This window comes from Euleptes europaea, chromosome 17, assembly GCF_029931775.1.
Source record: "Euleptes europaea isolate rEulEur1 chromosome 17, rEulEur1.hap1, whole genome shotgun sequence".
NCBI classification, from domain to species: Eukaryota; Metazoa; Chordata; class Lepidosauria; order Squamata; family Sphaerodactylidae; genus Euleptes; species Euleptes europaea.
This window is the reverse complement of record NC_079328.1, coordinates 3149120-3220938: the sequence shown is the minus strand read 5'-3', so window position 1 is coordinate 3220938 and position 71819 is coordinate 3149120. Positions and strand designations below refer to the sequence as shown.

Genomic DNA, 71819 nt, shown 5'->3' with positions numbered 1-71819 from the left:
AGCTGCCATTTCCTCCAGGATAACTGATCTCTGTAATCTGGAGATCATTTATATATCTGGGACAGCTCCACATAGGGTTGCCAACCACCAGGTAGTAGCAGGAGATCTCCTGCTATTTCAGCTGATCTCCAGCCAATAGAGATCAGTTCACCTGAAGAAAACGGCTGCTTTGGCAATTGAACTCTATGGCATTGAAGTTCCTGCCCTCCTCAGGCTCCACCCCATAAACCTCCCACTGGTAGTGAAGAGGGACCTGGCAACCCTAGCTCCAAGCCACACCTAGAGGTTGGCAACCCTACTCCACCATCATGCCTCAGCTTCTAGTACCTCACCTAAGGTTACCCATAGGCCTGGAGAAAAATGTCTTGTCCCTTTAATAGGGAGTTGCTATGTTGAAATGGGCAGGTGAAGCTTTTCATGGCATAAATAACATAATCTATTTAATAACAGCCCTATAAGCTTTGATTAAAGGGACAAGACATTTTCTTCAGGCAGTGGGCAACCTTACCATTATCCTGAGAGGTAACTCAGGACTACAAGGCATTCTAATTCAAGCCTCAAAATCTTGCAAATTAATCTTCCCTGACCTAAGCCTAGCCTGTGTGCTGCCTGTGGAACATTGGGGTGGGGAGTCACCTGGGCCAGGTTGTAAATGAACAGGTGGAGCTGCACACAGCAGAGATGCAAGGCAGATGTTTTACTGGGGTGCATAAATGAATAGCTCTTTCCCTGACCTCTGCCCTTGTCTGTCTTCATTACTGGCTTTACCTTATCTGGTACGGGAGTTAAAGTGGGGAGGACAAATTCTGGAAGCCTCTGAAAAATGGGAAGGGGAGGGGAGATATCCTGATGAGCTGCTGTGTGATTACATCCTTGATAAACGCCAAGCAGATTTGTAAAAGGAAAGGATTTATTCCAGAAGTGTCTCTCCTGGCAAAGGTGCTGCAAAGAACAGAGCCTTGTTTACTCACCGTGAAGGCTCCTTCTGTTCTGGGTTTCAATTTCCAGGTGGTTAAGTGAAGCCATGGTGGGTCTGGGTGAAATAAGGGACCCTGATGAAGCAGGTCTGGGATGGTTGGGAGTTCCCACAGCTCCTGGACAGATAGTTCCCCCAGGCTGGGAAACCAAGGTCTCCTCAGCCACAGAGGAGCAATGAGAATGATGTTTGCTCCCTCCTTCCTGATCTTTCTTATTACTCTGGGGAGTATGGGAATGGGAGGGAAGGCAAACAGTAGCTCCTTCGGCCATGGGGACAGGAGAGCATCCATGCCTTCCGCCTCCTTGTGAAAGTAACGTGTGAAGAATCATGGAAGGAGGTGATTGCTCTCTGAGGCAAACAGGTCCACTTTGGGCTGGCCGAATCTCTCCACAATCCGATTGAAAACTATCCTGTTGAGAGACCATTCCCCTTCGTCTAGAACCTGCCGACTTAGCCAGTCGGCTTGGAGATTGAGAACCCCTCTGACGTGTTCTGCTGAAAGAGACAGAAGGTTTATTTCTGCCCAGGAGAGAATGAGCTCTGCTTCCTGATGGAGCCTGGAAGATTTTGACACCCCCCCCCGCGCTTGTTGAGATATGCTTTGGCAGACACATTGTCCTTGCGGATCAGGATGTGTCTGCGCCGCAGGAGGGTTTTGAAGTGTTGTAGAGCCAATCAAATGGATCTTAGTTCTAGTACGTTTATGTGCAAACTCTTTTCTCTTAATGACCGCAGGCCCTGAGCTGAGGCAGGTGTCAGCCCTTGGCCCACAGAACCAGAAATCACCACAAAGTCATATGGAGTCCAAACAGATGGCTTTTACTGATCAAATAGGCATACAGTGCAAACGAATAAAATGACAGCTATGAGAGGCTCACTAGCTGGGAGATATTATAAGGCAGGAAAGGCGGGAGATTACACGCATGAATACAGTTTCCCAGGAGCTGAGTTCCCAGGCCTAGGTATGCGACCTTGGGGGGCAGACAATACAGCACAGAGACAGAGGCAATAACGAAACCGAGATAGCAGCCTGACATTCTGCTCCCCTCAAGGCCCCCTCCCAGTTCGCAAGGGGGCTGGCCTGTCCGGGTAAGCAATGTGAAAGGCGTCGACGAGGTCGGGGGCGGAGACATCCCGTGCGCGCACCCATTCGTCATAGGCAGGGGGGAAATGTTTCCAACGAACTAGATATTGCAGATTGCCATGGTGAATACGGGAGTCAAGGATCTTGGAGACTTCGAAGTGTTCTTCCCCCCCCACCATGATGGGTTGTGCAGGCGGTGGGTCCGGATGCCACCGTGGAGAAGCAACATGGGGTTTGAGGAGGCTTATGTGGAAAACAGGATGCACACGCCTCAAGGATTTGGGGAGAGCCAGTTCCACTGTGACAGGGTTTATGACCCGAGTAATGGGGAAAGGGCCAATGAATTTGGCGCTGAGCTTATGGCACGGTTGGGTGGAACGGAGATTTTTGGTGGAAAGGTAAACCAAAGCACCCACTTGCAGATCACCCCCGGGGGAGCGATGTTTGTCAGCTTGCGCTTTGTATTTACGTTTGGCCCGGTCGAGGTTGCTAACGAGCCAGGGCCAAGTGGTACGGAGGGCGTGTGCCCAGGAGGCAATGTCGGGGTTCCCCTCCCCCTCTACATCATCTGTAGGAGCGATGGGACTGAAATCTTGTCCATACACAGCAAAAAACGGGCTAAAACCTGTGGATTGATGCATGGCATTATTGTAGGCATATTCTGCTAAAGGTAACAGTTCCACCCAGTTATCCTGGTGGTAGTTAACATAACAACGCAAATAACATTCAAGTACAGCATTGACACGTTCAGTTTGACCATCAGTTTGAGGATGGTATGCACTAGACAATCCCTGTTCCACCCCCACCAACTTGAGGAAAGCTTTCCAAAACTTAGAAACGAAACCACTTCCGCGGTCACAAATTATTTTACGCGGAAACGAATGTAAACGAAAGATATGCGTCACGAAGAGGCGGGCCAGTTTCTGAGCAGAGGGGATCCCTGCGCATGGAATCAAATGTATTTGCTTAGAAAACAAATCAGTAACAACCCACAACACAGTTTTACCCCCACTGAGAGGGAGATCAGTCATGAAGTCCATAGCAATCACTTCCCAAGGTCTGTTGGGCGTTTCAAGAGGTTGTAGCAGTCCCGGGGGTTTGCCCTGCGATCGTTTCGCAGCGGCACAAACGGGACAGCTGCGGATGAAGGAGTCAATGTCGGAACGCATTCCCCCCCACCAGAACTGTCTGCGCAATAAGTGAAGGGTCTTCAGAAACCCAAAGTGCCCAGCTGTTTTGGCTCCATGAGCTAAATGTAAAACGTCCTTCCGGAGAGCTTTGGGTACATACAATTTTGAGTCTTTGTACCAGGACCCCCCTTGTTCCAAAACACCAGGAGGTAGGGTATGAGCGGAACGTTCTAAAAGGCACTGGTCCCGAAGGACAGTTAAAAAGGATTCGGAGATGGGGATTTTGGAGGGAGCCCCCCCGTCGGTCATGGAGATCTGAGAAACAGTTATAGGGCTAGTGCTTACGTGCGGCGGCGCGCAGACTGCAGGCGGCTGAGCGGTCGGAGGGGTAGGAGGGGCGGGAACTCCGGTCTGTTGCGGTGGCGGCTGGGCAGCCGGTTGGGCTGGCGGAGCTTGCGAGTTAGGGAAGGTGTGCTGATGCTGGGATCGGGTTTGCACAGCCAGCATAGGTAGGGCCCCACGTTGCATAGGGGTGAACAGAGAGTTGGTGGGTCTTTCGAGTTTTACCGGATATTGTGGTAAACGGGAGAGGGCATCCGCGAGAACGTTCTGCTTCCCAGGGACGTGCTTCAGGGTGAAACGGAACTGAGCAAAGAACTCCGCCCACCGTTGTTGTTTCGCCGATAGCTTATGGGACCCCGTGAGGGCAGCTAGATTTTTGTGATCGGTCCAAACTTCAAAGGGTACTTTAGACCCTTCCAAGAATTGCCGCCATAAAGTCAGTGCATGATGAACTGCAGAGGCCTCTTTCTCCCAGATGGGCCAGTTTAATTGAGCGTGCGCAAATTTTTTTGAAAAGTAAGCGCAAGGGTGAAGAAGACCGTCCGGTCCTTGCTGGAGGAGAGCCCCTCCCATGGCTACATCGGAAGCATCGACTTGCACAATGAACATTCGATTTGGGTCTGGGTGCCGTAGCACCGGCTCCCAAGTGAAGAGGCGTTTGAGGGCCAGAAAGGCGGCTTGGCATTGCTCAGTCCATAGGATTTTTGCGGAGGGCAAGGCAGCCGAGCTTACTTTTCCCTTAGTTTTCAGCAGGTCCGTAATGGGTAGAGCCACTTGGGCGAAGTTAGGGATGAATCCCCGATAGAAGTTAGCAAATCCCAGAAATTGCTGTACTTGCTTACGGTTGGTGGGGGGAGTCCAATCGAAGACGGCTTGGACTTTGGCGGGGTCCATGCGAAGACCTTGGTGGGAGATGATGTATCCCAAAAACGTGAGTTTGCTTTGGTGAAATTCACACTTAGCTAGTTTAGCGAACAGTTGATGGTTACGCAGGCGTTGTAGAACTTCCCTGACCAGAGTCACATGCTCGTCCACAGTTTTCGAATAAATGAGAATGTCATCTAAGTAGACCACCACCCCACGATATAGAAGGTCATGTAGGATTTCATTGATGAGTTGCATGAAGACCCCCGGGGCCCCTTTTAATCCGAATGGCATTACAAGGAATTCATACATTCCGAAACAGCTAGAGAAGGCAGTGAGGTGTTCATCTCCTTCGCGGATACGGACTCGGTAGTAGGCTTCCACCAAGTCTAATTTAGAGAACACACGGCCTTCCTGTAATTGTCCCAAAATATCCGATATTAATGGGATAGGATAGGCGTTGGTCTGGGTAACCGCATTGAGCTTTCTGAAGTCAATGCACAGGCGAAGGTCGCCCTCTTTTTTCCGGACGAAAAACGCGGGGGCCGAGTTTGGGGCATTCGAAGGGCGAATGAACCCTCTGGCGAGGTTTTTGTCCAAAAAGTCCCGGAGGACAGTGCGCTCGGAAGCGCTCATAGGGTAAATCTTACTTTTGGTTAATGTGCAGTCCTTTACTACTTCAATCGCACAGTCTGAGGCCCGGTGGGGGGGTAAGGCATCACATTCCCTAAGGTCGAAGACATCTTCAAAGTCCCGGTATACAGCGGGTAGAGCCGGTGGTACTGGGGCAGTAGAGGTTAATGCTGGAACGGGCGGAAATGGCAGAGCAAAGTTTTGCCGATGCTGGTCGCAGGTGGGACTAGCGAAAGAGATAGTGTTTGTTTCCCAATCAATACTGGGACTATGTCCTTTAATCCAGTTAATTCCCAAGACCACTTCAAATCGGATAGGGGCTATAGTGAAGTCTATTTGTTCCCAGTGGGAACCAATTCCCATTGCCACCCCTATGGTGCGGTGATCAACTGGACCCCCCTGGAATTGGCTCCCGTCCATTTGAGCAAATTGGACGGGGGCGGGTAAAGCCTCTGAGTCGGCTCTGAGTGCAGCAAACGTGGCTTCGCTTATGAGAGTGCGACAGCAACCGGAGTCAATTAGTGCTTTGACGGGGATTTGTGGACCTCCGTTAAGTTGTTGTAAAACTGCATCCACGTAGACGGTGGAGTCCACTTCTTTGATTTTGGTAGGAGCATTCGGTTTGATAGGAAGATCCTGAGAGGTCTGTGGAGATGCTCCATTCACCACAGACCGGAGCCGTTTTTTGACAAGTCGAGGGGAGATTCCAGGTTTAAGGCTGGAGAAATCCAAGGGTTTTCCTCATCCGAAGAGGGAAAGCTGTCCCCCAATGGGGCACTTGTAATCCGAGACCCGGCGGGGTCGTTGGAAGCAGGCAGGGAGGCTGGGTCCCCGGCATGGAGTGCAGAGGGTGTGGGCCTTCCCGGAGCTGCGCTGCGGGTGGCCGCGGTGCCTCTGCGTGGTGGACGACCTCGGGCGCGGGTTGTCGTGCTGGGACGAAATAATTCCTGGCGGCGTGGGCAAACGGCTGCAAAGTGGCCCATTTCTCCGCATGTAAGACAGGCACCCCTCTGAAATCGGGCTTCACGTTCCTGGAGCGGACGTGGGGGATTTCGTGGGACGAGCAGTGGTGCCTTGGGTTGAGGCTTTTGGGTGCCCTTCTCCTTGTGCTTTTGACGGACGAGAGAAATAAAGCGGCGGCGGCTTTCCACTTCCTCGGCTAATAGGATCCAGCCTTCGAGGGTATCGGGATCGCCCCGCATGTAAGACCAGTTCAGAATGTCAGGATGCAAGGCTTCCCTGAAATGATGGATTAGGGTGGTCTCGGGCCAACCTACAATTTTACTTGCCAGTCGCTGAAATTCATCGGCAAATTCCCGAACTGTAGCAGAGCCTTGTTTTAATTGTAAGAGTTCCGTTTTGGCTCTTTCCCCCAGGAAGGGGTCCTCAAACCTCCTTCTCAGGGCAGTCATGAAGTTGTTGAGGGAACGAATCGCACGAGAGCGGGTGTCAAACTGGAGGACCATCCAGTCAGCCGCTTTGCCTGTCAGGAGGGAAGCTACGTACCGCACCCGGCTATCTTCCGTGGGGAAAAGTTGACCTTGTTCTCGCATATAACTGTCCACTTGATGCAAGAAACAAGGCAAAGTCTCAAGAGATCCGTCATACGTAGTCCTCAATTTGAGTTGCTTCCAAGGGCCGGGCGCGGGTTGACCCGGTTGCACGGGTGGTCCGGGCGGAGGAGCAACAGGAGCTCCAGGAGGCAAGGGTGGAGCAGGCACATTAGCGGGTGGTTGTACGGGTACCCCCTGACCCGGTATCGGAACGGGCTGTCTCTGAGCTATCAGGGTTTGTTGTAATTGCCTGCTCTCTTGAAGCATAAGTTCCATTACTTCCTGGAGTTGATCAACACGGTCGGAGAGCTCCCGATTCTGGGCTCGTAAAAGATGAACCTCCTCACTTGGGCCACCAGTAAGATGAGGCTTACTGGTTCGGAAGCTCGTGGCCCATTGAGAGCTATCCCCATATAAATCCTCGTCTTCAGACTCATCTGAGTCTCGACGTCGGTCAGCCAAACGGCGTGCGCGTTGGGTCGCACGCGACGGGACAAACGCCGGGGAAAAAGTTAGACCTGATAGTCCCAGTACATAGTCCTTGGGGCGCGTGTCCACGTTCGCCTGATTCCTAATCCTTGCTGCAGCCGCCCTGGCTGCTTCCGCCGCCTCTCTCTCTCTTGCGACCCTAGCCGCTTCGGCGGCTTGCTGATCCGCAAGAACTTTGGCGTTCTCAAGTCTTAGGGCAGTCTCTGCCGTAATGCGCGGCAAAAGTTCTGTCTCGAGGAGCAAGAGTATGGGGTCAGGTTCTCCCAGCTAGTGGGCCAAGGGCTGACATTATGACATTATGACATTATGACTGCAAGTGGGTGCTTTGGTTTACCTTTCCACCAAAAATCTCCGTTCCACCCAACCGTGCCATAAGCTCAGCGCCAAATTCATTGGCCCTTTCCCCATTACTCGGGTCATAAACCCTGTCACAGTGGAACTGGCTCTCCCCAAATCCTTGAGGCGTGTGCATCCTGTTTTCCACATAAGCCTCCTCAAACCCCATGTTGCTTCTCCACGGTGGCATCCGGACCCACCGCCTGCGCAACCCATCATGGTGGGGGGGGGAAGAACACTTCGAAGTCTCCAAGATCCTTGACTCCCGTATTCACCATGGCAATCTGCAATATCTAGTTCGTTGGAAACATTTCCCCCCTGCCTATGACGAATGGGTGCGCGCACGGGATGTCTCCGCCCCCGACCTCGTCGACGCCTTTCACATTGCTTACCCGGACAGGCCAGCCCCCTTGCGAACTGGGAGGGGGCCTTGAGGGGAGCAGAATGTCAGGCTGCTATCTCGGTTTCGTTATTGCCTCTGTCTCTGTGCTGTATTGTCTGCCCCCCAAGGTCGCATACCTAGACCTTGGGAAGTGATTGCTATGGACTTCATGACTGATCTCCCTCTCAGTGGGGGTAAAACTGTGTTGTGGGTTGTTACTGATTTGTTTTCTAAGCAAATACATTTGATTCCATGCGCAGGGATCCCCTCTGCTCAGAAACTGGCCCGCCTCTTCGTGACGCATATCTTTCGTTTACATTCGTTTCCGCGTAAAATAATTTGTGACCGCGGAAGTGGTTTCGTTTCTAAGTTTTGGAAAGCTTTCCTCAAGTTGGTGGGGGTGGAACAGGGATTGTCTAGTGCATACCATCCTCAAACTGATGGTCAAACTGAACGTGTCAATGCTGTACTTGAATGTTATTTGCGTTGTTATGTTAACTACCACCAGGATAACTGGGTGGAACTGTTACCTTTAGCAGAATATGCCTACAATAATGCCATGCATCAATCCACAGGTTTTAGCCCGTTTTTTGCTGTGTATGGACAAGATTTCAGTCCCATCGCTCCTACAGATGATGTAGAGGGGGAGGGGAACCCCGACATTGCCTCCTGGGCACACGCCCTCCGTACCACTTGGCCCTGGCTCGTTAGCAACCTCGACCGGGCCAAACGTAAATACAAAGCGCAAGCTGACAAACATCGCTCCCCCGGGGGTGATCTGCAAGTGGGTGCTTTGGTTTACCTTTCCACCAAAAATCTCCATTCCACCCAACCGTGCCATAAGCTCAGCGCCAAATTCATTGGCCCTTTCCCCATTACTCGGGTCATAAACCCTGTCACAGTGGAACTGGCTCTCCCCAAATCCTTGAGGCGTGTGCATCCTGTTTTCCACATAAGCCTCCTCAAACCCCATGTTGCTTCTCCACGGTGGCATCCGGACCCACCGCCTGCGCAACCCATCATGGTGGGGGGGGAAGAACACTTCGAAGTCTCCAAGATCCTTGACTCCCGTATTCACCATGGCAATCTGCAATATCTAGTTCGTTGGAAACATTTCCCCCCTGCCTATGACGAATGGGTGCGCGCACGGGATGTCTCCGCCCCCGACCTCGTCGACGCCTTTCACATTGCTTACCCGGACAGGCCAGCCCCCTTGCGAACTGGGAGGGGGCCTTGAGGGGAGCAGAATGTCAGGCTGCTATCTCGGTTTCGTTATTGCCTCTGTCTCTGTGCTGTATTGTCTGCCCCCCAAGATCGCATACCTAGGCCTGGGAACTCAGCTCCTGGGAAACTGTATTCATGCGTGTAATCTCCCGCCTTTCCTGCCTTATAATATCTCCCAGCTAGTGAGCCTCTCATAGCTGTCATTTTATTCGTTTGCACTGTATGCCTATTTGATCAGTAAAAGCCATCTGTTTGGACTCTATATGACTTTGTGGTGATTTCTGGTTCTGTGGGCCAGGAGAGGCTCACTAGCTGGGAGATATTATAAGGCAGGAAAGGCGGGAGATTACACGCATGAATACAGTTTCCCAGGAGCTGAGTTCCCAGGCCTAGGTATGTGACCTTGGGGGGCAGACAATACAGCACAGAGACAGAGACAGCACAGAGACAGAGGCAATAACGAAACCGAGATAGCAGCCTGACAGCAGGCTACCATCTTCCCCAATAACTTGGCAAGGAACATGATCCTGCCGTGGTTGGAACTGACTATTGTCTGAGTCATGGACTGAATTTGGCAATTTTGTCCTGGGGAAGACAGATCAAATTCTTGTGGGTGTTCTAACCTCTGGGTTGAGATCAGTTGGCTCTTCTCTAGGTTGACAATGAAACTGTGGTCGGTGAGGATCTGGACTACCTCGGCCGTGTGGGATAAAAATTCCTCTTTGGACTTGGCGCAAATTAAAATGTCGTCCAGATAGGGAAATATCGTTATTTCCTTCTGTCGAAGCAACGTCACCAGCGTCACCAGGATCTTGGTGAAGACGCGGGGAGCAGATGCCAGACTGAAGGGAAGTGCCCTGAACTGGTAATGTCTCTTGACATAACAGAATCTGAGGAACCTCCTGTGAGTGGGGTGTATTGGGACATGGAGGTATGCCTCCTTCAGGTCCAATGAGGTTAGGAACTGGTCCACTTGTAGGGCTTCCATAATGGAACGAAGGGTCTCCATGTGGAATTTCCTGTATCTGACCCTTTTGTTTAGTTGTTTTAGATCCAAGATAGCCCTCCAGTCCCCATTTTTCTTGGGGACTGTAAAGAAAATGGAATATACCCCGTTGCCAATTTCGGGGTGGGGAACTGGTTCTATGGCCTGAATTTGAAGTAGATGTAAAATGGCATCCAGGGTTCGCTGGTGCCTGTCCCTGCGGAATGATTTTGTTGAGTTTACAAATCTGTCTTTTGGGAGAGATGTGAATTCTATGAGATAGCCTGTTGCTATCACCTGAGAAACCCATGCATCTGTGTAGGACCTCTCCCACTTGTGGTGGAATTGCAGAAGTCTCCCCACCACCACCACTGGCTGTGACTTGGCATCACTATTTGGGGGCTTTGGAGAACTTGTCTCCCTTGTGGGTCGAGAATTGATGTTGTCCCTGGGGGGGACGAAAAAACCTGTTTCCCCCTCTATGAAAGGAGCCTCTATTATTATTCCAGGAACCCCTGCGTTGTTCCAGTCTGAAAGGCGCCAGAGAGTGGGAAGATCTAAAATTGGGAAAGGAGGAGGAGTGCCTCCCCTCCTTCTTGTAGGATTTTGGGAGAACCTTCTTCTTATCCTTGTTCTCTATGAGGATTTTATCTAGCCTCTCCCCGAAACGTTTTTCCCCGGTGTAAGGGTATGATATGGTCAGTGTCCTTGTTTTAAGCTCATTTTGCCAAGGACGAATCCAAAGCACCCTTCTGATGGCTATGTTGGAAGAAGTGGCACGAGCTGCAAAGGACATGGCATCAAGTGATGCATCTGCCATAAACGCAGAGGCCTTGAGCAGTCTGTTAAGGCCCTCCACAATTTTACAGCTTTTCCCCACATATAGTTGAATGATTTTCCTGAGCCACACGATAGAGGCTCTGGCCATTAGGGCTGTCAAAAAAAAAAAAATTCGGTACAGTTCGGATTCGGACGAATTTGGCCCTTGTGGGTTCGGTACGTGCTGAAGTCTGAACTCCCCCACTTCGGATCCGTTCAATTCGGCGGGAATTCAAAGTTCGGAAAAAAAATTCGGCCGAATAAAGCCATTAAAAACACAACCCCGCCTTTCCGCGGCTCTGGGGGGGGTATTTTTGGGCTTAGAGGTCCCAAACTTTCAGCAGAGCTTCAAAGGACATATATTGAAAGATTCCCCGAGTTTTGTAAAGATTGGGTCAGCGGGGGCTGAGATATGGGCCCTGAAAGGGGTCCCCCCCACCCTTAATGTGTATCTCAGCAGAGCTTGCCGCCCACGCACAAAGCTCCCGGCCCCGACAAACAGCTGATGAGAGCAAGGGCGGGGCAGGTGCTAAGAACTTTGCAAAGCAACACAACTGAAAAGCAACACCTTTGCAAACATGCAAAGGGCGGGGCAGGTGTGAAGAATTTTGCAAAACAATACAACTGCAAAGCAACACAAGCACGCAATGCAACACCTTTGCAACAGTGCAAAGCAACACCTGACACCTGGGAGTTTGCAAACCATGGAAAGGGACAGAGGCAGCTAGCTATGCATAACGAACAGGAGGGGGTGGAATTTCTCCTTTTGCATTGGACTTGGGACCAGGCAGATGCATTCTTTAAGTCACCATTTGAAAACCAGTTTTGAGCAAGCATCAAAATAACCTAACTGATCTTATGAATGAGGAAAAACCTGAAGAATAAAAATGAAGCCCCCCCTCAAACCAGGGAGAGAGAGACTGGAGGGGGAACACACACCCCAGGCAGAACCGGCAAAAGCCCCCTTTGGCTCCCCCCCCCACCCACAGAAACTGCTCCCTCCCCACACACACAGACAGACTCTGCTTTCCCCCCCACACACACACAGAAAAGAAAAATTATAGATTAAAGCCCCCAAAGGGGTCTTACTGTGGCTGTCTTCTGTTCCAGCAGGAGGGGCTGGGAGGCTGGGTAATCCAATATGATTCCATTTGTATCCAATATAAGATCCATATGTATGCATCTCTCGAGGGTGATCCATTCATCCCAATAGGGAAAAGGGGAAAGCCCATATCTCGGGGGGCCCTGACCCAATGTTTACAAAACTTGGGTGGTCTCTTAAAAAGCCTTGACTGAAGCTCCGCTGAAAGTCTGGGGTCGGCACACCCAAAAATGCGCCCCCTGCAGCCACGGAAAGAGAAAAGGGGGGAGCCGATATTTCAGCCCCCACTGAACCCATCTTTACAAAACTTGGGTGGTCTCTTAAGAGGGATTCTCTGAAGCTATGATAAAAGTTTGGGGTCGGCACACCCAAAAATGCGCCCTCTGCAGCCATGGAAAGAAAAAGGGGGGGAGCCCATATCTCGGGACCCCCTGACCCAATGTTTACAAAACTTGGGTGGTCTCTTAAGAAAACCTGTCTGAATATCGCCTGAAAGCTTGGGGTCGGTACCCCAAAAAATGCGCCCCCTGCAGCCACGGAAAGGAGCGAATGTGCACAAGCACCCCCTCACACACACATGAGGATTTCCCTCTCTCTCTCTCTTTCCCCGGCCGGCCGCACATCAGCTGATTCCTCCAGTACTCAATCCTGACTGATTGGCCAGAAGAAGACCCAGCTTGGCCACCGATTGGCCGGGGGAGGAGAATGCTGCTTACTGAAGGTTATGCTGCTTACTGACGGACCCGAATTGGCCGAATTTATTCGCGAACTCCCGAACTCGCTGAATCCGCCCCCCCCGGTTGCCTGCCAGTTTTGAGTTCGGTTCCTCCCGAACTAAAAACCGCCGAATCAAGGGAAATTCGGCTGATTTTCAGTTCGGGCCGAACCGAATTGACAGCCCTACTGGCCATAACAGAAGTTGCTGCCGAGGCTTGGATGGCCAGGGCAGAGGCCTCATGAACCTTTTTGGAGAGAATCTCTGCTTTCCTGTCTAGTGGATCTCTAATTGTCCCCATCCCATCTTCAGATGGGAGATCCGGGGGGGGGCGTCAATTAGAGGAAGCTGAAAGAGAGACATGGGGACCATGGTATACAGCCTCTTTGTGTTGGCAGGAAACTGTCTATTGGCTAGGGGCTTGTCTAATTCAGCTTGAACCTGATTTTCAAAAGATTCTGGGAATGAGATCTCCCAGACACGAGGTTTGGTACTTGGGAAAAATTCTTTAGCTCCCTTTTTTCTGGGTCTACGAATGGAATCAGCTACAGGGTCTGGGTCCTCGTTAAGGTCTAGAGCCATCAGGGCCTTACTTAATAATCCCTGAAAATCCTCCGCTGAGAACAGGCAGGGATTCTGCTCTTCTAGTAGAATTGGACTGTCTTCATCGGAGTCAAATTCTCCTTCTTTTCTACTCTCTGTTTCTGAAGCCACAGAAGAGGTATCTTCTAAGGCTTGAAGGGGTTGTGGGTGGGGAGGGGCTTTCACCGCCGCCTTAGTGCACCAATGTGGGTTAGGTTGATCCTCCTGCCCCTGACGGGAGCGTTGGGGGGGTAAGGAACAGGATTCGAATCCGTGCCCTGCATGTGGGGTAAAGGAGTCCCTAAAGGCCATCATAATTTGAGCCTGCCTGTCTAAGACCCCATTAAACAATTCCACCATTTCCCGCCGAGTGAGAGGAGCCTCTGACTCGGTATGCGATACATTACCCCCTTGTGGAGATTCGGAAATGAGTGGAGAACTTTCCTCCAAGGCGCCCCTTGTCGGAGTAGCCGTAGATGCAGTATTGCGTTGCTCACCGCGTTTCGCGCCATTTTGAGGCGGCTTGGTACAGCGCGCCTTTTTTGACATGGTCAGACCCTCCGGGCCTTGTGCTGCGGAATCACCGCTGCGGCCGGCAGAATGCTCTCTTTGACGTCGCCCTGTTGAAGTGACGAGGGCTGAATCATGGTCCTCCTCAGAGAGGAGGTCCGAGTCAGAGTCTCTCTTGGTGTCCGCCATCTTGCCCAACGGGGCGAAGTGGGGAGCGGGAAGAAGGAAGAAAGGGAGAGAGAGTAGCAGGGGAAAGTGACGTTTGCGGCTGAAGCCGGTGAACGGTAGAGAAGGAGAGGAAAGGAAACTCACTCAGAATTAGACAAAGGTTAACACGGACGGGACACACACAAAGGAAATCTATCCCAAAGTCAGAGTTCGAGAACAAAGCTGCCACCCTGATCAAGGCGGGACGGAAACTGGGTTTCCTGCCCAGGGGACAGGAAGGAGAAGAAAAAAATTTTTGGTCCTGCCTCCCTGGGTAATACCTGCGAGTTTCAAGATGACCTTCACCCAGAATGAGAACAGCCACTCTGGGGAACACATTCCCCTTTTCACTAACAATTCACACCTAAATGATTTGAAATTGATTTTTTTAGATCACTGGAAAGGGAAAGTTCATATTTATTTTTTAATGATGGAATTTTCATTTCCATCATTTGAAAAAACATGACACTAGGACCAAAATTAAAGGCCAATGGCGTGAAGGAATTCCTCCTGCCCATGAAAAAATGGAAGGTCTGCTTAGGAAGGAGAGGACATTTTGTCCCAGTTCCCATTTCAGCTGCAGGCCCCCACATCCCAAAAGATCCCCCTCAGGAGCAGGGTTTAAAAAAAATTAAGTGCTTACTTCTTGTCTAAAAAGCCTTTTGTAAATTCAGATTTGTGCAGAAAAAATATATTTAAGAACATAAGAACATAAGAAAGGCCCTGCTGGATCAGACCAAGGCCCATCAAGTCCAGCAGTCTGTTCACACAGTGGCCAACCAGGTGCCTCTAAGAAGCCACAAACAAGACGAGTGCAGCAGCACCATCCTGCCTGTGTTCCACCGCACCCAAAATAATAGGCATGCTCCTCTGATACTAGAGATTAGGGCTGTTGAATTAAAAAAAAAAATGGTATAGTTCGGATTTGGCTGAATTTGGCCCATTTAGATTCGGGATATGCCGAAGTCCGAACTCCCCCACTTCGGGTCCATGCAATTCGGCGGGAATTCTAAGTTCGGGGGAAAAATTCAGCCGAATAAAGCCATTAAAAACACAATCGCGCCTTTCCGCGGCTCTGGGGGGCATTTTTGGGGATAGAGGTCCCAAACTTTCAGTGGAGCTTCAAAGGGCCCTTCTTGCAAGACCCCCCAAGTTTTGTAAAGATTGGGTCGGGGGGGCTGAGATATGGGCCCCGAAAGGGGTCCCCCCCACCCTTAATGTGCATCTCTGAGCAGAGCTTGCCGCCCATGCACAAAGCTCCCAGCCCCGACAAACAGCTGATGAGAGCAAGGGCGGGGCAGGTGCGAAGAAGTTTGCAAAGCAACACAAAAGCAACAATGCAAAGCAACACAACTGCAAAGCAACACCTTTGCAAACATGCAAAGGGCGGGGCAGGTGTTAAGAAGTTTGCAAAGCAACACAACTGCAAAGCAACACAATTGCAAAGCAACACCTTTGCAAACATGCAAAGCAACACCTGACACCTGGGAGTTTGCAAACCATGGAAAGGGACAGAGGCAGCTACCTATGCATAATGAGCAGGAGGGGGTGGAATTTCCCCTCTTGCATGGGACTCGGGACCAGGCAAATGCATTCTTTAAGTCACCATTTGAAAACCAGTTTTAGCAAGCATCAAAATAGACCTAACCGATCTTATGAATGAGGGAAAACCTGAGGACATACAACTGAAGCCCCCCCTCAAACCAGGAAGAGAGAGACTCGAGGGGGCACACACCCCCAGGCAGAACGGGCAAAAGCCCCCTTTGGCTTCCCCCCCACCCACAGAAACTGCTCCCTCCCCCCACACACACAGACTCTGCTTTTCCTCCCCACACAAACACACACACGAGAAAAAGTATAGATTAAAGCCCCCAAAGGGGTCTTACTGTGGCTGTCTTCTGTTCCATCAAGAGGGGCTGGGAGGAGGACTGGGTAATAAAAGACGATTCCATTTAAGCACGGGACGTTTTGCTCTGGAGATGCATACAGGATCGGGTGATCCATTCGTCCCAATAAGGAAAAGGGAAAAGGGGAAAGCCCATATCTCGGGGTCCCCTGACCCAATGCTTACAAAACTTGGGGGGTCTCTTAAGAAGGCTTGTCTGAAGTTCTGCTGAAAGTATGGGGTCTGTACCCCAAAAAATGCACCCCCTGCAGCCACGGAAAGAGAAAAGGGGGGAGCCGATATTTCTGCCCCCACTGAACCCATCTTTACAAAACTTGGGGGGTCTCTTAAGAAGGCTCATCTGAAGATATCCTGAAGGTTTGGGGGCTGCACCCCCCAAAAAACGCCCCCTGCAGCCACGGAAATGGAAAAGGGGGAGGGAAAAGGGGTGGAGCCCATATCTCGGGACCCCCTGACCCAAAGTCTACAAAACTTGGGGGGTCTCTTAACAAGGCTTGTCTAAAGCTCCGCTGAAAGATTGGGGTCTGTACCCCCAAAAATGCATTCCCTGCAGCCACGGAAAGAGAAAAGGGGGGAGCCCATATCTTGGGACCCCCTGACCCAATGTTTACAAAACTTCGGGGGTCTCTTAAGAAGGCTTGTCTGAAGCTTCACTGAAAGTTTGGGGTCTATACCCCCAAAATGTGCCCCCTGCAGCCATGGAAAGGAGTGAATGTGCACAAGCACCCCCCACACACACACACACGAGGATTTCTCTCACTCTCTCTCTCTCCAGGGCCCGGCCGCGCATCAGCTGATTCCTCCAGTACTCAATCCTGACTGATTGGCCAGAAGAAGACCCAGCTTGGCCACCGATTGGCCGGGGAAGGAGAATGCTGCTTACTGACTGCCCCGAATTTGCCGGATTTATTCGTGAACTCCCGAACTCGCTGAATTCGGCTCCCCCGGTTTCCTGCCATTTTTGAGTTCGGTTCATCCCGAACTAAAAACTGCAGAATCAGGGGAAATTTGGCTGTTTTTTCGGTTCGGGCCGAACCAAATCGACAGCCCTACTAGAGATAATAGGTATGCAGCATGACTAGTATCCATTCTAACTAATAGCCATGAATACCCCTCTCCTCCATGAATATGTCCACTCCCCTCTTAAAGCCCTCCAAGCTGGCAGCCACCACCACATCCTGGGGCAGGTAGTTCCACAATTTAACTACGCGTTGTGTGAAAAAATACTTCCCTTTATCTGTTTTGAATCTCTCGCCCTCCAGCTTTAGCAGATGACCCCGTGTTCTAGTATTATGGGAAAGGGAGAAAAACGTCTCCCTGTCCACTCTCTCCAAACCATGCATAATTTTATAGACCTCTATCATGTCTCCCCTTAGCCGCCTTCTTTCCAAACTAAACAACCCTAAGCGTCCTAACCGCTCCCCATAGGACAGTTGCTCTAATCCCTTAATCATTTTGGCTGCTCTTTTCTGCACCTTCTTGTAAGCCCTTGGTCCAAATGAACCAGAAACCACATCAGAGACAATCAGGTCCAAAGAAGCTGGTCTTTACTGGTCAAATAGATTTACAGAGCATAATAGAGCATAATAGCAAAGGGTGACAGCTATGAGGCTGGCTGGCTTGAACTTGGTAATATAAAAGCACTGAAAAGGCGAGAGATTACATATCAAAAACAAAGCGGTGTTCCCAGAGCTTCAAACAGTGTTCAGTAGGCATAACAGTCCTTGAGTCTGGTCGGTGGGAAAGCAAAAGTAAACATCAACTGAGATACAGGCCTGACACTTCTCAAGCTCTGTAATATCCTTTTTTAGGTGTGGTGACCAGAACTGTACACAGTATTCTAAGTGTGGTCTCACCATAGATTTGTACAAGGGCAGTATGATATCAGCAGTTTTATTCTCTATTCCTCATCTAATTATGGCCAGCATGAAATTTGCCTTTTTTACAGCAGCTGCACACTGGGTTGACATCTTCATTGAGCTATCCACTACCACCCCAAGATCCCTTTCTTGGTCTGCCGCTGCCAGCACAGATCCCATCAGTGTATAGGTGAAGTTGGAATTTTTCCCCCCAATATGCATCACTTTACACTTGCTCACATTGAATCTCATTTGCCATTTTAATGCCCATTCTTCCAGTACGCAGAGATCCTTCTGGAGCTCTTCAAAGTCCGATTTTGTTTTAACCACCCTAAATAATTTGGTGTCATCTGCAAACTTGGCTACTTCACTGTTTAACCCCAACTCCAGGTCATTGATGAACAGGTTGAAAAGCACCGGTCCCAACACAGATCCCTGAGGCACCCCACTGCTCACATCCCGCCATTGTGAGAACTGACCATTGATTCCTATTCTCTGCTTCCTATTTTTCAGCCAGCTCTCAATCCATAAGAGGACTTGTCCTCTTATCCCATGACTATGAAGTTTGCTTAGCAGTCTTTGGTGGGGGACTTTGTCAAAAGCTTTTTGGAAATCCAAATACACAATATCCACAGGCTGTCAGGCTGCTATCTCGGTTTCGTTATTGCCTCTGTCTCTGTGCTGTATTGTCTGCCCCCCAAGGTCGCATGCCTAAGCCTGGGAACTCAGCTCCTGGGAAACTGTATTCCTGCGTGTAATCTCCCGCCTTTCCTGCCTTATAATATCTCCCAGCTAGTGAGCCTTTCATAGCTGTCATTTTATTCGTTTGCACTGTATGCCTATTTGATCAGTAAAAACCATCTGTTTGGACTCTATACAACTTTGTGGTGATTTCTGGTTCTGTGGGCCAAGGGCTGACATTATGACAGCTATCACACATCTTCACCGTTCTCCTAGCCAGGCTGGAGCCCAGGGGGGTTCGCCTGCCACTTGGATGGGAGCTGTGCAGCTCTCCAGGTGATCTACTACCCTGGAGCCCTTCTCAGAGGACCCTACTCTGTTACAGGACTTAATCGCTGAACTTTTCCGGACGAACCGAGAGGTTTGCCGCTTGAGGGGACTGGTACACGCGCAGTGGCAATCTCTTACAGGACGTCTCTGGATGTTAACATCGGAGGATACTGATGCTCGTTTAGATCTTCAGGACTTGGATCAATTACTGGACGATGCCCGATTGGCGACTGAGGATTTACAAATATTAACTGGACTTTTGGATAATCTTATTTCTCGACAAACTCTTTCTACCATGGCGGGAGCCCCACCGGAGGGTTTTTCCCTGATCCCGGATGCGGCCAGCTGCCAGGCTGAGGCCAAGCGAGTCGCTATTAGCACCGCTCTTCTCCTTGTGGAATGTACAAAGGACACCCCGGTAGCCACCTTGGCTCAAGTTTTGACCCCGACGTTTGGAGCCGAGGCATCCGCACTGGCGGTTCGAGTACAACCTCTGCTGGGCGGGGAACCTGACCCCATACTCTTGCTCCTCGAGACAGAACTTTTGCCGCGCATTACGGCAGAGGCTGCCCTAAGACTTGAGAACGCCAAAGTTCTTGCGGATCAGCAAGCCGCCGAAGCGGCTAGGGTCGCAAGAGAGAGAGAGGCGGCGGAAGCAGCCAGGGCGGCTGCAGCAAGGAATCAGGCGAACGTGGACACGCGCCCCAAGGACTATGTACTGGGACTATCAGGTCTAACTTTTTCCCCGGCGTTTGTCCCGTCGCGTGCGACCCTACGCGCACGCCGTTTGGCTGACCGACGTCGAGACTCAGATGAGTCTGAAGACGAGGATTTATATGGGGATAGCTCTCAATGGGCCACGAGCTTCCGAACCAGTAAGCCTCATCTTACTGGGGGCCCAAGTGAGGAGGTTCATCTTTTACGAGCCCAAAATCGGGAGCTCTCCGACCGTGTTGATCAACTCCAAGACGTAATGGAACTTATGCTTCACGAGAACAGGCAATTACAACAAACCCTGATAGCTCAGAGACAGCCCGTTCCGATACCGGGTCAGGGGGTACCCGTACAACCACCCGCTAATGTGCCTGCTCCACCCTTACCTCCTGGAGCTCCTGTTGCTCCTCCGCCCGGACCACCCGTGCAACCACCTGCTAATGTGCCTGCTCCACCCTTGCCTCCTGGAGCTCCTGTTGCTCCTCCGCCCGGACCACCCGTGCAACCGGGTCAGCCCGCGCCCGGCCCTTGGAAGCAACTCAAATTGAGGACTACGTATGACGGATCTCTTGAGACTTTGCCTTGTTTCTTGCATCAAGTGGACAGTTATATGCGAGAACAAGGTCAACTTTTCCCCACGGAAGATAGCCGGGTGCGGTACGTAGCTTCCCTCCTGACAGGCAAAGCGGCTGACTGGATGGTCCTCCAGTTTGACACCCGCTCTCGTGCGATTCGTTCCCTCAACAACTTCATGACTGCCCTGAGAAGGAGGTTTGAGGACCCCTTCCTGGGAGAAAGAGCCAAAACGGAACTCTTACAATTAAAACAAGGCTCTGCTACAGTTCGGGAATTTGCCGATGAATTTCAGCAACTGGCAAGTAAAATTGTAGGTTGGCCCGAGACCACCCTAATCCATCATTTCAGGGAAGCCTTGCATCCTGACATTCTGAACTGGTCTTACATGCGGGGCGATCCCGATACCCTCGAAGGCTGGATCCTATTAGCCGAGGAAGTGGAAAGCCGCCGCCGCTTTATTTCTCTCGTCCGTCAAAAGCACAAGGAGAAGGGCACCCAAAAGCCTCAACCCAAGGCACCACTGCTCGTCCCACGAAATCCCCCACGTCCGCTCCAGGAACGTGAAGCCCGATTTCAGAGGGGTGTCTGTCTTACATGCGGAGAAATGGGCCACTTTGCAGCCGTTTGTCCACGCCGCCAGGAATTATTTCGTCCCAGCACGACAACCCGCGCCCGAGGTCGTCCACCACGCAGAGGCACCGCGGCCACCCGCAGCGCAGCTCCGGGAAGGCCCACACCCTCTGCACTCCATGCCGGGGACCCAGCCTCCCTGCCTGCTTCCAACGACCCCGCCGGGTCTCGGATTACAAGTGCCCCATTGGGGGACAGCTTTCCCTCTTCGGATGAGGAAAACCCTTGGATTTCTCCAGCCTTAAACCTGGAATCTCCCCTCGACTTGTCAAAAAACGGCTCCGGTCTGTGGTGAATGGAGCATCTCCACAGACCTCTCAGGATCTTCCTATCAAACCGAATGCTCCTACCAAAATCAAAGAAGTGGACTCCACCGTCTACGTAGATGCAGTTTTACAACAACTTAACGGAGGTCCACAAATCCCCGTCAAAGCACTAATTGACTCCGGTTGCTGTCGCACTCTCATAAGCGAAGCCACGTTTGCTGCCCTCAGAGCCGACTCAGAGGCTTTACCCGCCCCCGTCCAATTTGCTCAAATGGACGGGAGCCAATTCCAGGGGGGTCCAGTTGATCATCGCACCATAGGGGTGGCAATGGGAATTGGTTCCCACTGGGAACAAATAGACTTCACTATAGCCCCTATCCGATTTGACGTGGTCTTGGGAATTAACTGGATTAAAGGACATAGTCCCAGTATTGATTGGGAAACAAACACTATTTCTTTCGCTAGTCCCACCTGCGACCAGCATCGGCAAAACTTTGCTCTGCCATTTCCGCCCGTTCCAGCGTTAACCTCTACTGCCCCAGTACCACCGGCTCTACCCGCTGTATACCGGGACTTTGAAGATGTCTTCGACCTTAAGGAATGTGATGCCTTACCCCCCCACCGGGCCTCAGACTGTGCGATTGAAGTAGTAAAGGACTGCACATTAACCAAAAGTAAGATTTACCCTATGAGCGCTTCCGAGCGCACTGTCCTCCGGGACTTTTTGGACAAAAACCTCGCCAGAGGGTTCATTCGCCCTTCGAATGCCCCAAACTCGGCCCCCGCGTTTTTCGTCCGGAAAAAAGAGGGCGACCTTCGCCTGTGCATTGACTTCAGAAAGCTCAATGCGGTTACCCAGACCAACGCCTATCCTATCCCATTAATATCGGATATTTTGGGACAATTACAGGAAGGCCGTGTGTTCTCTAAATTAGACTTAGTGGAAGCCTACTACCGAGTCCGTATCCGCGAAGGAGATGAACACCTCACTGCCTTCTCTAGCTGTTTCGGAATGTATGAATTCCTTGTAATGCCGTTCGGATTAAAAGGGGCCCCGGGGGTCTTCATGCAACTCATCAATGAAATCCTACATGACCTTCTATATCGTGGGGTGGTGGTCTACTTAGATGACATTCTCATTTATTCGAAAACTATGGACGAGCATGTGACTCTGGTCAGAGAAGTTCTACAACGCCTGCGTAACCATCAACTGTTCGCTAAACTAGCTAAGTGTGAATTTCACCAAAGCAAACTCACGTTTTTGGGATACATCATCTCCCACCAAGGTCTTCGCATGGACCCCGCCAAAGTCCAAGCCGTCCTCGATTGGACTCCCCCCACCAACCGTAAGCAAGTACAGCAATTTCTGGGATTTGCAAACTTCTATCGGGGATTCATCCCTAACTTCGCCCAAGTGGCTCTACCCATTACGGACCTGCTGAAAACTAAAGGAAAAGTAAGCTCGGCTGCCTTGCCCTCCGCAAAAATCCTATGGACTGAGCAATGCCAAGCCGCCTTTCTGGCCCTCAAACGCCTCTTCACTTCGGAGCCGGTGCTACGGCACCCAGACCCAAATCAAATGTTCATTGTGCAAGTCGATGCTTCCGATGTAGCCATGGGAGGGGCTCTCCTCCAACAAGGACCGGACGGTCTTCTTCACCCTTGCGCTTACTTTTCAAAAAAATTTGCGCACGCTCAATTAAACTGGCCCATCTGGGAGAAAGAGGCCTCTGCAGTTCATCATGCACTGACTTTATGGCGGCAATTCTTGGAAGGGTCTAAAGTACCCTTTGAAGTTTGGACCGATCACAAAAATCTAGCTGCCCTCACGGGGTCCCATAAGCTGTCGGCGAAACAACAACGGTGGGCGGAGTTCTTTGCTCAGTTCCGTTTCACCCTGAAGCACGTCCCTGGGAAGCAGAACGTTCTCGCGGATGCCCTCTCCCGTTTACCACAATATCCGGTAAAACTCGAAAGACCCACCAACTCTCTGTTCACCCCTATGCAACGTGGGGCCCTACCTATGCTGGCTGTGCAAACCCGATCCCAGCATCAACACACCTTCCCTAACTCGCAAGCTCCGCCAGCCCAACCGGCTGCCCAGCCGCCACCGCAACAGACCGGAGTTCCCGCCCCTCCTACCCCTCCGACCGCTCAGCCGCCTGCAGTCTGCGCGCCGCCACACGTAAGCACTAACCCTATAACTATTTCTCAAATCTCCAGGACCGACGGGGGGGCTCCCTCCAAGCTCCCCATCTCCGAATCCTTTTTAACTGTCCTTCGGGACCAGTGCCTTTTAGAACGTTCCGCTCATACCCTACCTCCTGGTGTTTTGGAACAAGGGGGGTCCTGGTACAAAGACTCAAAATTGTATGTACCCAAAGCTCTCCGGAAGGACGTTTTACATTTAGCTCATGGAGCCAAAACAGCTGGGCACTTTGGGTTTCTGAAGACCCTTCACTTATTGCGCAGACAGTTCTGGTGGGGGGGAATGCGTTCCGACATTGACTCCTTCATCCGCAGCTGTCCCGTTTGTGCCGCTGCGAAACGATCGCAGGGCAAACCCCCGGGATTGCTACAACCTCTTGAAACGCCCAGCAGACCTTGGGAAGTGATTGCTATGGACTTCATGACTGATCTCCCTCTCAGTGGGGGTAAAACTGTGTTGTGGGTTGTTACTGATTTGTTTTCTAAGCAAATACATTTGATTCCATGTGCAGGGATCCCCTCTGCTCAGAAACTGGCCCGCCTCTTCGTAACGCATATATTTCGTTTACATTCGTTTCCGCGTAAAATAATTTGTGACCGCGGAAGTGGTTTCGTTTCTAAGTTTTGGAAAGCTTTCCTCAAGTTGGTGGGGGTGGAACAGGGATTGTCTAGTGCATACCATCCTCAAACTGATGGTCAAACTGAACGTGTCAATGCTGTACTCGAATGTTATTTGCGTTGTTATGTTAACTACCACCAGGATAACTGGGTGGAACTGTTACCTTTAGCAGAATATGCCTACAATAATGCCATGCATCAATCCACAGGTTTTAGCCCGTTTTTTGCTGTGTATGGACAAGATTTCAGTCCCATCGTTCCTACAGCTGATGTAGAGGGGGAGGAGAACCCCGACATTGCCTCCTGGGCACACGCCCTCCGTACCACTTGGCCCTGGCTCGTTAGCAACCTCGACCGGGCCAAACGTAAATACAAAGCGCAAGCTGACAAACATCGCTCCCCCGGGGGTGATCTGCAAGTGGGTGCTTTGGTTTACCTTTCCACCAAAAACCTCCGTTCCACCCAACCGTGCCATAAACTCAGCGCCAAATTCATTGGCCCTTTCCCCATTACTCGGGTCATAAACCCTGTCACAGTGGAACTGGCTCTCCCCAAATCCTTGAGGCGTGTGCATCCTGTTTTCCACATAAGCCTCCTCAAACCCCATGTTGCTTCTCCACGGTGGCATCCGGACCCACCGCCTGCGCAACCCATCATGGTGGGGGGGGAAGAACACTTCGAAGTCTCCAAGATCCTTGACTCCCGTATTCACCATGGTACTCTCCAATATCTAGTTCGTTGGAAACATTTCCCCCCTGCCTATGACGAATGGGTGCGCGCACGGGATGTCTCCGCCCCCGACCTCGTCGACGCCTTTCACATTGCTTACCCGAACAGGCCAGCCCCCTTGCGAACTGGGAGGGGGCCTTGAGGGGAGCAGAATGTCAGGCTGCTATCTCGGTTTCGTTATTGCCTCTGTCTCTGTGCTGTATTGTCTGCCCCCCAAGGTCGCATGCCTAAGCCTGGGAACTCAGCTCCTGGGAAACTGTATTCCTGCGTGTAATCTCCCGCCTTTCCTGCCTTATAATATCTCCCAGCTAGTGAGCCTTTCATAGCTGTCATTTTATTCGTTTGCACTGTATGCCTATTTGATCAGTAAAAACCATCTGTTTGGACTCTATACAACTTTGTGGTGATTTCTGGTTCTGTGGGCCAAGGGCTGACACAGGCTCATTCCTGTCCACATGCTTATTGACGCCTTCAAAAAACTCTAATAGGCTAGTGAGACAGGACCTACCCTTACAGAAGCCATGTTGGGTTTTGCCCAGCAGACCTTGCCCTTCTATATGCTTGACAATTCTATCTTTAATAATGCTTTCCACTAATTTTCCCGGAACAGACGTTAAGCTAACTAGCCTGTAATTTCCTGGGTCCCCCCTGGAACCTTTTTTATAAATGGGTGTTACATTGGCCATTCTCCAGTCCTCTGGTACAGAGGCTGATCGAAGGGACATATTACATATCTTTGTTAGAAGTTCAGCAATTTCCCATTTGAGTTCTTGAAGAACTCTAGGATGAATACCGTCTGGCCCCTGTGACTTGTTAGTTTGCAGTTTGTCTAGACGTTCTAGGACTTTCTGCCTTGTTACCAGTATTTGCCTCAGTTCCTCATGTTCCCTTCTCCAAAATCTCTGTTCAGGAGAAGGAATCTGCCCTGTATCTTCAACAGTGAAGACAGATTAGAAGAATTCATTTCGTTTTTCAGCAATCGCTTTATCCTCCCTTACAGTTCCTCTACTCCCATTGTCATCCAATGGTCCAACCGCTTCCCTAGCTGGTTTCCTACTCCTAATATACTTAAAGAATTTCTTATTGTTTGTTTTGATGTGTTTAGTAATAAGCCCCTCAAAATCTTTTTTTTTTTTTGCATCTCTAATTATCTGCTTGCATTTCCTTTGTGCAAGTTTGTGTTTGCTTCTGTTTGCCTCATTTGGGCAAACCTTCCAGTCTCTGAAGGAAGACTTTTTTTCTCTAATTGCTTCCTTCACCTTACCCATTAGCTATGGTGGTGACCTCTTGGACTTATTACTACCTTTCCTGACTTGAGGTATACAAGCTAGCTGAGCCTCTAGTAATGTGGACTTGAGTAACTCCCAAGCCTTTTCAAGAGATTTAACCCTCTTAACCATTCCTTTCAACTTCCTCTTTACCAGTTTTCTCATTGTAGAGAAGTTCCCTCATTTAAAGTCAAAGGTAATTGTGTGAGATTTCCCAGTCACTTTCCCACTTACATATAAATTAAATTTGATGCCATTGTGATCACTATTGCCAACTGGATCAACTACATCCACAGCCCGCACTAAGTCACAGTGTGAGGGGTTCCTAGTTCGGGCTACGTTTCTGAACTGTAACAATTGTGCGGACATTTTAACAATTAAAACAATGTACTGAGCATACAAGACCAAGGGGAGTAACAGGCAAAAGAAGTAAATTGAAGGGAGGGTCAGAAAAAGCCCACTGAGCCAGGAAAAGAGTGAAGGAGGGTGGGAGGCAGCAGCCAGGTCCAGAGACAGAAGCCTGTCACTCCTGCAGCAACACAGGTAACCATTTAATTTAGGTAAACATATTTGCATCCCACATATTTCTCAAAAAGGGACCCAAAGTGTTTTCCAGATAGAAGTGAAAGCCTCTTTGGGGCACACAGTTTAGGTATTTTCCAGGAATCGAAGGACCTAAAGAAGGCCTTCTGTTAGGTACCAAACCATAAAAGAAAAGGCACACAGTGTTGGATTGTGAGGGCTTTGTTAAGCCCAAATCCCTGTTAAATTAGCAGAGTGCAAACTAAAATATTGGTTAAGAATATGACACTTTTGCAGCAGCAAGAACTATCAAAACGTTCAGGCTTCTCTATTGAACATAAAATAAAATATTTGGGTATTTGGTTAACCTCAACCAATCTTAATTTATTTAAAAGTAACTATATTAAGATATGGCAGCAAATTATTATAGATTTGAAAAATTGGGAAAAAATACCTCTATCATTATGGGGCAGTATTTCGGTAATTAAAATGATGGTATTACCCAAAATGCATTTTTTATTTCAAAATTTACCAATTATAAAAGGGGTTAAAATATTTAAAATCTGGAAAAAAGATATTTTAAACTTCTTATGAGGTAAGGAAAGACACAGAATAGCATATAATAATTTAATTGAATTAAAGGAAACAGGAGGCTTAGGGTTACCAGATCTAAGAACGTATTATGAGGCATCCTGTTTCGCTTGGTTAAGGACCTGGATTTTGTTAGAGAATACCAATATATTAGAATTAGAAGGTTTTAACCTATGTTTTGGATGGCATGCACACTTATGGTATGATAAGGAGAAGGTAAATAAAGATTTTAATATTCACATTATTAGATTTGGATTATTTCAAATTTGGAAAAAATATAGAAGGATTTTGGATGGATCAATCCAGTAGAAGCTTATTTGAAGAGAGGGATACATTTAAATTTAGACATGGATGTATATAGAGAAATTATTGAATGTAAGGAGGGAGAATGGATTTTAAAAAGTAGAGAAGAACTTAATATTAAGGACTGGTTTTTGTATTATAAATTAAAAGATATATTTAATAAAGATAATCAGGTTGGATTTAATAAACATAAATCCAAACTGGAAAATATATTAATAAAGGGAAATAAAGGATTGATAGGAAGAATATATAAATTATTAATTGAAACTAATTTAGAACAAGAAAGAATTAAACCAGTAATGGTGAAATGGATGAAGGAGTTAGGATTTAATATTTATTTGGAAATATGGGAAAATTTATGGAAGAGAGAATTTAAATTTACAATAACTAATGAAATTAGAGAAAACTTATATAAAATGTTTTATAGATGGTATATAACACCTGTGATGATATCTAAAATGAAAAAAAGGGAAATTGACTTATGTTGGAAATGCGGAAAGAGGCACTTTTATGCATGTATGGTGGATATGTAAAAAAATTAAAAGCTTTTGGGAAAAAATTATTAGAGAAACTAATAATTTGATTAATACGAGAGTAAAAACAGAACCTGCATTCTGCTTATTGGGAATTCCACAAAAAAAATATGAGTAATAGTGACAGGGTCATTTGCCAATACAGTTTTGCTGCTGCAAGAAATGTAATCGCTAAAGTTTGGAAGCAAGTGAATAAACCTTCAATTCGTGACTGGAGAGAGAAACTATGGATGTATATGAGGATGGCCAAATTGACGGAATTCCTACATGGAAAAGATATGGAAGAATTAAAAAAAAACTTGGGCAAAGGCCGTCACATATTGGGATAAACTGGCAAAAACTGATTTTACTATTTTAATTAGTAAGTTATAGAAACTAGTCTTAATACTTTTATATTTTACTGTTAATAGATATTTTTAAAACTGTTTAGACACTTCTTCGGAAGTCGGATGATGGGTCACTTCTTAAGGTGGGTGGAGGGTCGAAGGGTTATCTTGGTTTTTTTTGAATTTTATAATTTTGTAACCATGAATGTATTAATAAGGATATATAGATACTTTTTTGTATTTTCTTTTTTAATTTTCTTTTTATTATTATTATTGTATTTTTTTGTTTTGTTTAATGTTATAAAAATAAAAAATATATATAAAAAATTAGCAGAGTGCACAAAGGCTGTTGCGCACAGAGAAGTCCATCCAAACCTCTGTGTGTTCCAGGAACAAAATTGCTAGGAGCCTTTTGTCTATTTAACTAATATACTTCATTTATTGTAGGAAATCCATTTCTGGATAGGATAAAGTTTAGTTGCTGTCAGGCCTTGCTACTTTGGGGTAGCCGGTGTGAGCCAGTAGAGCTTTCCTTGCTGCACACCTGCTTCGGGCCTTCTCTCAAGGCCGGTTGCTGGCGGCTGGTCAAGGCCGGTCAAAGCTGTGATCTCATACTGAATCCTGTGTTTTGACTTTGAAGCCGTGAGATTGGAAAACTGTGCAAACTGTTATCTGGTCGTAACCATGGGAACCAGGAGGTTCCCGGAGTAGAGTTGCTTTCGCTTTGATTCCTTTTATTCCAAGCAATTTCGTCTCACTTCTATTGCTGTCCTTAGTTGTGTATGCTGCAGTCAACTTCTGAACTCTGTCCTATTTCTCCCATTAAACTGTCTCTGCTTAGGATCAGCACCTGTCTGAGCATGTCTGTTTGTGGGAAGCTAGGGATGGACATCTGCGTCTGACAGTTGCCTATCTATTCTAACTAAGTAGGATGGAGGGAGATCCAGGACATGCATCCTTCCCTCATGGTGGCAAGATGGAGAAGAGTGCCAGTGTGTGTGAGAAGGTGGGGAAGAAACAGGAAGGAAGGAAGTTTCCCTAAGAGTAGCAATCTACATATCAAAGGGATAGGTCAGAGCAGTAGAGAAAGGATGCCCCAGTGTCTTGTCCCCTCTATCTCTCTGACTCACTAGTCCTGTCCCCCTCTGGAGTCTGAGGTTAAGAGACAGCGCAAAGTCCTTCACTTCCAGCGCACAGCATGTCAGTCATGTGGTCCTATAGCACATGTACCATCGACAACCAAAAGCCACACCAGGAGACTGAGTAGTCCAAAAGAGATGGTTTAATGGTATCACAGGCAAGCAGAGCTTAGAAATCCAAAGACAGCAATGGGGGCAAATGGCATGCACTTGATAATATAAGAGCATTGAAAAAAGCATTCAGCAATACAGTCTCATGAGATTACTTCAAACAGTCTAGAGGCCTCCCAGCTCCCACGGGCACTAGCTAGCTTCAAAGGGAGCAGGAATGCAGTTTAGGGAAAACAGTCCTTGAACAATCTGTGGAGGAAAGTCTGTGAGAAAATGAAACTATTTGAGACTCAGCGAGTAGGCCTGACACAGCCCACCTTCTTCTCCTTAACTACTTTGCTAGGGCAGGCAGACGGTCCTCTTGGAAATTTGAGTTGGTAGCAAGTGTGATGGGTGTGGTTAGTCTGTTGGGGCAGGATCTGGAAAATCCTGGTTGGCAACCCTGTTAGTCAAACAAAGGACTGAGGATGTAGAGTGACAACACGACCTTAACAAGACACCAGGTTTCTGATCCCCTATGAAATCAAAACATATCATGGCCCTGGCTCCTTATCTCTCACAACTTGATGCCCACCAAATCAGAAATTTCAAACAAATTTATACAACAGTTATAATAACTCAAATTGCTACCAAACAGTCTTTCTTAGCACTTTGTGCTTTAAACAATTCAAATCTTCACCATAAACCAAAAGAAATTACAAAAACAGTCCATGTGGTTCATATTAGGTGGTTTGTTTGATTTACAACATTATATAAAAAATACTTTGGCATAAGAAAATTTATTATAGCCAACACCTTATTTTGGGTAACATAACAAGAAGCTCTTCAATAGTAGTAAGTTTGAGAAAGAAAATATAAGCCATACAGCTGTGTTTTTTTGAATAACGTATTCTAGTACAACCTCCAGGTACTATCTGGAGAGCTCCTGCTATTACAACTGATCTCCATCCAATAGAGATCAGTTCACCTGGAGAAGGTGGCCGCTTTGGCAATTGGACGCTATGGCATTGAAGTCCCTCTCCTCTCCAAACCCTGCCCTCCTCAGGCTCTGCCCCAAAAGCCTCCCGCTGGTGGTGAAGAGGGACTTGGCAACCGTAGCAATGAACCTACGCTTCCATTTTGTCTCAATCAACAGCATGAGAGTCAAGGAGAAATAAATTACTGATGGTTGTTTTCGCCTGATCCTTTGTTACTAAGGAAAGCATTTCCAATATACTCCATGGGTCATTGGATTGAGTTTTACACAGTGTCTGGGGTTCTTTAAAACATGCTGGAGTAGTCAAATTGAATCCCATTAGGCTGCAGTTATAAGAATACTTTCCTGAGAGTAAGCCCCATTTAATAAAATGGATCTTACTTTCGAGCATACTTGCTTGATTGCTCCCTGATTCTACAGAAAATGGTTGAAAGGCTTTCTCCAGGTACTTTGAAGAGGAACGGATCACACACACCCAAGTTCCATTAAAAGAAATCCCTGAAAATTAGAAAATTACCCTCAAATAATATGCCAATTTCAATGAGCGCCTGTAATCTTATTTCAAGATCCAGAATAGCCATTGGAGTTTAGATTAACTTCCAGTTAAATCTTAAGAAAACCTTAGCAGAGCGAATCAAAATCCTGTTCCAAGTCTGGGGCTTACTCCCTGTCCTTAGGATTGCACAGTATGTTTAGAATCTAAGTGTAAGCAATCCTAAACAGAAGCAAATCCCATTGAGCCCAACAGGACTTACTCCTAGGAAAATGTGCATAGCATTGCAGACCAAGGGAGGGGGAAAGAAAGAAGTTAAAGACAGAATGTGTGTATGCCTGTATTACATATCAGTGTGCCATATTTGTTAGTTAATTATTACCAATTCCCTATACAAATATTCAAAGCTTTTTGCAAGAAGTTACAAATTATGTGTGTATTTTGCAAACAAGTATGTACCACATGTACCTATATGTGTGTTCATTGTGTTTTTTTTAATGTGTGTGCTTGCATATGCATTAGGACCAATGACATTCCATCTGTTTCTGTCTATATAGATGGCCCCTCTCTTCTCTATCACAGTATCCTTCGTTGCTTACCTCTTTATAACTTGTTAAAACAGTGATGGTGTATTTCAGATTCTTCTAACACATGCAGACAGTGCTTACTTATAAGAATTTTCCTTACTCCTGAGGGGAGATCTGCAAATTTAAGATAGTACTGCAAGTGTTAATTGCTAAAGGCAGGGCTAAAATATTGTTGTGGATGCCACAGATAGCACAGTGATATTATTCGAGGAGTAATATGCAAATATTGGTTGTGTTTGCAAGGCTGATTCATGTATGTAGAACACTTCACAGTTTATGACGGGATGATTATTATTTATGAAATGCTTAAAATCACTAGAAAACCAAGTCATTTGAGATTTTCAGACTACTAACCTTTAGTCCAGACACTTTGAGAGTAAAGCACAGAGGTTTTCCTGGGGTAATGGGGATGGCTGCTATGTGAACATTTTGTTCAGTTGTGGGAGTTAATAAGCGCAGCACAGGAAAAACAGACAGGTGTTCTGTGGGCCTGCTCTAAGGCTCTATGGCCTTAATAACCATGGCAGAAAGCAGATGAGCCTTCTAACAGGTGTTCCAGCATCATCACAAAACCACAGATTCCTTAGGAAAACAGGTATGCTCAGGTTAAAACTAATTAAGGGGGGACATTTTAAGGGGGAACATGAGGCAAGATCCCAACAGCCCAGGTTTCCCAGCAGTAATTTCTTATGCTAAGAATTCTCTCCTGCCCGAAACTTGCTGTTCTAAGCTTGCACAAGGGTTTGACCTGCTTTTGCCACCTGTCATTTTAGCCCAATTAGCATTATTCATTGTTTTCTTTCCCTACATTCCCAATTTTTTGCCTGGCGCCTCCTTGTACAACTTCACTGGCAGGGGTGCAGAACTTAAAGCATCCAATAATGGCTTGTGTGTCCCTTAAAAAATTCACCCTGCCAACTGGCACCAGGGTTGCGAAAGAGGGAAGCAAGATGACTCACTTTCTCCATGGTTGGTAGGTATAACCTTTTGCCATGGGTACCTTTGTCTCTCAAACACAGAAACGGATGTCAGCATCGCTTGCTCTCTACATGCAGGCTAATCAGACAAATCCATCCACCCACCCACCACCACTCTTCTTTTAAACATAATTGATAGCATTTGCTGAGATGCTTGGGGGGTGGGGGGGGTATGGACCACAGTGGGTTTCTTTTAGCTTGCAGAATCTGGTTCATGGCAGGATTTGGTCACCCACTTCTTGCTCAATTTAACTGTGGTGCTGACAGGTAAGAACTGAGCAATGCTGTACATAACCAGCATGCCATTTCAGTGAAGGCCAGCCACTTTGCACTTGGCAAGTTCACATGGGTAACTTCTTAATCATCAGCATCCTGTTTAAATCAGGCCTTTAAGAACTCAGAACTGAAGATCATGGATGTTATTCCATCTGTAAAATACAATTTGTCCCAGTGGCATGCAAAATAGGGACAGGGTGGTTTAACCAGGTATTTTAACAAGGAGCCTCATGGGGCAGAGTGGTAAGCTGCAGTTCTGCAGTCAAAAGCTCTGCTCACAACCTGAGTTCGATCCCCACAGAAGTCAGTTTCAGGTAGCTGGGTCAAGGTTGACTGAGCCTTCCATCCTTCCAAGGTGGGTAAAATGAGCACCCAGCTTGCTGGGGGTGAAGTGCAGACGATTGAAGAAGGCAATGGCAAACCACCCTGTAAACATAAGTCTGCCTAGTAAACTTCGGGATGTGATGTCATCCCATGGGCCAGGAATGACCCAGTGCTTGCCTTTATTATATTTACCTTAATTATATTTTACCTTTATTATAACAGCAAGGCTGTCAAAGATAGGACATTTTGGAGGACACTGATTCATAGGGTCGCCATGAGTCGGAAGCGACTTGACGGTACTTAACACACACACATTTTATAGGAACCCTCACCTGAATAGCCCAGGCTACCCTGATCTTGTCAGATCTCAGAAGCCAAACAGGGTTGACCCTGGCAAGTATTTGCATGGGAGACCTTTAAGGAATACCAGGATCGTGACATGGAGGCAGGCAATGGCAAACCACCTCTAAATGTCTCTTGCCTTGAAAACCCCACCAGGGGTTGCTGTAAGTCAGATGTGACTTGACAGCAACCAAAAAAATTATAGGAACAAAATGTGTGTTTTTCAAATACATATTTTCTCGTTGAAGGATTAAATACCTACTTTCTTCCTTGCACATCTACCAATGCAAATTGAGGCTGCACAAACCTACTATTTGCTCATATAAAGGTAAGAAGGGTTTGGCTTTTCCATATGTTATTTTCTCAACCAAGCTAACCCTTACTGATGACATCATCCAAACATCTTGCTGGGCAGGAGGTTAACTCTTCCTACTCTAATAAAGAAGTTGCAGGTAGCTTCCTTATTAGCAACAAAATTCAAAGCCAAAATCCCAATACCTTTTATTAGGGTCAACCCAAATGACTCACAAAAGTGAGTGTGGAACTCCCGATGTGGTGATGGCTGCCAACTTGGAAGGCTTTAAGAGGGGAGGGGACATGTTCATGGGGGAAAGAGGTATTCATGGCTACTAGTTAAAATGGATACTAGTCATGATGCATACCTATTCTCGCCAGGATCAGAGGAGCATGCCTGTTATCTTAGGTGCTGTGGAACACAGGCAGGACGGTGCTGCTGCGGTCGTCTTGTTTGGGGGCTTCCTAGAGGCACCTGGTTGGCCACTGTGTGGACAGACTGCTGGACTTGATGGGCCTGGGTCTGATCCAGCATGGCTTTTTTATGTTAACTCTTTACCAGGCTAGATGATATTAAAAAGGAGGGAGGGAGGGATGTGTTTCAGGACACGATCTTGTGGCCTTCTCTTGCCTCCATCCCTTGTGAAGTACTATCAGGAACACATCTTTAAAACGGTGCTGGTGTTGGGCGCCACCCCAGCGCTTTGGGAAGAAGCATTCCATCGACTTTGACACGGAGACATTTTTGATCAACTACTGAGTTGGGTATTTGCAATGGGGTGCTTCCATTCTGGGGAAAAGGTTTCAATTAGGATCCCTATTGCGATTTACCAATCTTGCTAATCCAAACCAATTGTTGTTATAAAATTTATTCAACTGAACAAAGGATATTACACATCATTGGTGCTATTTCCTCACCCCCTAGCCATTTCTCACTTAATAAACAAAATCAAGTTTTTTCAGGCAACACAAACAGCAAGAAGGCAAGCTGAACATGAGCTGCTTGAGTTCCTAAATTCCACGTATGCTGTGCAACTGAGGCAACTTTACGGGCATTCCTTTTGGTCCAGCAGTATAAGATTAGGATAAATCCTTCTGTTACATCTTGGAGAGCAGGGGAGATTAAGTAAAGTATTCCAAGAATAATAACACCGTTAAATATTTTAGGTCACCTACAGCTCAAAAGCCCTGCCCTGGTTAGACCAGGCTAGCCCGATCTGGTCGGATCTCGGAAGCTAAGCAGGATCAGCCCTGGCATTTGGATGGGAGACCACCAAGGAAGTCCAGGGTCATTACACAGACCATCTCTGAAAGTCTATTGCCATGAAACCCCTACAAGGTCACCATAAATCAGCTGTGACTTGGCCGCTAAAAAAAGCAAAAACACGCAGAAGAGGGTGAATTTCCAGCAACTCTTCAACGGGAAGGGTATCCTTAATGTGTATTTTAATAAGGTAAATCAGCAGTAAACCACAATACAGTGTTTAAAAAAAAATCTGCACAACATGTACTAGTGTGGGGGCTTTTAAGCTGTTCCTGGAAATGCTGTGGGGTCTCCGGAAACTCCTCCACTATTCCAGTAAGATGACAAGACACAAACTTCCTTACAAAACAATAAAAGGAATTTTGGGGAACATTCTGGTCTTCTGTGACAATTTTGTGGGCACCCTAGAATGCACCTCAAAACCTTCTATGCTGTGCAGGATTGTGGTGATGAGTTAGCTGGGGTTCCTTAGCAGAAAAATACATGAACTGGCAATAGTTTACTCCATGCAAAGCAGGATTCTGAAGTATAAGCTAAAGTTTAGAATTCCAACTGTAGTAAACAAACTCCAACTCACCCTGAGTTTGGGCGCTATGGCAAAGTGGAGCTTGATTGAACCAGGAAAGTTTTCCCATCAAGCTCTGTGCACAAAGGGAGGAACAAGGGGAGTTTACAAGCACAGCAAAAGCAAGCTGCATTCAAGCCCAAGGTTCTGAAGTGTGACATCAGTCTCAGCTGGACACAATGAACAGCACCACAGGGCTCAACATGACTTCTTGGTCCCTTTAACTGCCAAAGTTCTCAAGTTATCCTTATGTGTCAAGGTCTGACAGGCAGCTGTCAGACCTTGTTCTGACAGCGTGGTGTAGTGGTTAACAGCGGTGGTTTGGAGTGGTGGACTCGTTTGTTTCCCCATTCCTACACATGAAGCCAGCGGGGTGGCCTTGGGCTAGTTACAGCTCTCTGAGCCCCACCTACCTCACAGGGTGTCTGTTGTGGGGAGGGGAAGGGAAGGTGATTGTAAGCCGGTTTGATTCTTCTTTAAGTGGTAGAGAAAGCCAGCATATAAAAACCAACTCTTCTTCTCTAGAAGACAGTGCAGACATTATTCCATGCTAGGCCAAGGACTCTTCAGCAACTACAGAAACTCCCTACTGGGGGATATGATAGGATTAAATACATAACACTTAGAATGGCTTTTTAAATATATATATTTGACAGCATAACACAAATGCAGACAGCTTTGTAGTCACAAGAAGATAATTTCAGTGATGGTGTTTCTGCTTAAACTGAAGTCCACAATAGCCACATGTTCCCGTTTTTGTGTCTTTGTCCTGCAAAAGGGAAGGAAAAAATATTTACATAAAGAAATATTTCCCACTATCTTTAGTGCGACTTCTTTTCAGTATATAAAACAATGACAGCCAGCATGGTGTAATGGTTAATGTGTTGGACTAGGACTTGGGAAGCCCAGGTTCAACTCCCCACTTGCCCCATGGGAGCTTGCTGGGTGACCCTGAGCCAGTCACACACACTCAGCCCTGACCCTGGCTAGGATTTGGATTGATAACCTCCAAGGAACACCAGAGTCATGACGGGGAGGCAGGCAATGGCAAACCACCTCTGAACTTCTCTTGCCTCGACAACCCTACCACATTGCCATAAGTCAGCTGTGACTGGATGGTTAAAAAAAATGAAACAACCCCACTTACATACAAAAATATAGATCTGTTCAGCATGATAACCTGCCACTTGGTCCTGCCCATGTTTATGCAAAAGTAAGCACACTCTGGTGCACCTCACTTCCAAGAGTTCTCCTAAACAAACTGAACAACGTCACAAACCTCACTGAACACATGAAAGTTTCTTCTGAGTACACTGGGACATGATCAGGCTACACAACTGGATTTTGTGTGTGGTTTTCCTATCCCATTTGTTCAGAATATAGATAGATACTTTCCATCTTTGCACAATACAGGGATACGTTTTTCTCCCTCTCCCATAATACTAGAATACGGGGTCATCTGCTAAAGCTGGAGAGTGAGAGATTCAAAACAGATAAAAGGAAATATTTTTTCACACAACGCATAGTTAAATTGTGGAATTCCCTGCCCCAGGATGTGGTGATGGCTGCCAGCTTGGAGGGCTTTAAGAGGGGAGTGGACATATTCATGTAGGAGAGGGGTATTCATGGCTATTAGTTAGAATGGATACTGGTCATACTGCATACCTATTCTCTCTAGTATCAGAGGAGCATGTCTATTATTTTGGGTGCGGTGGAACACAGGCAGGATGGTGCTGCTGCAGTCGTCTTGTTTGTGGCTTCCTAGAGGTACCTGGTTGGCCACTATGTGAACAGACTGCTGGACGTGATGGGCCTTGGTCTGATCCAGCAGGGCCTTTATGTTCTTAATACCAGGATGCTCGATGCAACAGGAACTTCCTCCCCTTGACTATCAGAGGACTGCTGTAATAACGTCCTTTCAATGAAGAATGAGCAAGAACTCCCCAATCTATAAAAAAGGGGGAAGCCCACCTTTTTTTGAAAATGCACACAAAGGAATGATTCAGCTTTATGGAGATTCCCATTAAAAAATAATTTGACTGTCTCTACCAAAGTGAGCTGAGCCAACTGAGAATTTTAGTAGGGCTAATCTGACCGCTCTCATCTCCAGTAGATTGATGTGGAGTTTGGTCTCGGATGGAGACCAACGGCCTTGGGTTATGTGTTTGTCAAGGGTGGCTCCCCATCACTCTAGGCTGGCGTCTGTAAATAGCTGTAAGGGGTCGTAGTGAATGTACTGGCTGGCCTTCTGAAGGTTTGACCTGCGAGCCAACCAATGTAACCCCTGTTTTGTCTTCTGGGTAATATGGATAGGTCTGTCTCTCTTTTTGGCTATGTCCTTTTGAAAGGGTCGTAAAAGCCACTGGAGTGGTCTCGAATGGAACCGAGCCCACAGCACCACCGCAATACAGGAGATTATGAGTCCTAGGAGCCTCGCTAGTCGCATTAGGCAGGCCAATTTTGATCTGATTATGGAAGATGTTAAGGTAACAATTTTGCAAATTCGTTCAGGAAGTAATGAGAGGGAATTTGTCTGGGAATCTATCCGAACCCCCAAGTGGATCAGGGAGCGAGGAGGAGTCAAAGAACTCTTTTTGAAATTGACTATGTAGCCATGCTCTTGGAGCACCTGTACTACTGTTGTAGTATGCTGAATGGACTGATGTTTGGATTGGGCACAGATCAGGATGTCGTCCAGGTACAGGTGTACCTGGATCCCTTCCTGTCTGAGGGCCGCTATGACCGCGACAAGAATCTTCGTGAAGTCTCTCGGAGCGGAAGCCAGACCAAAAGGGAGAGCCCTGAACTGGAAATGCTGTTGGCCAATTGCAAAACGTAGGAAGCATTTGTGGTGCGGATGAATGGGTACATGTAGGTAGGTGTAAGCTCCTGACCCAAAGAACCAGAAATCACCACAGAGACACTTAGAATCCAAGCAGATGGCTTTTACTGGTCAAATAGGCAATACAGTGCTTATAGAGTAAGATGTCAGCTATGGGTGCTTTGCTAGCTAGTTGGCAATATAAAGCATGGTAACGGCGAGAGATTACAAAGCATAAACATCAGACACACTTTCCCAGGAGAGCGTTCCCAGGCTTAGGAATGTGGCGTCGTCCTTGAGATCAGGACGGTTCAGCCAGGAGACAGAAGCAACACTGGAACTGAGATAACGGCCTGACATCCTGCTCCCCTTAAGGCCCCCTCCCATCCTGTAAGGGGGCTGGTCTGTCTGGATAGGCGATGTGAAAGGCGTTGACGAGTTTGGGGGCGGAGACGTCTCGCGCACGTACCCATTCGTCATAGGCAGGGGGGAAGTGTTTCCAGCGGACTAAGTATTGTAAACTTCCATGGTGAACGCGGGAGTTCAGGATTTTGGAAACCTCAAAATGTTCCTCCCCCCCCCCCACCATCAGAGGCTGCTCAGGAGGCGGCTCTGGATGCCATTGCGGAGATGCAATATGGGGCTTTAGGAGGCTGATGTGGAAAACAGGATGCACTCGCCTCAGGGTTTTGGGGAGAGACAGTTCCACCGTGACTGGATTTATGATGCGAACGATGGGGAAAGGACCAATGTACTTAGCGTCAAGTTTATGGCACGGACGGGTGGAACGCAGATTTTTAGTGGACAAGTACACCAGTTTACCCACTTGTAGATCCCCCCCGGGGGAACGATGCTTGTCGGCCTGCGCTTTGTATTTGCGTTTGGCTCGGTCAAGGTTGCTAACCAGCCAAGGCCATGTGGTACGGAGGGTGTGTGCCCAAGAGTCAATGTCGGCATCCCCCCCCCTCTTCTAGATCACCAATTGGGGTGGCAGGACCGAAGTCCTGTCCGTACACTGCATAAAAGGGGCTGAAACCTGTGGATTGATGTACAGCATTATTTTAGGCATATTCTGCAAAAGGTAACAGTTCTACCCAGTCATCCTGGTGGTAGTTAACATAACAGCGCAAATAGCATTCAAGTACAGCATTGACACGTTCAGTCTGGCCATCCGTTTGGGGATGGTATGCACTAGACAATCCCTGTTCCACCCCCACTAACTTGAGAAAGGCTTTCCAAAACTTAGCAACGAAGCTACTTCCGCGGTCGCAGATTATCTTGCGCGGAAACGAATGTAGTCTAAAGACATGTGACACGAAGAGGCGGGCCAACTTCTGAGCAGAGGGGATCCCTGCGCATGGAACCAAATGTATTTGTTTAGAAAATAAGTCAGTGATAACCCATAATACAGTTTTTCCCCCACTGAGAGGGAGATCAGTCATAAAGTCCATAGCAATAACTTCCCAGGGTCGGCTGGGTATTTCAAGTGGTTGCAATAGTCCCGGGGGCTTGCCTTGAGATCATTTGACTGCGGCGCAAACAGGACAGCTGCGAATACACGAGTCAATATCAGAACGCATTCCCTCCCACCAAAATTGTCTGCGCAATAGGTGAAGAATTTTCAGGAACCCAAAGTGTCCGGCTGTTTTTACTCCATGGGCTAAGTGTAAAACGTCTTTTCGGAGCGCTTTGGGCACATACAATTTTGAGTCTTTGTACCAAGAGCCCCCTTGTTCGATTACATTAGGGGGTAGGGTTTGGGCTGAGCGTTCCAGAAGGCATTGTTCTCGAAGGGACCTTAAGAAGGGTTCGGAGATGGGGATCCCCCCTTGGTCATAGTGGTTTCAGGAGTTGTTACAGGGACTGAAGAGGGGGAAGTGCTTATGTGCGGTGGCGCGCAGGCTGCAGGCGGCTGGGTGATCGGTGGAGGAGCGGGAGTGCCGGCTGTTGTAAGTTTCCAGGCAGGCTGGGCAGCCGGCAGGGCTGGAGGAGCGGGTGCGCCGGTTATTGTGTGCTGCCGCTGGGGCAGCGTTTGGGAACGAGTTTGTACAGCTAGTCCAGGTAGGGCTTCCCTTTGCGCGGGGGTAAATAAAGAGTTTGTAGGTCGATCAAGTTTCGCCGGGTATTGTGGCAACCGGGAGAGAGCGTCTGCGAGAACGTTTTGTTTCCCCGGAACGTGTTTCAGGACGAAACGAAACTGAGCAAAGAATTCCGCCCAACGCTGTTGTTTTGCTGACAATTTATGAGACCCCGTGAGGGCAGCTAGATTTTTGTGATCGGTCCAAACTTCAAAGGGGACTTTAGACCCTTCCAGAAATTGTCGCCATAAAGTTAGTGCATGGTGAACGGCTGATGCCTCTTTCTCCCATATGGGCCAGTTCAATTGGGAGTGCGCAAACTTCTTTGAGAAGTAAGCGCAAGGGTGAAGGAGACCATCCGGACCTTTTTGGAGGAGAGCCCCCCCCATAGCCACGTCGGAGGCATCGACTTGCACAATGAACATCTGATTCGGGTCTGGGTGCCGTAGTACGGGTTCTGAAGTGAAGAGGCGTTTGAGAGCGACAAAGGCGGCTTGGCATTGAGCGGTCCACAATATCTTAGCGGAGGGTAAAGTAGTTGAGCTTTCTTTACCTTTGGTTTTCAGTAGGTCGGTGATGGGTAGCGCCACTTGGGCGAAGTTAGGGATGAACCCACGATAGAAATTTGCAAAACCCAGAAATTGTTGCACTTGCTTGCGATTGGTGGGTGGAGTCCAATCGAGGACGGATTGGACTTTGGTAGGGTCCATGCTAAGGCCATGGTGGGAGATTATGTATCCTAAAAACGTTATTTTGCTTTGATGAAATTCACATTTGGCTAACTTTGCAAAGAGTTGGTGATTGCGCAGGCGCTGCAGAACTTCTCGGACCAGATTTACATGCTCGTCCATGGTTTTTGAATAAATAAGGATGTCATCCAGATAAACCACTACTCCGCGGTATAGCAAATCGTGGAGGATTTCGTTGATTAGTTGCATGAAGACCCCCGGGGCCCCTTTTAATCCGAAAGGCATCACGAGGAATTCAAACATTCCAAAACAGCTAGAGAAGGCAGTGAGGGGTTCGTCCCCCTAGCGGATACGAATTCGGTAGTAGGCTTCTACCAAGTCTAGCTTGGAGAATATACGACCTTCCTGTAATTGTCCCAAAATATCTGATATTAGTGGTATAGGATAGGCGTTGGCTTGAGTAACTGCATTGAGTTTTCTGAAGTCAATGCATAGGCGAAGGTCGCCCTCCTTTTTTCGGACAAAAAACATGGGTGCTGAGTTTGGGGCATTCGATGGGCGAATGAATCCTCTGGCAAGGTTTTTGTCTAAAAAGTCTCGTAGAACAGTGCGCTCGGAAGCGCTCATAGGGTAGATTTTACTTTTGGCCAGTGTGCAATCCTTGACTACTTCAATTGCACAGTCAGTGGCCCGGTGGGGGGGTAAGGCATCACATTCTTTAATGTTGAAGACATCCGCAAAGTCTCGATATGCATCAGGTAGGATCGGGGGTGTTGGGATCTCGGAGGCTAATGCTGAAGCGGGTGGATGTAGCAGCGCAACTCGCTGTCGATGCTGGTCGCATTTGGGGTTGGCAAAGGAGATAGTGTTCGTCTCCCAGTCGATACTGGGACAATGTCCTTTGATCCAGTTAATTCCCAGGACTACTTCGAACTGGATAGGGGCTATGGTGAAGTCTATCTGCTCCCAATGGGAGCTATTCCCATTGCGACCCCTATGGTGCGGCAATCAACTGGACCCCCCTGGAAATGGCTCCCGTCCATTTGGGCAAATTGGACGGGGGCTGGTAAAGCCTCGGACTCTACTTTGAGTGCGGCAAACGTGGCTTCGTTTATGAGAGTGCGACTGCAACCGGAGTCAATAAGCGCCTTTACTGGTAGTTGGGGACCACCTTCATGGTATTGTAATATTGCGTCCACATAAACGGTGGTTTCCACTTCTTTTATTTTAGTGGGAGCATTCGGCTTAGCAGGAGAATCTGCAGGGGTCTGTGGAGACGCTCCACTCACCACAGACCGAAGCCGTTTTTTGACAAATCAAGGGGGGATTCCAGGTTCAAAGCTGAAGAATTCCATGGGTTCTCTTCGTCCGAAGAGGGAAAGATGTCCCCCAATGGGGGACTTGTAATCCGAGACCCGGCGGGGTCATCCATGGCAGGCAGGGTGGCTGAGTCTCCGGCGTGAAGTGCAGAGGGTGTGGGTCTTCCCGGTGCTGTGCTGCGGGTGGCCGCGGTACCTCTGCGTAGGGGTCGTCCTCTGGCTCGAGTCATCGTGTTGGGACGAAAGATTTCAGGGCGGTATGGGCAGGCTGCTGCAAAGTGGCCCATTTCCCCGCAAGTGAGGCAGGCGCCCCTTTGAAATCGGGTATCACGATCCTGGGGCGGACGTGTGGGTTTTCGAGGGACAGGAGGCGGCTGGCTTGCCCCTCTAGGCTGGGATTTTGGGACGCTTTTCTCCTTGTGTTTTTGACGGACAAGGGAAATAAAGCGCCGGCGGCTTTCCACTTCCTCGGCCAATAGTATCCAATCCTCAAGGGTTTCGGGGTCACCCCTCATGTACGACCAGTTCAGAATATCAGGGTGTAAGGCTTCCCTGAAGTGGTGAACAAGGGTGGCTTCGGGCCAGCCCACAATTTTACTTGCCAGTCTCTGAAACTCATCGGCAAACTCTCGAACAGGAGTAGAGCCCTGCCTTAATTGTAACAGTTCCGCTTTGGCTCGTTCTCCCAAAAAGGGATCCTCAAACCTCCTCCGTAGAGCAGTCATGAAATTGTTGAGGGAACGAATAGAGCGGGATCGGGTGTCGAACTGGAGAACCATCCAGTCGGCTGCTTTACCTGTCAAAAGGGAAGCTACATAGCGCACCCGGCTATCCTCTGTAGGGAAAAACTGTCCCTGTTCTCGCATATAACTGTCCACTTGATGCAAGAAACAGGGTAGGGTTTCGAGAGATCCATCGTACGTAGTTTTCAACTTGAGTTGTTTCCAAGGACCGGGCATCGGATGTCCCGGTACCACGGGTGGGCCGGGTGGAGGTAAAACGGGACCTCCGGGGGGGGGGGTAGAGGTGGGGCAGGCACATTAGCGGGTGGCTGAATTGGCGCCCCCTGCCCCGGTATTGGAACGGGCTGTGCCTGGGCTAACAGGGCTTGTTGTAATTGTCTGTTGTCCTGGAGCATACGTTCCATTAACTCTTGGAGCTGATCGACTCGACCGGAGAGCTCTCGATTCTGGGCTCGTAAGAGGTGAACATCTTCTCCTGGCCCCCCGGTACGATGAGGTTTACTTGTACGAAAACTCGTGGCCCATTGAGAACTGTCTCCATATAGATCCTCTTCCTCAGACTCACCGGAGTCTTGGCGTCGATCCGCAAGGCGGCGTGCGCGTTGGGTTGTGCGCGACGGGGCAAATACCGGGGAGAAAGACAGTCCCAACGGATGGTCGCTCCTCATAGTGCCTTTGGGGCGGCTGCCCGTCCGCGCCCGATCCGCAGCCAATTGTAACTCCTTGTCCCTTGCGGCTTGAGCCTCGGCTGCCGCCTGAGCCGCTTCTGCGGCTGCCTTATCAGCGAGGACCTTTTCGTTTTCAAGTCTCAGGGCTGCAGCTGCAGTAACATGGGGTAAAAGTTCCGTTTCCAGGATAGCAAGAATAGGATCTGATTCCCCGCCCAGCAATGGTTGTATACGAACAGCAATAGCAGGTGCATCGGGCCCAAACGTCGACGCCAAACGCTGGGCCAAGGTAGCTACCGGGGTATCCTTTGTACAATCCACAAAGAGGAGAGCTGTGTGAACAGCAATCCGTTTGGCTTCGGCTTGACAGTCGGCCGCATTGGGTATCAGGGAAAAACCTTCCGGTGCAGGCCCTGCCATGGCACCTATATCCAGGGTAACAGTGCGCGTTAGAGCCGTAGACGGGAGAGTCTCCCGGGCAATAAGTTTGTCCAATAATCCGGTCAGTACTTGTAAGTCCTCGGTTGCTGATCGGGCATCATCCAGTAGTCGATCAAGAGGTTTCCAAAATCCTGAACTCCCGCGTTCACCATGGAAGTTTACAATACTTAGTCCGCTGGAAACACTTCCCCCCTGCCTATGACGAATGGGTACGTGCGCGAGACAGTTAAATCTACTGCCGTCATGTGAGTGTTTGGTCATAGTGATTCTACGATAGAGCGTAGCGTTTCCATCCTGAAATGTTTTCGTGTCATCCTCCTGTTTACGTACTTGAGGTCCAAGATGGCCCTCCAGTATCCATTTTTCTTGGGGATGGTGAAAAAGATGGAGTAGACCCCTTGGTGTATCTCGTGAATGGGAACCTGCTCTATGGCCCTGAGTGTTCTGGCTTGCTTCTCCCTCTTGAGGGATGTAGGGGAAAGAATAAAACAGTCTCGTGGTTGGAAGGTAAACTCCAGAAGGTAACCCTCTGATATAATTCTGGAGACCAGCTGTCCGGGTTGGAGGCCAACCACCTGTTCTTGAAAAACTGAAGCCTCCCTGCAATCCCTGTGAGTTTGACGTCACTGGGCATTGGATTTTGTGAACTTGTCAACCTTGTCAGCTCTGTTGTTGTTCTGGGGCCTTTGAACCTACCGCCTCTTCGAAAGGGTCGAAAATGGTTATTCCAGGATCCTCTCTTGTACTCAGGACTGACCCTGGGAAAGGTCCGAAAGGAACAAAAGGGCTGGTAACTGAAGGATCTCTGTTCCTTGCGCAACTGCCTAGGCATGACCCGTTTTTTATCCTTCGTTTCTATCAGGATTTTTTCCAACTTGGCTCTGAAGTCCGCTGGCCAAGCTCTTAGCCAAAGGGCCCGTCTCAATGATGTGACAGAGGCCATGGAACGGGCGGTGAAAGAGATGGAGTCTAAAGAGGCATCAGCCATTAGACTAACCGCGCTTAGAACTCTCTCTAAACCTCCAACCACTCTGTGGTTGTCGTCTGGGACCAACTGAATGAGTTTCTTGACCCATAAAAATGAGGCCCTTGCGAAAATGGACATCATTGCATTGCCTTGAATTGCTAGGGCCGAGGCCTCATGGGCCTTCCTGGCCAGGGAGTCTGACTTCCTGTCTAATTGGTCACGTAAGGCTCCCCCTCCATCCTCTGGAACCAGACCTGGATTTTGTAGGTCTGCCACTGGGGCGTCCACGAGTGGCACCTTGAGCATGGACATGGCATGAGCTGCCAGGGAGTAAAGTTTTTTAATCATAGGAGGCACTTGTTTCGTGGATGAGGGATTCTCCCACTCCTCCCTGACTGTTCTAGAAAACAGGTCGGGAAAGGGAACTAGGTTGCTGGATGCCTTCTTTCTCGGAAAGCACTCTTTAACCCCTTGTTTTAACTTGGGTGTGGCTTCCTCTGAGGAATCAACCTCTTCATTTAATTCCAGGGCCAAGATAGCCTTAGCTAGCAACACCTGATAATCTTCCCCATTAAATAGCCTGGTGGGCTGTTCATCCGATTGGGAAGACTCGTCTCCGGAGTCGAACTCTCCTTCCTCTCACTCTTGATCTGAATCTACAGACAGAGAGGATTCCAGTTGGCTAGTCTGAGTCTCAATGCCCTTAGATTTCAATGCAGCTTTAGTTGGCCACTGAGCTGAAGTAGAAGCCTGTGGCTGCACTTGGAATGGGGCCTGATTCGGACCGGGCTCTCCCTCCCTGCTACTTAGGGAATGCGAAAACGAAGTGGAGGGAAACCCAAAGGGACCCGCCCAAGGAAAGGGGGGGAATCCTACATTGCCTTTGCAGGGCATAATTTACTAAACGTCTGCCTCCTGCTGGGAAAAATGGCGAACTCCCGCCTCTTCTGAAAGGGGGGGGGGTACATTACCAACTCCAAGCAGGGAGGTATCAGCCGCTGGAAACGCGAGGGCAGCCGCGGGTGCGCTCACGGAGGTTGCAGAATAGGCGGGGGATCTCTTCCCGGCTTTCGTTTTATGGCCGGTTGTTTTAGAGCCGCGTCTCTTTTTGCCGGCTCCTGGTTTTGCCGTTGCGGTTTTTCGCGCCTTTTTAGGCGCCGACTGCCGCGGCTCTGTCTCCGCACTCTCCAGCGCGTCCTCTAAAGCAGCGCTCCCTAAGGGCTCGCTATTGCGGCCATTGGGAGAATCGGGAACGTGTCGGGCTGTTTGCACAAGCCCGAGTCGGTAGTCTTCCACCGACAGCAGATCGTCCTCCCGGGTGATAAAGGCGTCCACCATTTTAGATCCTCCCCTGGGCCTCTCACCACCCACTCAGAAAAAGAAATACCCCAAAGGAAAGGTTGGGGGGGGGGGAGCGTAGAGGAATGGAGATAGAGAATGATAGAAATAGGATAAAGATAAACACAGATAAAATAGAGAAGGGACTAAATAGCTACCCTATATTAACTAAAGCACGGAGCTGTGCCAAGATCCTGCTTCCCCTTAAGAAGGCAGGAGGAAACTGGGCTTCTACAGGCTATTTTCCCGCTAGGAAGACAGGAAGTTAGATTTTAGTCCTGCCTTCCCTGGATGGGACAAGGAAAATAACCCATTGCTCAAGAAGCCTGAAGCCTCAGAGGAGAAAGGGGGAAGCCCACCTTTTTTTGAAAATGCACACAAAGGAATGATTCTGCTTTATGAAGGTTCCCATTAAAAAAATAATTTGACTGTCTCTACTAAAGTGAGCTGAGCCAACTATATAAGCAGCTACTGTTTTCAAGCACAGTTATAACAATTGCCTTTTACTAGCCTTACAGACACTTCTCTCAGTTTCATATTTTTTATCAAGTTGCTTCGCCTGCTCTTTGCCCATTATGAGGAAAGCAATTAAACCATACAAAACTGTCAAGACCTCAGATCAGTAGGATGTTTCCCTTCTTCCATGCTAGCCGGCTAACAAGTCATAAGCTATTAAAGCAATTTACTCAACACATTCCATCAAAAGATTCAAATTTTTGGTGAGCAGCTCTAACAAGCAATAATTAAACGGAAAGAATGAGAGCTGAGATTGATATTAATGCAGGTTGGTTGATATAATATGAAGAAGCTTTTGACCAAATACAAGAGAAGGAAGTAAACACAGGCAGCCCATTCCTGGGGGTGGGTGGGGAAGCTCCTTTGGAGTCTGCGTGACCCCCACAGATCAAGGATTAAGGTGGCACCTACGTCGGCGCAGAGGCAAACATTTGGGCGCCACCAGCCCCCACCACCAGCGCAACCCGTGCCAGTGTGTGTGTGTGGGGGGGGGAGGGGTTCCCCAGGAGTTGAGCTGCCTTTGGGCAGCTTCCACAGCCCTTTTACCCTGGGAATGCCCCCTTGAGTGGCAGCGTGGCTGCGCTACCTTTTTTGGTGGCGTAGCCTCGCTGTTTTCAATGGGGCGATTCCCCCTTTTTAATTTTTTTTAAATGCTTTTTTAACCTCCCCAGCAGCCAGGAAGCCTCTGAGGAGGCAGCGCAGCTCTGCCGCTCCTGACCGCCATGGATCTGTCCCCCCCTTCAGGACTGCGCTCACATTTTCCTCTCTCTAAAACACCACCTAAGGCCGTGTTGGTGAACCTATGGCACGCGTGCCGCAGCCAGCACGCTGAGCCCTCTCTGTGGGCACGTGCGGACCCCTCGCATCTGCCTAGGGCTGTGCCGTGTTGCCGTGGTGAGGGCGCTGAGGGCGATGCTCCTTCTCCCCAAGCCCATGCTCCCCAAGCCTGCGCTGGCGCCCTCCCTCTGTCGGGGCCCCACCCCGTCTTCAGTTTGGTCTGGGAGGCTGTGGCCAAGCACCTTGCCATGCCCCCCTCTCAGCTGAGCTGCGGGGCAGCTCAGCTGTTTGTCGGGGGTCCCCGCGTCTTCAGTTTGGACCAGGAGGCTGTGGCCAAGCACCTTGCCACGCCCCCCCTCTCAGCTGAGCTGCTATTTTAGTAACAGATTTTTACAGTTCCGTACGATGGAGACAACCTTGCCACCCCCCCCCACCCTGTTTGTTAGGGGCCCTGCCCATCTAAAGCATTTAGAAAATTCTACAACATTTGCAGACAATCCTACAAGCCATCAGGAAATCTACATGGAATTTTCTAGCATTGTAGCAGCTGCAAAGGTGAATTTTAGTAACAGATTTTTACAGTTCTGTAAGATGGAGACAACCCTGTGTTTTCTTACTTCTCCAGATAAAGCCAAATTTGAAGAACTTGATCTTTCCTGCCTACACTGGTTAGATTTAGAACATCTGGAAATGGAGCTAATAGAATTTCAAGAAAGCTCTATCTGGAAAAATAAATTCTATGACCTGCGTGAAACACTTGAGAAGATAGAAGGGATGCCAAAGGCAGCACAGTTAGTTCTGAAAATGAAATCCTTAAAGTGTGGAATTCTCTGCCAAATAATTTTAAGTCAATGAAAGCACTTGGGATAGCTTTCCTTACTTTGTTTGGATCATCTTATGCTTGTGAGCAGCTGTTTTCAGCTTTGAATTATATCAAATCTGACACCAGAAACAGGCTAACAGATAACCTGAGTGCTGCATGTGTTGCTCTCAAACTTACAAAGTATGAGCCAAGGGTAGACAAATTATCAGCATGCACACAAAAGCAAAAATCACATTAATTGTTCAAAAAATTTGACGATGTCCTCAAAGATGTCACAAAAATGGTGAATTACATCATGGTTCGTGCTCTGAATTGTCGACAGTTTCAAGCACTTCTTGAGGAGGTTCAGGCACAGTATAATTGTTTACTTATGTACAATAATGTCCGGTGGCTGAGCAGAGGACGAGTCCTGGACAGATGCATGCCAAATGCAAACTTTTACCTTTCAATAAAAAGTTGTTTGTATCATTGAAAGCTCTGTTATTGTGTTTTTCTTTTAACGCAAAATATGTGAATGTATGAGTTGTTTTTTCTAAACTAAAACCTCAGTATTCAGGTTAAATTGCCGTATTGGCAGTTGGCGATAAATAAGTGGGTTTTGGGTTGCAGTTTGGGCACTCGGTCTCTAAAAGGTTCGCCATCACTGACCTAAGGTATCATTCTAATGGAATCATTATTAACCCAGTGTGGTGTAGTGGTTAGAGTGTCGGACTACAATCTGGGAGACCCAAGTTCAAATTCCCATGGGTGACCATGAGCCTGGAACATGTTCTCAGCCTAACCTACCTCATAGGGTTATTGTGAGGCTAAAATGGAGACAGGAAGAATGCTGTGATCTACTTTTGGTCCCCATTGGGGAGAAACAGTATGGTATAAATGAGGAGAATCAGGAGCCACCTCCTTAAGCCAGACGCCTGAACTTGGGGGCCCCCATGCAGAACCAGCCGGGAGCTGTAACTGTCCAAGTGCTTCACCTCTTCTCTTTTTGATGTTTCAGGCTGCCAGAAAAACAAGGTTCACTGAGCCCCACCCATACACAGCTGCTGGGCTGCACTTAAAGGGTCATAAACTGGGCAGGCTTCACCAAAGCCACTATTATCGAGTGCTCTTCTCCCCTTCACCCCAAAATGACGCCAAATGAAATAACGAACAACTGTGAGTGGGAGAATAAAACTGCATTACCAAGTTTATATACACTTTCGGATGTCCCAGAGCTCCACCACCACCATCGCAAGAGACGACTCTGGTTTCAACTTCAGTCACAGGTTGCTCAGCAATTAAATCAATGGCAAAGTTCTCATTTACCTACAGTGATACAACAGAAAGGTTTTCAGTGCTTTCATCAACAGTCCAACATCTGCAGAGTGGCTTCAGCTGCCACAGCTGGTGGAAACGTCTGTGACAAATAGGGTAGAACTAGCTGAGGCCCAGGCAGAGTAAATTTGCCCACATTTTCAAGTTAGATTTACATAAAGCTCAAAAGATGCTTTACTTTCTGAACCTTTACCTTATTCCCTACCCTGCTGTGCCTTGTTTTTTAGCTCACACCCACAGCTGCTGCATCACTAGGACTGCAAGAACAGATTAACAGTAGATACAAGGAATAAAAGGAACCCTACCTTTACTATCTAAAAGATCTGAAACACAAACATGGCAAAACTGAAATGAACCTAGCAACTGCTTGACATAAACCAATGGATTTTCACTATAATGTGTGTATGTGTATGTGTATGTGTGTGTGTGTGTTAAGTGCCGTCAAGACGCTTCCGACTCATGGCGACCCTATGAATGAAAGTCCTCCAAAATGTCCTATCTTTGACAGCCTTGCTCAGATCTTGCAAATTGAAGGCTGTGGCTTCCTTTATTGAGTCAATCCATCTCTTGTTGGGTCTTCCTCTTTTCCTGCTGCCTTCAACTTTTCCTAGCATGACTATCTTTTCCAGTGACTCTTGTCGCCTCATGACGTGACCAAAATACGACAGCCTCAGTTTAGTCATTTTAGCTTCTAGTGTCAGTTCAGGCTTGATTTGATCTATAACCCACTGATTTGTTTTTTTGGCAGTCCACGGAATCCGTAACCCTCTCCTCCAACACCACATTTCAAAGGAATCTATTTTCTTCCTATCCGCTTTCTTCACTGTCCAGCTTTCACACCCATACATAGTAATAGGGAATACGATGGCATGAATTAATCTAGTCTTGGTGGCCAGTGACACATCCTTACACTTCAAAATATTTTCTAGCTCCTTCATGGCTGCCCTTCCCAGTCTCAATCTCCTTCTGATTTCTTGGCTGCAGTCTCCCTTTTGATTGATGGTGGAGTCAAGGAATAGAAAGTCTTCAACAAGTTCAATTTCCTCATTGTCAACCTTAAAGTTGTGTAATTCTCCTGTAGTCATTACTTTTGTTTTCTTGATGTTCAGCTGTAGTCCTGCTTTGGCACTTTCTCTTTTAACTTTCAGCAGTAACTTTAAAATCTTCACTATTTTCTGCCAATAATGTAGTGTCATCAGCATCTCTCAAATTATTAATGTTCCTCCCTCCAATTTTCACTCCACCTTCATCTGAATCTAATCCAGCTTTCCTAATTATATGTTCTGCATATAGATTGAAGAGATAGGGAGATAAAATACATCCTTGTCTGACACCTTTGCCAATTGGAAACCATTCAATTTCTCCATATTCTGTTCTAACTGTGGCCTCTTGTCCAGAGTACAGGTTGCGCATTAAAACGATCAGATGTAGTGGTACACCCATTTCCTTTAAAACCAGCCATATCTTTTCATTTTTTACACAGTCAAAAGCTTTGCTGTAATCTATTAAACATAAGCTGATTTTCTTCTGAAATTCTCTCGTATGCTCCAGTAACCAACGTATATTTGCAATATGATCTCTAGTGCCTCTTCCTTTTCTGAAACCAGCTTGAACAATAGGCACTTCTCGTTCCATATATGGTAACAGCCTTTGCTTTAAGATTTTGAGCATCATTTTACTTGCATGAGAAATTAATGGGATGGTCCGATAGTTGCTGCAATCTTTGATGTTTCCTTTCTTGGGAATTGGAATGTAAATGGATTGTTTCCAGTCTGTGGGCCATTGTTTTGTTTTCCATATCTGTTGGCATATTCTTGTCAAGATTTTGATGGACTCAGTTTCTGTGGCTTGGAATAGCTCTATTGATATCCCATCTGCTCCTGGTGATTTGTTTCTCCCTATTGCTCTCAATGCAGCTTTCACTTCACTTTCTAAAACTGTAGGTTCTTCTTCACAAGATTCTTCTTGGAAAGCATCTTTTATCCTTTCATCTCTTCTGTATAGTTCTTCAGTGTATTGTTCCCACCTTTTCTTTATTTTGTCCTGTTCAGTTAATGTATTTCCATGCTGATCTTTCAGCATGCCTAACAGTGCTTTAAATTTCCCTTTGATTTCTTGGATCTTGTGGAACAGATCTCTTGTTCTTCCTTTTTTGTTGTTCTCTTCTATTTCTTTACACTGGTTATTATAATAGGTCTCTTTGTCTCTACGTGCGAGTCGCTGGAACGTTGCACTTAGACTTTTGATTCTATTTCTGTCACCTTCTACTTTTGCTTCTTGTCTATCTCTGGCAATTTTAAGAGTTTCCTCAGACATTCATCGAGGTTTTTCTTTTCTTTTGGCTACTGGAATAGTCTTTGCACATTCTTCCTTGATAATATCTCTAGTTCCACCCATAGTTCTTCAGGTTTACATTCACTTGAACTCAGTAATGCAAATCTGTTCCTTACATGGTCTTTAAACTCTTCCGGAATATTGCTTAGATTGTATTTTGGTGCTATGAATGTTTTGGTATTTTTCTTAAGCTTTATCTTGATTTTCGATATTAACAATTCATGATCTGTACCACAGTCACTGTAATACCACTGAACAAATGTCACCTGCTACGGGGAATGGAACATACACTATTAGCCTAACAGGCAAGTTGGTTCAGAAGAGCTGAAAACAAACACTCACTAAGGGCAGGCTTGCATGGGATTCAACACATACTGCATTTTTAAGGGTGAAAGCTTCAAAATCAATCTATTTTGAAGATTCCATTTCAATAGAAGCGGACACTGAAAATCTTTGAAGGGAGGAAAGGTATTTACAAACTTGAAGTCAGGATCTTCTAATAGTCTCTTATGAAATAACGACGATTGGGATGCATACAATTGCATTTCTGAATAAAGAAGGATACAGTACAACTCAGCTAAATATTTGGACTTAAACTGTTAGTGTCACTGGCTTATAAATATTCCAACAGAGCCAAATCTTGTGGCAGTAATAAAAATTAGGTATACATACTTGTATGCCATCGTTTTCTTGTGAAAGAATGTACAGAAACAGACCACAAAGGCTCCACTTTGTCAGGTCTGTATCTCAGTTAGTTTCATTTTCCCACCAATTTGCCTTCAAGGTTTGTTTTGCATTTTTGGACTCTTTGAAGCCGACATTAGTCCGTGAGAACCACGGCGCCTTTGTGCTGTTTGTAATCTGTAATCTCTTGAAGCTGTACTGTGCTGTTGAATGCTTTTTTCAATGCTTTTATATTATCAAGTGCAAGCCAGTTTGCCCCTTTGCTGTCATAGGTTCCCTGTGCGATGCTAACCTTTGTGACCAGTAAAACCAGCTTCTTTGGACAACTTCGTCTCCTGTTGTTCTGCGTGACTTCCCATTTAATTGAGCCCTCAGCTGTAGGCTTGCAGCATAAGCACACTAATGTGGCATCATGGATCCCTGGCACACTAACACTGTACACATGAATGAGTTAGTAACAGGATGAAGATTGACCAGATCAGGCCAGGCCCATGATCTGATCGAAAGCTAGAGAAATGCAAGTCCAGCTCTAGTCAGTGCCTGGACAGAAGATTTCCCAGGAATATCGTATTCCATGGTGGAAAAACAGGCAGGATATATGCAACAAAAAACAAATAATGTTATTCTTATAGGCCAAATAGTCCAAATTCATTTACTGAAATGTGGATTAAGATGTTTGCTCACAAAACTGAAACTGACCATTGAAATCACTGAACACTGTCACTCTGACAGAAAGTAAAGAATCAAGATATATGCCCACCACCCACCACCAATTTTACCTCTTTCTGTCGCCCAACAAATCGAATCCGCCTATAGTCACTTTCCTCATAAACCTGAAAAAAGTAGAAATATTCTGGTCACTCAAGGAAAAGATCTTCACATCTGACAGAGGAGAAGAGAAAAGAAGGATGGGAACAAGGAGGTAAGCACAGAAACAATGTCCCCATATATTTTAGGTGCCAGGAAAGAACAATGAGGAAGTTAAATACTTAAAATATTCAGGCTGGATTTGATTTAAATTAAATTGATTTAAATCACTAATCAGTAAGACTAGATTTAAATCATGGTTTTCTAGATAAAGACTCATTCTTGCTGGTATAATCTTAATATTTACAACCAGATGAAGGTTTTATTTTTAGAATAACTTTTCAAATTAGTTTTACATTGATATTAAAATATTAATTTGGTAAAACTGTTAGAAATACATTGATAGATAATTATGAAATTATTGCAAGGTGAACTATCTTGAGTTTCATTCGGGCCACCAGGCCTTGCATTTCTTTGTTGCAGTATTTGCATTTTGCAGGCATGCCTGCCTTACCCATACGTAGAGGAACTTCATTAAAATATTCCCAAACTGGGTTCCTTTTATGGCTTGTCATTACAGATTTTCTCCCCCAGGGAGAGAATAATATGATAAACCTTGGGCTATACACATAAAGATCACAAGACTTATGATGGAGTGTTCTGCTTAACAGGTTTCATTTTCATTGTTTACCTCCCTCACACTTAGCTCCTTGTGCAGATCTATTCCACTCAAAACAATCTTCTAGTCATTGAACTTCTACAAATTTAGCACTTAAGAGGTAAGGAGTTGATTCTGTGTACATAGATTTGCAAAGGAGCAATGGGATTAAGGTCTTTTTTACTCTGTATGCTTATTTTATAACATTTTTGCTGTGAAGAAGAGGCAGATTATCTCTGCAGACACAAATTTACAGTTTTGAGAACTGCAAAACCAAGCATCTGTGATAGTATCTTCTAGATAGCAAAACTGCCCTTAATAATCTTATAGAAACCTCTGGAAGAGCATGACTCTGTGAATAGATTAATGGAATTCGTTTACCAAAAAAGGTAAACACTGCATGAATATACAGCTTCATGCTACATAATTAAAAACTAAAGATATTTTATTACGAATAACCTTTGAACTATAATGTATCTTAAATAGAAAACTATTGGAACTACCTTCAGATAGATTTCCCCTCAAAAACCATTTATTTTAAAAAATCTGATTTAAACTTTAAAATCCAATTTAATTTTTTTAATTAAAAAAACAATTGATTTTTATCCACCCTGATATTACCACATCCCTATGGCAAGCAAACATATATTATTTGTCAGTAGGCAACTGTCAGCCCTTGGCCCACAGAACCAGAAATCACCACAAAGTCATATAGAGTCCAAACAGATGGCTTTTACTGATCAAATAGGCATACAGTGCAAACGAATAAAATGACAGCTATGAGAGGCTCACTAGCTGGGAGATATTATAAGGCAGGAAAGGCGGGAGATTACACGCATGAATACAGTTTCCCAGGAGCTGAGTTCCCAGGCCTAGGTATGCGACCTTGGGGGGCAGACAATACAGCACAGAGACAGAGGCAATAACGAAACCGAGATAGCAGCCTGACATTCTGCTCCCCTCAAGGCCCCCTCCCAGTTCGCAAGGGGGCTGGCCTGTCCGGGTAAGCAATGTGAAAGGCGTCGACGAGGTCGGGGGCGGAGACATCCCGTGCGCGCACCCATTCGTCATAGGCAGGGGGGAAATGTTTCCAACGAACTAGATATTGCAGATTGCCATGGTGAATACGGGAGTCAAGGATCTTGGAGACTTCGAAGTGTTCTTCCCCCCCCCACCATGATGGGTTGCGCAGGCGGTGGGTCCGGATGCCACCGTGGAGAAGCAACATGGGGTTTGAGGAGGCTTATGTGGAAAACAGGATGCACACGCCTCAAGGATTTGGGGAGAGCCAGTTCCACTGTGACAGGGTTTATGACCCGAGTAATGGGGAAAGGGCCAATGAATTTGGCGCTGAGCTTATGGCACGGTTGGGTGGAACGGAGATTTTTGGTGGAAAGGTAAACCAAAGCACCCACTTGCAGATCACCCCCGGGGGAGCGATGTTTGTCAGCTTGCGCTTTGTATTTACGTTTGGCCCGGTCGAGGTTGCTAACGAGCCAGGGCCAAGTGGTACGGAGGGCGTGTGCCCAGGAGGCAATGTCGGGGTTCCCCTCCCCCTCTACATCATCTGTAGGAGCGATGGGACTGAAATCTTGTCCATACACAGCAAAAAACGGGCTAAAACCTGTGGATTGATGCATGGCATTATTGTAGGCATATTCTGCTAAAGGTAACAGTTCCACCCAGTTATCCTGGTGGTAGTTAATATAACAACGCAAATAACATTCAAGTACAGCATTGACACGTTCAGTTTGACCATCAGTTTGAGGATGGTATGCACTAGACAATCCCTGTTCCACCCCCACCAACTTGAGGAAAGCTTTCCAAAACTTAGAAACGAAACCACTTCCGCGGTCACAAATTATTTTACGCGGAAACGAATGTAAACGAAAGATATGCGTCACGAAGAGGCGGGCCAGTTTCTGAGCAGAGGGGATCCCTGCGCATGGAATCAAATGTATTTGCTTAGAAAACAAATCAGTAACAACCCACAACACAGTTTTACCCCCACTGAGAGGGAGATCAGTCATGAAGTCCATAGCAATCACTTCCCAAGGTCTGTTGGGCGTTTCAAGAGGTTGTAGCAGTCCCGGGGGTTTGCCCTGCGATCGTTTCGCAGCGGCACAAACGGGACAGCTGCGGATGAAGGAGTCAATGTCGGAACGCATTCCCCCCCACCAGAACTGTCTGCGCAATAAGTGAAGGGTCTTCAGAAACCCAAAGTGCCCAGCTGTTTTGGCTCCATGAGCTAAATGTAAAACGTCCTTCCGGAGAGCTTTGGGTACATACAATTTTGAGTCTTTGTACCAGGACCCCCCTTGTTCCAAAACACCAGGAGGTAGGGTATGAGCGGAACGTTCTAAAAGGCACTGGTCCCGAAGGACAGTTAAAAAGGATTCGGAGATGGGGATTTTGGAGGGAGCCCCCCCATCGGTCATGGAGATCTGAGAAACAGTTATAGGGCTAGTGCTTACGTGCGGCGGCGCGCAGACTGCAGGCGGCTGAGCGGTCGGAGGGGTAGGAGGGGCGGGAACTCCGGTCTGTTGCGGTGGCGGCTGGGCAGCCGGTTGGGCTGGCGGAGCTTGCGAGTTAGGGAAGGTGTGCTGATGCTGGGATCGGGTTTGCACAGCCAGCATAGGTAGGGCCCCACGTTGCATAGGGGTGAACAGAGAGTTGGTGGGTCTTTCGAGTTTTACCGGATATTGTGATAAACGGGAGAGGGCATCCGCGAGAACGTTCTGCTTCCCAGGGACGTGCTTCAGGGTGAAACGGAACTGAGCAAAGAACTCCGCCCACCGTTGTTGTTTCGCCGATAGCTTATGGGACCCCGTGAGGGCAGCTAGATTTTTGTGATCGGTCCAAACTTCAAAGGGTACTTTAGACCCTTCCAAGAATTGCCGCCATAAAGTCAGTGCATGATGAACTGCAGAGGCCTCTTTCTCCCAGATGGGCCAGTTTAATTGAGCGTGCGCAAATTTTTTTGAAAAGTAAGCGCAAGGGTGAAGAAGACCGTCCGGTCCTTGCTGGAGGAGAGCCCCTCCCATGGCTACATCGGAAGCATCGACTTGCACAATGAACATTTGATTTGGGTCTGGGTGCCGTAGCACCGGCTCCGAAGTGAAGAGGCGTTTGAGGGCCAGAAAGGCGGCTTGGCATTGCTCAGTCCATAGGATTTTTGCGGAGGGCAAGGCAGCCGAGCTTACTTTTCCCTTAGTTTTCAGCAGGTCCGTAATGGGTAGAGCCACTTGGGCGAAGTTAGGGATGAATCCCCGATAGAAGTTTGCAAATCCCAGAAATTGCTGTACTTGCTTACGGTTGGTGGGGGGAGTCCAATCGAGGACGGCTTGGACTTTGGCGGGGTCCATGCGAAGACCTTGGTGGGAGATGATGTATCCCAAAAACGTGAGTTTGCTTTGGTGAAATTCACACTTAGCTAGTTTAGCGAACAGTTGATGGTTACGCAGGCGTTGTAGAACTTCCCTGACCAGAGTCACATGCTCGTCCACAGTTTTCGAATAAATGAGAATGTCATCTAAGTAGACCACCACCCCACGATATAGAAGGTCATGTAGGATTTCATTGATGAGTTGCATGAAGACCCCCGGGGCCCCTTTTAATCCGAATGGCATTACAAGGAATTCATACATTCCGAAACAGCTAGAGAAGGCAGTGAGGTGTTCATCTCCTTCGCGGATACGGACTCGGTAGTAGGCTTCCACCAAGTCTAATTTAGAGAACACACGGCCTTCCTGTAATTGTCCCAAAATATCCGATATTAATGGGATAGGATAGGCGTTGGTCTGGGTAACCGCATTGAGCTTTCTGAAGTCAATGCACAGGCGAAGGTCGCCCTCTTTTTTCCGGACGAAAAACGCGGGGGCCGAGTTTGGGGCATTCGAAGGGCGAATGAACCCTCTGGCGAGGTTTTTGTCCAAAAAGTCCCGGAGGACAGTGCGCTCGGAAGCGCTCATAGGGTAAATCTTACTTTTGGTTAATGTGCAGTCCTTTACTACTTCAATCGCACAGTCTGAGGCCCGGTGGGGGGGTAAGGCATCACATTCCCTAAGGTCGAAGACATCTTCAAAGTCCCGGTATACAGCGGGTAGAGCCGGTGGTACTGGGGCAGTAGAGGTTAATGCTGGAACGGGCGGAAATGGCAGAGCAAAGTTTTGCCGATGCTGGTCGCAGGTGGGACTAGCGAAAGAGATAGTGTTTGTTTCCCAATCAATACTGGGACTATGTCCTTTAATCCAGTTAATTCCCAAGACCACTTCAAATCGGATAGGGGCTATAGTGAAGTCTATTTGTTCCCAGTGGGAACCAATTCCCATTGCCACCCCTATGGTGCGGTGATCAACTGGACCCCCCTGGAATTGGCTCCCGTCCATTTGAGCAAATTGGACGGGGGCGGGTAAAGCCTCTGAGTCGGCTCTGAGGGCAGCAAACGTGGCTTCGCTTATGAGAGTGCGACAGCAACCGGAGTCAATTAGTGCTTTGACGGGGATTTGTGGACCTCCGTTAAGTTGTTGTAAAACTGCATCCACGTAGACGGTGGAGTCCACTTCTTTGATTTTGGTAGGAGCATTCGGTTTGATAGGAAGATCCTGAGAGGTCTGTGGAGATGCTCCATTCACCACAGACCGGAGCCGTTTTTTGACAAGTCGAGGGGAGATTCCAGGTTTAAGGCTGGAGAAATCCAAGGGTTTTCCTCATCCGAAGAGGGAAAGCTGTCCCCCAATGGGGCACTTGTAATCCGAGACCCGGCGGGGTCGTTGGAAGCAGGCAGGGAGGCTGGGTCCCCGGCATGGAGTGCAGAGGGTGTGGGCCTTCCCGGAGCTGCGCTGCGGGTGGCCGCGGTGCCTCTGCGTGGTGGACGACCTCGGGCGCGGGTTGTCGTGCTGGGACGAAATAATTCCTGGCGGCGTGGGCAAACGGCTGCAAAGTGGCCCATTTCTCCGCATGTAAGACAGGCACCCCTCTGAAATCGGGCTTCACGTTCCTGGAGCGGACGTGGGGGATTTCGTGGGACGAGCAGTGGTGCCTTGGGTTGAGGCTTTTGGGTGCCCTTCTCCTTGTGCTTTTGACGGACGAGAGAAATAAAGCGGCGGCGGCTTTCCACTTCCTCGGCTAATAGGATCCAGCCTTCGAGGGTATCGGGATCGCCCCGCATGTAAGACCAGTTCAGAATGTCAGGATGCAAGGCTTCCCTGAAATGATGGATTAGGGTGGTCTCGGGCCAACCTACAATTTTACTTGCCAGTCGCTGAAATTCATCGGCAAATTCCCGAACTGTAGCAGAGCCTTGTTTTAATTGTAAGAGTTCCGTTTTGGCTCTTTCCCCCAGGAAGGGGTCCTCAAACCTCCTTCTCAGGGCAGTCATGAAGTTGTTGAGGGAACGAATCGCACGAGAGCGGGTGTCAAACTGGAGGACCATCCAGTCAGCCGCTTTGCCTGTCAGGAGGGAAGCTACGTACCGCACCCGGCTATCTTCCGTGGGGAAAAGTTGACCTTGTTCTCGCATATAACTGTCCACTTGATGCAAGAAACAAGGCAAAGTCTCAAGAGATCCGTCATACGTAGTCCTCAATTTGAGTTGCTTCCAAGGGCCGGGCGCGGGTTGACCCGGTTGCACGGGTGGTCCGGGCGGAGGAGCAACAGGAGCTCCAGGAGGCAAGGGTGGAGCAGGCACATTAGCAGGTGGTTGCACGGGTGGTCCGGGCGGAGGAGCAACAGGAGCTCCAGGAGGTAAGGGTGGAGCAGGCACATTAGCGGGTGGTTGTACGGGTACCCCCTGACCCGGTATCGGAACGGGCTGTCTCTGAGCTATCAGGGTTTGTTGTAATTGCCTGTTCTCTTGAAGCATAAGTTCCATTACTTCCTGGAGTTGATCAACACGGTCGGAGAGCTCCCGATTCTGGGCTCGTAAAAGATGAACCTCCTCACTTGGGCCACCAGTAAGATGAGGCTTACTGGTTCGGAAGCTCGTGGCCCATTGAGAGCTATCCCCATATAAATCCTCGTCTTCAGACTCATCTGAGTCTCGACGTCGGTCAGCCAAACGGCGTGCGCGTTGGGTCGCACGCGACGGGACAAACGCCGGGGAAAAAGTTAGACCTGATAGTCCCAGTACATAGTCCTTGGGGCGCGTGTCCACGTTCGCCTGATTCCTAATCCTTGCTGCAGCCGCCCTGGCTGCTTCCGCCGCCTCTCTCTCTCTTGCGCCCCTAGCCGCTTCGGCGGCTTGCTGATCCGCAAGAACTTTGGCGTTCTCAAGTCTTAGGGCAGTCTCTGCCGTAATGCGCGGCAAAAGTTCTGTCTCGAGGAGCAAGAGTATGGGGTCAGGTTCCCCGCCCAGCAGAGGTTGTACTCGAACCGCCAGTGCGGATGCCTCGGCTCCAAACGTCGGGGTCAAAACTTGAGCCAAGGTGGCTACCGGGGTGTCCTTTGTACATTCCACAAGGAGAAGAGCGGTGCTAATAGCGACTCGCTTGGCCTCAGCCTGGCAGCTGGCCGCATCCGGGATCAGGGAAAAACCCTCCGGCGGGGCTCCCGCCATGGTAGAAAGAGTTTGTCGAGAAATAAGATTATCCAAAAGTCCAGTTAATATTTGTAAATCCTCAGTCGCCAATCGGGCATCGTCCAGTAATTGATCCAAGTCCTGAAGATCTAAACGAGCATCAGTATCCTCCGATGTTAACATCCAGAGACGTCCTGTAAGAGATTGCCACTGCGCCTGTACCAGTCCCCTCAAGCGGCAAACCTCTCGGGTCGTCCGGAAAAGTTCAGTGATTAAGTCTTGTAACAGAGTAGGGTCCTCTGAGAAGGGCTCCAGGGTAGTAGATCACCTGGAGAGCTGCACAGCTCCCATCCAAGTGGCAGGCGAACCCCCCTGGGCTCCAGCCTGGCTAGGAGAACGGTGAAGATGAGAGATAGCTGTCATAATGTCAGCCCTTGGCCCACAGAACCAGAAATCACCACAAAGTCATATAGAGTCCAAACAGATGGCTTTTACTGATCAAATAGGCATACAGTGCAAACGAATAAAATGACAGCTATGAGAGGCTCACTAGCTGGGAGATATTATAAGGCAGGAAAGGCGGGAGATTACACGCATGAATACAGTTTCCCAGGAGCTGAGTTCCCAGGCCTAGGTATGCGACCTTGGGGGGCAGACAATACAGCACAGAGACAGAGGCAATAACGAAACCGAGATAGCAGCCTGACAGCAACTAAGAAAAAAAAAGTGAAAGTTGGGGGGGGGACTTAGTGGAAAACCATTATTTGGAATTTGAAACACAGAGACAGTAGAAATTCTGCAAATAATGTTCTTTTCATGCTAGTACCAGAATTTCACCAAGAATTCTTGCAAAATATTTTATCTACCTTCCACACACTATTTTTCCATATGGGTCTGGCAAAGGTGAGAACAAAAAGACATTGATCACTTAATTTTTCTATGTACACTTAAAACTGCAATCCCAAATTAGCCAACAAGCAAGTCGCATCAAACTCAGGAAGACTGTTTAGGATCAGTCTCTAACTAGGGCAAGCCTCTTCCTTAACATTAAGGAACCTATTAAAAAGAAAATCATAGAGTTCGAAGGGACCACCAGGGTCATCTTGTCCAACCCCCTGCACAATGCAGGAAACTCACAACTACCTCCCCTCCACACCCCCAGTGACCCATACTCCATGCCCAGAAGATGGCCAAGATGCCCTCCCTCTCATGATCTGCCTAAGGTCATAGAATCAGCATTGCTGACAGATGGTCATCTAGCCTCTTCTTAAAAACCTCTAGGGAAGGAGAGCTTACCACCTCCCAAGGGAGCCTGTTCCACTGAGGAACTGCTCTGTTAGAAAATTCTTCCTAATGTCTAGACGGAAACTCTTTGGATATTAATTTCAACCAATGGGTTCTGGTCCGACCTTCTGGGGCAACAGAAAACAACTCAGCGCCATCCTCTCTATGACAGCCCTTCAAGTACTTGAAGATGGTTATCATATCCCCTCTCAGTCTTCTCCTCTTCAGGCTAAACATAGCCAGCTCCTTCAACCTTTCCTCATAAGACTTCGTCTCCAGACCCCTCACCATCTTTGTTGCCCTCCTGTGGACACGTTCCAGCTTGTCTACATCCTTCTTAAATTGTGGTGCCCAAAACTGAACACAGTACTCTAGGCGAGGTCTAACCAGAGCAAAGCGATACCAACACTTCGAGTGACCCAGACACTACACTTCTGTTGATACAGCCCAAGACCACATTTGCCCTTTTAGCTACCGCAGCACACTGCTGACTCATGTTCAGTGTTTGGTCTACTAAGACTCCAAGATCATTTTCGCACACACTACTGCTCAGACAAGTCTCCCCCATCCTATAATTATGCATTTGATTTTTCCTACCTAAATGCAGAACTTTACATTTATCTCTGTTGAAATGCATTTTATTGGTTTTAGCCCAATTCTCCAGCCTGTCAAGATCATCCTGTATCCTGGCTCTGTCTTCTACTGTATTTGCTACCCCATCCAATTTAGTATCATCTGCAAATTTAATAAGCATCCCCTCTATTCCTTCATCCAAATCATTTATAAAGATATTGAACAACACAGGACCCAAGACAGATCCCTGAGGCATTCCACTAGTCACTCCTCTCCAAGTGGATGAGGAACCATTAACAAGCACTCTTTGGGTGTGATCTGTCAGCCAATTACAGATCCACCAAACAGTAACAGGATCTAAATCACATTTTTTCAATTTGTCAATAAGAATATTATGGGGAACCTTATCAAAAGCCTTACTGAAATCAAGATAAACTATGTCTACTGCATTCCCCTGATCCAGCAAGGAAATAACTTTCTCAAAAAAGGAGATAAGATTAGTTTTATATGCTGTATATAGCTATCCCCACTATTATGCTATCAGGGTTTTTTTTAAAGGAGAAGTTCATTATTTAATGAGAGAATTTCCTGTACTAAACCATTTCCATTATCTGGAAGTTACATCAATTATCAACAAGGCATGAAATATACCTTCTCAATACACAATTTCTGCTGTGAGTCACTCCAAATCATTGTTTACACCATAACATATAAAAAGGTAAAGGTAGTCCCCTGTGCAAGCACCGGGTTATTATTGAACCATGGGGTGACGTCACATCCCGACATTTACTAGGCAGACTACGTTTACGAGGTGGTTTACCATTGCCTTTCCCAGTCGTCTACACCTGACCCCCAGCAAGCTGGGAACTCATTTTACAGACCTTGGAAGGATGGAATCATAGAATCACAGAGTTGGAAGGGACCACCAGGGTAATCTAGTCCAACCCCCTGCACAATGCAGGAAACTCACAACTACCTCCCCATCCCCAGATCCCCAGTGACCAGAAGATGGACAAGACGCCTTCCCTCTCATCATCTGCCTAAGGTCACAGAATCAGCATTGCTGACAGATGGCCATCTAACCTCCTCTTTAAAACCTACAGGGAAGGAGAGCTCACCATCTCCCGAGGAAGCCTGTTCCACTGAGGAACTGCTCTAACTGTTACAAAATTCTTCCTAATGTCAAGACAGAAACTCTTTTGATTTAATTTCAACTCATTGGTTCTGGTCAGACCCTCTGGGGCAACAGAAAACAACTCGGCACCATCCTCTCTATGACAGCCCTTCAAGTACTTGAAGATGATTATCATATCCCCTCTCAGTTTTCTCCTGTTCAGGCTAAACATACCCAGCTCCTTCAACCTTTCCTCATAGGACTTCGTCTCCAGACCCCTCACCATCTTTGTTGCCCTCCTGTGGTCACGTTCCAGCTTGTCTACATCTTTCTTAAATTGTGGTGCCCAAAACTGAGCACAGTACTCTAGGTGAGGTCTAACCAGAGCAGAGTGAAGCGATACCATCACTTCGCGTGATCTGGACACTATACTTCTGTTGATGCAGCCCAAGACCACATTTGCCTTTTTAGCTACCGCAGCACACTGCTGACTCATGTTCAGTGTTTGGTCTACTAAGACCCCAAGATCCCTTTCGCACACACTACTGCTCAGACAAGTCTCCCCCATCCTATAATTATGCATTTGATTTTTCCTACCTAGATGCAGAACTTTACATTTATCGCTGTTGAAATGCATTTTATTGGTTTTAGCCCAATTCTCCAGCCTGTCATCCTGTATCTTGGTTCTGTCTTCTACCCTATTTGCTACTCCTCCCAATTTAGTATCATCTGCAAATTTAATAAGCATCCCCTCTATTCCTTCATCCAAAACATTTATAAAGATGCTGAACGACACAGGGCCCAGGACAGATCCCTGAGGAACTCCACTAATCACTTCTCTCCAAGTGGATGAGGAACCATTAACAAGCACTCTTTGGGTGCAATCTGTCAACCAGTTACAGATCCACCTAACAGTAATAGGATCTAAACCACATTTTCCCAAGGCTGAGTCAACCTTGAGCCGGCTACCTGAAACTGATTTCAGGTAGTCTATGAGTCACTCCAAATCACTGTCCACACTATAACATATACTCAAGGGCCTATATTAGGTTAAACCTGGGACCTGTTAACTAATGTGGGCTACAAGTAATAAGAATATTACCAAGAGCCCTCCAGTAGCTTATCCTGGAAGAGATTACAAAAATCCACCAAATGTGCCCTATGAGAACTTATTTTCTGAGCACATGACAGCTTTTACCTCATCCTTTTCCCCACCCCAGCCCATGTGTGTGTAGGAACAACAAAAATGCAGACAAACCCAGTAGCAGAAGAGTGAGAGAGTAACAAATCAAGGTGGGAAGGGAGAATGTTGTTAAGGAAGATCAGCAAGACTTAACCCACATTTTTCTATTTGGGAAAAAAAATCAGCCTGTAACTAGGCTGGGGGGGACGCAATTCTTAAGTGCTAGCATTTTAAATACCAAGAACAAGAATATTTCAAGCCTAGCATGCACCCAAACTTTGATTTACAAACAAGTTATATTTTTCAAGCATCTGGGTTAGACTAACAAAGTTCTAAAGTTTGCTTCATTACTGAGAAACATGCTCAGACTGGAAGAATACTGAAATGGTTTCCAAGGCTTCAAATAACTGGCATTTTTGCTAAAAAAAATTATATTTAAAAACTGATTGAAACTTCTCCAACATTTAATCCTTGTCAGCATCCTGAGCCCATTGCTTAGTGGCAGATCACATGCTTCACATACAGAAGGTCTCACGTTCAATCCCCAGCATCTCCAGTTAACAGATGTTGGGTCCTGGGCAAGAGATGCTGTCGGGAAGAATGCAATGAGCTAGAGGGACCAATGGTCAGAAGTTCAGTATAAGGCAGCTTCAGGCAGAGAGTTATGTCGTGAGATGAAGAAAAGGTACGGCAGACTGTTCCTTCTTTGAAAAGGCTGAAAGTGAAATACGTATGCTATGGGAATTTCAGGTGGGTAGCCAAATTGGTATTTAGAAGAAGAGTAAGATCTGAGACCTGCGGCACCTTAAAGACCAACATGATTTCCAGGATATCAGATGTGGAGTGTCAAAGCTCCCTTTTGTGACATACAAAGAAAGTCTTGTACCCCGGAAATATGGTTTGTCTTTAAGGTGCTTCTGGAATCAAATCTTGCTGTGGTAAAGCTTTCTACAAATATCCAGGAGGTTGTTTTCTCCTTTAAATACCACTAAAGTCATGTAATGATGTGCAAAGATAGCCATGTGTAAACTAGAAAGATCCACATACAGTGAAATGTATACCATTTATAACACAGTGAAATGTACACTATTTATAACACAGTGAAATGTACACCATTTATAATGTCTGTCACATTTAACAGTCTGAATACAGTGTGAATAGACCTATCACACTAATGACCATGAACACATGAAGCTGCCTTATACTGAATCAGACCCTTGGTCCATCGAAGTCAGTATTGTCTACTCTGACCGGCAGCGGCTCTCCAGGGTCTCAGGTAGAGGTCTTTCACATCACCTTACTTGCCTAGTCCCTTTAACTGGAGATGCCGGGGATTGAACCTGGGACCTTCTGCATGCCAAGCAGATACCATATTTTGTGTATGCTTTGCTAGACTTCACTTTTTATTATAAATGGTTATGTTACATTTGAGTTCATACCAACTAACTTTTCAAGGCTAAAAAAGGGAACGTTTGGCACATTTGAACCATCCTAAAATTAAAGCTGGCCCACTGGCACCCAAAGCAACATACAGAAATTTAAAAACAAAAACAGACAAGCTATCACAATATGAATAAATTAAGTCACAACATAAATTCTAAGAAGCTTCTTAAAAAATCAGAGAGCAGCCATAACAGTTAAATATCAAAATGGCAAAACAGAAAGAGAAGTCTCTGCCATGAATTTCACAGGGTGACCTTAGGCCAGTATCTCTCTCAGCCGAACCTCCTTCACCGGGCTGTTGTGGCATTAAAATGGAGGTTGGGGAGAAGAGCCATGTACACTCCCCTGAACACCCTGGCAAAAAGGCAGGATAAAATAATGCACAGAAATAGATATTTGTTTATTTTTAAACATTTCTTTCCACCCAAGTCACACTCTCAGCCCTGGTTAGTATTTGGATGGGAGACCTCCAAGGAATACCAGTCGTGACACAGAGGCAGGCAACGGCAGACCACCTCCAGACCACTCTTGCCTTGAAAACCTCACCAGGGTCGCCAAAAGTCAGATGTGTCTTGACGACAAAAAAATACACACTAAAAAACATTTAAAATATAAAGATGTACAAAAATATTTGAACAGTTCAATAAAAACACATACATACAAACATAACACAACCAGGGATGAGGGCCAACAACAGTTAGAGGGGGTACACCCCAAACAAGTCTTCACCCAGAAGACAGAATCCAAACAAATCTCTGTGGTGAGGAAATTCCAAAGTTTTGGTGCCACAGCCAAGAAGTCCCTTTCTTGGGCCGCCACCAATTTTGCCTCAGATGGTGGGGGCACCCAGACCAGGGCCTCCAAGATGACCTGAGTGCTCAGGTAGATGCATTTGGTTTTAGGCTGTCCTTCAGATAGGAACTCATCGCTTTCTGAAGAGCTCACCAGTAACCAAAGAATTTTGCTTTTTTTTTTAACAGAAATATCTAAGTATTCAAAACTGATAAAGGAACCCAGCAAGCATGTGAAAAAGATCTTTACAAAAGATCCACATCTTTACCAAATTCACTGACTTCTTAGTTGCTCCTAAGTTATATTTAAATCACATTTTACACCCATTACAGTTCTTCATGCTTAACTTACTTATCCTAATATTTTGCAAATTGTCACAGAACTCATGTCTGCAGCACTTCCCCCCCACCAGATGTTTTTACTGCATCTTTCAAAAAGCATCTCAGTATATAGAACCCTTTAATTTAATTTTTTTCATAACACTGCTCAATATATGTTGACAAAAAACACATCCCTTGGTCCAACGCAGGATGTTGCAATATAGCCCCCAAATAAAAAACGAGCAGCTATGCATGTCTCTGCCAAGGGGGCGCGTCGTTCTGGAGCCGGGAAGCCGACCTGCGGAGGGGCGCCGCCCAGGCAGCAGGGTTGCCAACCTCCAGGCACTAGCTGGAGACCTCCTGCTATCGCAACGGATCTCCAGCCGAGAGAGACCCGTTCCCCCGGAGAGGGTGGCCGCTTTGGCCATTGGACCTCTATGGCATTGAAGCCCCTCCCCAAACCTCAGGCTCCGCCCCCCGCCGGCAACCCGAGGGGGCAGCCTCCTCCTCCTCCCCCCCCCCGGTCTCCCACACCGCGGGCCCCCGGATGAGGCCCGGCTTCCCACGCAGGGCAGCGGGCGGGCGGCCCTTGGCCCTGCCCCAGCCCGCCTTGCCCGCCTAACGCTCGCGTTACCTGCCCCGTGTGAGTCACCGGCTCGCCGGCGCCGGCCGCCTTCGCCCCGTAGCTGCGCGCCGCCGCAGAGCGCGCCGCCGCAGAGCGCGCCGCCGCGCCGCAGACCCTCAGCGCCCCCCGCAAGGGCAGGGCGGCCGCCGCCATCTCGCCGCCTCCTGCAGAGCGGGCCGGTTGCGCACGCGCGAAAGGGCCGCCGGGAAGGGAAAGGAAGGGCGGGGGGGCGGGGCGGGCGCGCGTTTCCTCCTGGCGTCAGACGTCAGCACGCAGACGCGCGACGCAGCCGGACGCCGAGGCCGCCGTCCGGCTCGTGGTCCCTGCTGCGCCGTGGCCGGAAGGGCTCCGGGGCGCCCGCCGCCCCCTCCGCACAGGTCAGACCGAGGGCCGCAACGGCGGCGCGCGCTCAGTCCCTTTTGCCCTCCGCAAGGAGCCGTCGCTCGGGTGGCCGCTCCGTGCGCCTGCGCAGCGCCCGGTTTCCGGGGGGAGGGGCGTCTGCGGCCCGCTTCCCGTCCCCTGAGCGTGAGAGCCGGAGACGCGGAGGGGTCCCCGGGCCAGGGCGGGAGCAGGACGACCGCGGGGACATGGCGAAGCGGGAGGCATAAGGCCCAATTCACTTACGGAACTCACCGCCACAGGGTGTCGTCTTGGAAAGACTGTAGCTCAGTGGCAGAGCCTCTGCTTGGCATGCAGAAGGCCCCGGGTTCAATCTCCCCTTAAAGGAACGGGGCAAGTAGGAGAGGTGAAAGCTCTCTCTCTGCCTGCGACCCTGGAGAGCCGCTGCCGGTCTGAGTAGGCCGTACTGGCCTTGATGGGCCGATTCAGTGTAAGGCAGTCCCCTGGGTTTGTGTGATCGCCACCAGCTTAGACAGCTTTGAAAGGGAATTAGACACGTTCATAGAGGATAAGCCCATCAATGGCTAATAGCCATGATGACAAAAAGGAACCAGGTTCAGAGGAAACATACTTCTACAGACCAGGGTTTTTTTTGGGGGGGGGGTGACTCTGGTCTTGTGTGGGCTTCCCTCTCACCCACTTCCCTCTCACTTGGGCACCTTCCCGATCTCTGGGCTCTTCTCACAGCCATCCTGGAAGGTGGAGGTATTGTAGTTGACGGGGCTCGTCAGACCTCTGAGCCCCTTTAGTGTTTTAGTTGTGTTTCCTGCTCATGATGTTGGTCGCACGAGCAGTAATGCAAGTAAGGGGGGGCAGTAGTTGTTAGTTTGGAAGGAGTAAACCCGGCTGGGCTCGGCAGCGCGGGCCCCCTAGAGATGCAGCATGGTGTAGTGGTTAAGAGTGGTGGTTTGGAGTGGTTGATCTGGAGAACCGGGTTTGATTCCCCACTCCTCCACAGATGAGCAGTGGAGGCCAATCTGGTGAACTGGATTTGTTTCCCCACTCCTACACATGAATCCAGCTGGGTGACCTTGGGCTAGTCACAGTTCCCTCAGCCTCACTTACCTCACAGGCTGTCTGTTGTGGGGAGGGGGAGGTGATTGTAAGCCGGTTTAATTCTTCCTTAAGTGATGGAGAAAGTCAGCATATAGAAACCAACTCTTCTTCTAGAGACGTGTGCAGAGAGCCACATGTGTAGGATGCTAAGGCTGTTTCTCTTTTTCTCTTCCGTGTGTGCAGGCAATGGCCTCTCTGCTGATACGAAGCATTGCCATGGGTTCCACCCGTTTCCTGGACCATCGTGTAGCCTCCCGCTCGTTCTTCTCCTGGCTGCCAGGGTGTTTTCAGACCGCCGGCCCTTTGCAAGCCCGTATCGCTCCCCTGCTGTGTGCCAGGGCTCTGCTGCCTTTTCTCACAAGCTGCCCGCTTCCCACCCTGCAGCCTGTTTCTGGCTTGAAAAGCAAAATGGTCCTTAAACGGCGGTGCAAGGACTGCTACTTTGTCCGGAGGCGTGGCCGCCTGTATGTGTGCTGCAAAACTCACCCTAGGCACAAGCAGAGGCAGCTGTAACTCTGCTGTCTGTCAGGGGACAGTCACAAGGCAAGCGTTTTCACTGGTTGGTGAAGAGCACTGACTGCCCAGTTCATCCTGTCTGCAAAAAGCTTATGACTTTTGTAGGATGTACAACTGTTAGAAATATGGAATTATTCAGGTTGTAAATTCTGCCTGGCATAAAGTATGGTCAGCAAACATAACCTTAAAAGAAAAAAAGATTGCTTTGGCTTTGTTTTGTTGTTTTAAAAAAAAAAAATCACTAGAGTGTCGTCATCATGTTTAATGTATTTACAACAAATATTTCTGTTCAACAGATGCTAGTATATTAATACCTTCAATCTCAATACAATACTTGATTTCAGTAGGACCTGTAGACAATACGTATAAGATCTCAGTGTCAAAACAAAGAATGTGATCCAGCCAAAAGTTAAGCACTCGTAAGTTCCACTGAAAATATGGAAGGGTTAAGCATGTGGCTAAATCTCTGTTTTGAAATCAACGATTCCTGCATTGTTCTCAGAATTATGATGTGCATTCTGCTTTCTGTATCCTTTAGAGGTGTTACTAAGGATGACACTTCATAAGAAATTTCTGATGCTTGCATTTATAGCCTTTTGCTGTAAATGAACAGGAGCCAGGAAGAAATACAAACAAGCTGTGTGCATTGGCTTTATGGGCACTTGCTTCACAAGTTTCCAGGAGTTGGGGCTACCTAGAGTCCTCTTCATTTGTGGGCGTGTGCTGGCAGAGACAAGCAGAACATTGGCCACTTATTCTCTTGGTTTAAATAATATAAATATTATTGTCCACATGTAAGTCATGATTCAAGTTTTGTATTTGTCTACTTTCCAGTTCTAAATGTGCAAAAGAAAAAAATTTCTAAGGCTTCAAAATATATGCCAAACAAAAATCTTTCTTATACTTGTGGTGCTGTTTCTTTGCAATGAAGGGGAAAGTGGTCACCTTATTTCCAGTGGAGGATTTTTCTCAAGTGCAGCGCCAAGTCTCAGAAGCGCTGCATCGGCACTGGTGTCCTTGAAATGAGCTGATTTTGCATTGGTATTTGTAGAATTATTTTCCAACATCTTTCCAAAATTACATTTGTATGAGCCAGTATATTGTCAGTGAGAACAAAAAGTTCTTTATATGAAGATGGAAAAAACAGCTAATAATTTCAGGGAACCATTGTTCAGAAATTAGCCTTAAACTGATCAAATGGACGTCCAGATGTGCTGACCATATAAAAAGGTTGGGCAGAAGGGCATTTGGTAATTGTTCTTATTGTGGCATGAAGTGAAATATTTATGAATCCAGGCAGATCATTGCCTGAAGTATGTTTTAGAAAAGCACAGAGTTCAATTTTGGCCTAATGAGGGAAGTGGATTCTTCAGCAATTGGACACCAGTCAATTAGATGGTCAAATGAAGGAGGCAATTTAGACGAGTGTTTTTGTGCTTGCCTTTTTCCTTCCTTTCACTACTCATTTTTTCCCTTCTGATTCTCTTGCCTAGTCTTTTTGTGCTCCTTTGTATGTTTCTTTTGTGTGTATAAAGGTGTAAAAAGGTAAAACTATTTTTGTCAGGTCCTCAAGCCAACCTAGATCGTCTCAAAAAGTCACTCGCTCAGACCACTCTTTTATTGAGAGCATCTAGTAAGCATGGATACACTGCAGCTTCAAAGCTGCCAATACAGGC

At 47.7% G+C, this 71819-nt stretch overlaps 1 protein-coding gene across 1 annotated transcript; it reads right to left on the bottom strand.

Moving 5' to 3' along the window:
- Positions 1 to 36032: 36032 nt before the first annotated feature.
- On the bottom strand, positions 36033 to 68325 carry NDUFS6 (NADH:ubiquinone oxidoreductase subunit S6). Its single transcript, XM_056862792.1, has 4 exons — positions 68182 to 68325; positions 53636 to 53689; positions 49707 to 49829; positions 36033 to 36113 (listed from the first exon to the last, which is right to left on the bottom strand). Exons 1-4 carry the CDS (start codon positions 68323 to 68325, stop codon positions 36045 to 36047), a joined length of 390 nt encoding a protein of 129 aa, XP_056718770.1. The 3' UTR covers positions 36033 to 36044.
- Between the last annotated feature and the right edge of the window lie 3494 nt (positions 68326 to 71819).

Excerpts from the sequence above, each read along its gene's own strand:
- NDUFS6 (XM_056862792.1), bottom strand. The coding sequence starts at position 68,325 with ATGGCGGCGGCCGCCCTGCCCTTGCGGGGGGCGCTGAGGGTCTGCGGC. Across the intron at positions 53,690-68,181 it reads CGGTGACTCACACGGGGCAG|GTTTATGAGGAAAGTGACTA; the intron begins GTAACGCGAGCG and ends TACTTTTTTCAG. Across the intron at positions 49,830-53,635 it reads TTGTTGGGCGACAGAAAGAG|GTAAATGAGAACTTTGCCAT; the intron begins GTAAAATTGGTG and ends GTATCACTGTAG.